At 36.5% G+C, this 72089-nt stretch overlaps 4 protein-coding genes and 1 pseudogene across 4 annotated transcripts; 2 read left to right on the forward strand and 3 right to left on the reverse strand.

The window, feature by feature from the left end:
* Positions 1-5739: 5739 nt before the first annotated feature.
* Positions 5740-7720, forward strand: LOC110772281 (uncharacterized). The gene is made up of 2 exons (XM_021976709.2): positions 5740-7147; positions 7522-7720. The coding sequence occupies exon 1, from the start codon at positions 5930-5932 to the stop codon at positions 7100-7102; it is 1173 nt and encodes a 390-aa protein (XP_021832401.1). The 5' UTR covers positions 5740-5929; the 3' UTR covers positions 7103-7147; positions 7522-7720.
* A 27707-nt stretch (positions 7721-35427) lies between these two features.
* Positions 35428-37088, forward strand: LOC110770445 (2-oxoglutarate-dependent dioxygenase 19-like). Its single transcript, XM_088246106.1, has 3 exons — positions 35428-35769; positions 35921-36484; positions 36599-37088. Exons 1-3 carry the CDS (start codon positions 35497-35499, stop codon positions 36851-36853), a joined length of 1092 nt encoding a protein of 363 aa, XP_088102232.1. The 5' UTR covers positions 35428-35496; the 3' UTR covers positions 36854-37088.
* Positions 37089-41305: 4217 nt separating this feature from the next.
* LOC110770442 (uncharacterized) lies at positions 41306-43999 on the reverse strand. The gene is made up of 3 exons (XM_088245787.1): positions 43618-43999; positions 43198-43515; positions 41306-41628 (listed from the first exon to the last, which is right to left on the reverse strand). Exons 1-3 carry the CDS (start codon positions 43997-43999, stop codon positions 41306-41308), a joined length of 1023 nt encoding a protein of 340 aa, XP_088101913.1.
* A 7716-nt stretch (positions 44000-51715) lies between these two features.
* Positions 51716-53150, reverse strand: LOC148292351 (2-oxoglutarate-dependent dioxygenase 19 pseudogene; annotated as a pseudogene).
* Positions 53151-54294: 1144 nt separating this feature from the next.
* On the reverse strand, positions 54295-55808 carry LOC110770444 (2-oxoglutarate-dependent dioxygenase 19-like). Its single transcript, XM_088246050.1, has 3 exons — positions 55482-55808; positions 54754-55317; positions 54295-54617 (listed from the first exon to the last, which is right to left on the reverse strand). The coding sequence occupies exons 1-3, from the start codon at positions 55752-55754 to the stop codon at positions 54372-54374; spliced, it is 1083 nt and encodes a 360-aa protein (XP_088102176.1). The 5' UTR covers positions 55755-55808; the 3' UTR covers positions 54295-54371.
* Positions 55809-72089: the final 16281 nt, after the last annotated feature.

Raw genomic sequence — 72089 nt, forward strand, 5'->3', positions numbered from 1 at the left:
AGTAATTGCAGCCAAGCCCCCTTGCATGCGTGGCAGCTGTTCCTACAACCTCCGATGCCATATTTTTAGTCCATCCGACTCAATTTCTGGATCCGAGTTTGACAGTATATGTTTTGAGTCAATTTGAGGTTGTGTGTCGAGGTGGTTGTTGTTTGAAGTGTCGGTTGATGTGGGGCTCATAGGACCCAAATTGTGACTTTTGGACAACGGGTGTCGTTTGCTTTCGGTGTCGACAGGAGGACACAGTTTTAGATTATATTGGACGAGATTTGACCGCTTTGGACCCCAGGTTGGTCCTAGGGGTATTTCCGTTATTTTCATGCAGAATCTTTGAAATGTGTAAGGTTGAGGTGCTAAGTTGAGGTTTACTAGTGTTAGGTGAAATAGAGCGAAGACTGCTCAATAATAATTTGGATTTGAATTTGTTCAGGAAGTGGATCAAAAGTGTAGATTCGACGAATCCGGGAACTTCCGAAGGGTAATTTGGTACTTTAGCTAAGTGGACATGAGGCAAGATTTCCTAATTTCCCAATGATTGGGCTATGTCACTTTTAATCTTGGTGCTTATATATATTACTATAAATATGAATATTATTGTTTCTTTGCTCGGTGAATATCATTTGATCTTCGATGAAATACTATTTGATGTTATATGAATATTATTATTGATGTTTCTCTGTGGATATTATTTGATGTTGGGTAAATATTCTTATTCATGTGATTAAACTTGAAATATTATTGTTATTATCTGTATTATTATTCCGCAAAGATAAATGATGTTTGAGCTGCATTACATATGCATCATAAATACGATTTGTGTTTCGGTCGAGGTCTATCTAAGGGGTGGGAGAAGGCCTTACATATATTTGGAAAAAAAATGTGGAATATATTGAGGTGACGGGAGCAGGGCATGAATATATTGAGGTGATGGGAGCAATGCCTCTAATGAAAAGTGAACATTGAGAAATTCGTAAACAAAAGAAAAATTGGATAAGGGAAGGATGGGCACTAGTTTATATTTTAGGGTATTCAGAGCCACAGTGGTAAAATACATGGTATGGGACATGCATGCTTGGTGCCCTAAAGTATGAATTAGTGGGATTAGAAGGGAGTGAATTTATGGCATCGCATCACCGCATATGCAAATTTATTTATTTGGTCCGGTTGAATAATTTATGTATCTTGTGTTGTTTGATGCATGACACTTTGATTAATTGTGATAGTTGACCTTGAGGGGTTTGACGGTACTCTACTGGTCATTAGAATGCTCATACCCTAATAGATTGTGCAAGATTCAAGGCAAAGTTTGAAGAAGCGGGTTTCAACCAAGTTACTAGGCTTTTGTTGTTGATTTGTGTAATTTATATTTGTAAGTAGTCAACCGTTTAATAAAAATGTTAGTGTGTATTTAACTACGAGCTACTGCAACTCTAATTCTGTGTTATTAAGTAAAATTTGTACTATTTGTGACTCTATTTCTTATCATATCATGATTATAGGATTTTATTCTTATGACTATGATATAACTCACACCATAATTCATGAATATTCATTATTCTCTAATCGAGTCGTGACATTACAAATGCATCGCAAGAACAATTCCCAACTATGGGAGTATCTAAGGTTGTCCATGGCTTTTTCAGTGACTTTTAAGCACCAATAGCAAACCATGGACAAAACTTGATACCAAAGTGTAAGAAAATCAACCGTGTTTTAAATAGTCTCCAGTTATACTCTGATCTTCTGGATTAATTGGTTCTCTCTTCGGAATGAAAGACAAGAAAATATGCCATTTTTTTTAAATCTAAAAAGAAGAAGAGAAAATATGTTCTACTACTTGATAAATATTTTGCTCCATATAGTTTAGGTTAAAAAGTGGAGAGGACAAGGTTCAACAATCACACCAATAAATAATCAATGTATGGGTCTTTGTAAGGGCAAGGACAGGGTCGCTGTAATTAATGTGAGCCGTCTCTTTTAGTCTTTTCTGATTCTCTCTAGGTTCTTCTTGGTGTATTGGATGCGGCAATTTTTTGCTCTTTTGTTCTCCATGGGGTGGTTGCGTCAGCTTCCTTTCCTAAGGAGACAATCACTAGTGAGGGATCTTATTGTTAGTGGAAATTGGTGTTGGGGACAATCACCAAGCATGAATCAGAAGCATGTGGAAATTGGTGTTGGGGATGTTATTGTTAGTGGTATGGCTTTTTTTAGTAAGCGTAGTTTTTATATCGAGGATTTTGTTGACAAGGCAGAGGAGACCAGCCTCGAGGGGTCTCCAAGGTCTCCCTGATAATTCTCATGTGGAAGGTTCGTGGGCTTGGCAACTGATAAACGTTCCTACTATGAAGATCTTTCTTCGGAAATTTTTCAGGCTAAGAGACCAATCTTGGTCTCCCTTGCTTGTCAGCTAGGGTTCTGGATCAAGAAAATTGGAGGTGGCAGTTGGTGTTTGGTTGGATCTGTTATGATGCTCATAGTACGTTTTTTACTATGTATGAAGAACTATGATGCTTTTTTTAGATTATAGGAGACTTTCTTTGACAGTACATGCTTAGTGATGGGATGTGTTTCAATGGTTTCGTAGTTGTGTGATTAGCTAGATCTATTTTGATACCCATAGTACGTTTTTAACTTTGTATGAAGAACTATGATGCTTTCTCTAAATCATAGGCGGTCTTTTTTGACAGTATTTACGTAGTGATGGGATGTTGTTTTAAGGGTTTTGTGGTTGGGTTTTAGGTTTCTCTGTTTCGTATAAGTTGTTTGACTCTTCTATTTAGTCAATAGTATGGGTAGTACTCTTTCCTACCCCGGAGTTTTGTTTTTCTCTAGAAAGGTTTTAACGAGGCCGCTGTTAACATGCTAGTTCTTTCCATGTAATGTTCCTTTGGGTTTACTAAAATACCATCTTTCCTATAAGTAAAAAAATAACAATCACACCAATAAACTCAGTCAAATGAGTTTTCTTTGAATGTATTTTTTATCAACAAAAAGTATATTGGGAATTTGTTGGAAGTTTTTGGAGGAAAAAAAGGAAAAATAACTTTCACAATTATTTAAATTTTTGTCCGATAATTGGTGCCGCATTCATAATTATTTTCGTTTTTACCAGTAAACTTGCAACAAATTTATAGTGTACTTTGTTGATTGAAAATTTAGTCAATTACAGTTTAACCATCCTTGCAAAGTGCAAGCAACCCTTTCTCAAGACGAAAATTTTATCCTTGTCATTGTTCTTTGAATCACAACAGAACTTGCCTCTTTCCGTTTTTTGTCTTTTTTTTTTTGTTCGATAAATTTATCATACTCCCTATCAATATTTTCACATGGCCCAATGGATATTAAAGTACTCTTCTGAATTAGTATCCTAATAGGTGATAAATGGCTTGGCCTGCATGCAGGTTAAAATGGATGTTGGGATCCAGAATTGGGGAAAACTGAAGAGGATTGAAGGTACGCAAAATCTCCTTCATTTGATCAAAGTCATATATAAATTATAATTTAGAATACAGGATCCTGATTAAAAAAAACTGGGAAATTCTTTATGTACATAGAAAAGGCAGAAATTGTAATGGTATGTGTTCGTTGTGGGAACCGAATTAAATCAAAACCCTATGTCAGATAATTCCTTCCATTTGGGGATTATTTGACCTAATTGGGAGTTACTCAATTTAATTGGGGGATATCCAATTAAATTGAGAATGATCGAATTAAGTTGAAAACTGATTTGATTCCTACCACATTTCCTTAAATGAGGAGTTACCTAATCATATTGGGAATTGATTGGATACCTACCAATCAAATCCCTAATAAATCAAGTCCCTAAATACACCAACCTCACCAATCTCACCAACCTCGTCGAGGCCCCCTATAAATACTTGGCTACGCACAAGGATTGAGGTACGTCAGAATTACTACTAAAACTCTGTATTGATCTTCCCCTCACAAATCCTAGCCACCTCCTCTCTCTCTCTCTCTTTTACATAAGGCTCCGGCCGCCCGGTTTATACCTTACAAATATATCTCTGTACATTATTTAGCTATTGATTTTTCCCTAAATCAATTGAACTAACTTAGGCATCGGAGGGCCTTTGGCCAACACCCCCCGGGTGTGGTCCTCTTATCCAATTTATTTTGCAGGGAGAAAGAGGCGGCGAAGAAGAAAAGGGAATCTTTCCAATCGAATATTCTCGTGGGACTAAATTTGCTCCCACAGTCGTCTTAGAGAAAGCTTAGAGTGGCCTTATATAGTGTAAAACAACTAAATGCTACTCTAAAGGGTCTGGAAAAACTCTCCTAAAGCAAAACAAAATCCTAAACAATTAAGGAAACAAACTAGGAAAGAATCCTTCTTTGACTTGAAAACACGTCAGCCAACGTTCACGCACATTTTGGAGTCATTCCACTTCCTAGAAAATTCTGGAAAAATATGAGAAACATAGTTTGATCTCTAAGCTTTCCAAGCATATGTTACATGACACTAGGAAAAATCGGAGAAGTGTTCAACTCTTCAATCTTCCACAGCAGTGCAGTTTTGAAGGGATTTCACTTAGGCTGTCTTGACTTGCAAGTCTGGAGCAATTGGCTTAATAGAAAATTATGAAACTTTGACCCAATAATCTTCAATGCCTTATCTTTCTTCTTCAATTGGCCTTGCGCTAAAAGTCATTCGAAAGGTTGATTTTCAGTTGAAATCCTTCCAAGAGCGCAAAATAGCTGAAAATAAGGAAAGGAAGGTAATAATGCTCTTTTTATTTAACTTCCCCCACAAAAACCAAATATAAAAGGTATAAAAATATTGGAAATAATGCACTTATCAACGGAAAACCGTGAAGACGAGTGTAGGGTATGGACCAATTTAAGGTAGTGGTGGGAAGGAGATATATTGATGAGTACGACAACAGTGAGAGTGGTTTCAACCCAAAGAGTGAGAGGAGCATGGCTTTGATGGAGGAGAATGCGAGTGATAATACGTAGCAATGTGACGATATGCGTTTGGCTTCAACCATGCCGTTTTGTTGAGGAGTACGAGGGCAAAACATGAGTTATTCTATCATAGTTTGACATGAAAATTTTCGCAGAGTTCCATCCAATATTATATAAGATTGCTTCCGCCCTTCCATAAATTAGATTAACTTAGAATAGTTTATCGCTTGTATTTAAAAAAAATACTGTCATCTATTGGATATGTAATTACTAATCAAATGTAACCTTAATGATTAATATTATATTGGGCTAGGCTCAAGTCGCTGAATCTCAAATCGCCGCCATGAAGTTCGAAGGTGGCGACAAGTCAACAGCAAAGGTAGAAAGGGTCAAGGCATTCGCTAATCCACAATAGTTCTCCATTATTAATTCCATTTCTTATATGCATCATAGTTATTAAGTTAAAACTACACAAAAACATTTATGAAAAAGACTATGAGTGACCAAGAAAACAAACATAGTCTTATTTATTATCCTATACATAATACAGTGAAAAATATACGATCAAACCAATCTATAAATTTAAGATTGTTGGTAAAAAAAACAGTCTCACAGAAAGAAATTCTCAAGACGCATTTTCAATTTTCTGCTATACAGTTTCTAACCAAAGGTAGGCTTATAATCTTATTTATTTACTGCTTTTTGAAAACTGGTTTCCTTTTTTTGAAATTAAATACAGTTTTTTATTTATTAATAATTTAAAGGGAGTTTGTGAAATATATCACCAAAAGAGGGTTTAACGTCTTCAGTCTTCTCATCTGTTGTTCATATTCAAAGATGACCTTTGAAAGTTTTAAAAGAACAAGCTGTCTGAATTCAACTTAGTGCAGCTTCCACGTCTCTTCTCTTCACCAACCTGAAACCTCTCTCTCTCTCTCTCTCTCTCTCTGGTTTTGGATGGTGGTTTTTGTTATCTCTGCAAAACCACCTCTCTTCCTCAGCTATGGAATTCCTCCATAGAAAGCTCTCAATAGAATCAAGGGTCTGCCAATCATTCTGTGAGCAGTTAACAGAATCAAAGAAACCTTCAACGATCTGCCAATCAGTCTGTGATTCAGAAATAAATGATTCTGGAGATTGTTTCCAATCATGTTTGACTTTATGTCCTAACTTCTGCTTCCATTCTTTCATAAATGATGAAACAAAAAAATCCAATAATTTCTACACCTTCTTGGCTGTTGGATCATCTTTGATTGTAGCCACTTTTCTTCTTGTTGGTTTGTATGTTTTCTATGTAAAGTACTATTCAATCAGGAGAAGATCACAACCACAACAGCAACCTTTATCAGAGGAGACCCATGATGACTATATAGATGAAGATCATGGGCCTGTGCTTGACCACCCCATCTGGTACATCAACACCATCGGTCTCCAGCCATCGATTATCAGTTCGATCACGGTATGTCAGTACAAGAGAGGTAATGGTCTTGTTGAAGGTACAGAGTGTTCTGTGTGCTTGAATGAGTTTCAAGAAGATGAGACTTTGAGACTTTTGCCCAAATGCAATCATGCTTTTCATGTTCCTTGTATTGATACATGGCTTAGATCCCATACCAACTGCCCCATGTGTCGGGCACCGATCGTCAAAACCTTGGCAACCCCTGCACCAGAACCAAATCTTGCTGTCAATTCAATTCCAGAAGAAGAAACCCAGGTGGAGATTTCAGAAAATATCGGTGAATCTAGTGAAGAAATGGGAGAGGAAATTTGTGAGATTAGAATTGAAACAGAGGAAAACAGAGAGGTGATTGGAAAGGAGAGAGATGAAATCCCAATTGAAGAGGTGAACGGAGTAGTGGAGCCAAGAAGATCGGTTTCCATGGATTGTTTATCAGCTTCAAAGATCAGTCTGGAGCTTTCTAATCTCCCTGCAGTGGAATCTGATAGGAATTCAAATACCAAATTAGTTGCGGTAAATAAATTAAACAGGGAAATTGTTCCCAGGAAGACTGGTGGAAATCAGAAGTTGCAAAGACAGAAGGGCAGTTCTTCAAAAGGGAGGTCTCTGCAAAATGTTCCCCTTACCATGAAGAGGTCATCTTCCTGCAATGGGAAAGTCTTGTTCTGCAGGGATGTTCAAAACAGTGACTCAGTTTCCCAATTGAGGAGCTTTTGATCTCAATTTTCCCTTTGTCATGTTTTGACCCCTTTTCCTTGTCAGGTAAGGCATCTAAAAATCTGGGATGTCTCTGAAGTTCTGAACTCTCAGCAATCTGAGTCTTTTTTTTTTATCTTACTTTATCAAATTACATACTTCAATAAATTCCTGTTTGTACTAAAGTTTATGTCAGAACTAGAAAATTGAGGCTGGCCCAAAAGGGGATTTACAGCTTTTAAATGTAGTATCTGAAAATAATCAATCAATTGTAGATGAAACTTTTTTTTTTCTTTTGAACTAAAGATGACAAGATTTCGTGGTTTCTGAGATAATTATCAACATTGGATATTGGAGTCAAAAAGCTATATTGCAGCAAAGTAGAATGATCATTAATGTGCTGATTATCGTTTGTTTATATCTTTCCGTTGAATGCTTAGGTATTGCTGCAAGCTGCTGCTTCCTTCAATTTTGCAGCTCAAACTAAAGTTTACACTTGTAGATTGGTCAAAAAGCTAAACTGCTGCTTCCTTCAATTATCGTTTGTTAGAATTCATCCCGTAGCATGTTCGATAGCTTCTGAGTTCAGGTTGATGGGAAGAAGGAAAATGGTTTAAAACCCGACTATCTTTTCCTCTAGTTTAATGCATTCCTAATCACTCTACAGAATGAGACTACAGGGTCTAAAAGCAGAAGCTCTGATAATTCCCTTTTAAATTACATAACCAGCTAATAGCATGTTTTTCGTGAAAATATTTTCAAAAGATCTCTTTGCATATTTACGTTTTAATAAGAACAAATGTGCATATAACTGATCGCCAAAAGTAATGATTTCTAGAACATTTCGTTCACCATAAAATAGATAGCAGTTGTGTATTCATCTTCTTCTTCTTCTTTATTTTCCCTAGGCTGAAACTCGATAGTCATGTTGTTGATTATTCCCTGGATAATAGACATTTTCAGACAGCTTCTGCTTTGTTTGTTAGGAAAAATATGGTACCCAGCAGAAGAGATCGAACACCTTACTTGCAATTAGTGCTTGCACCAACCACAAACACTACAGCACGAATCTATGCTTTCATGTTTGTTCTCAGGTCCGTGCGATCATAGTGAGGACTATGTGGGAACCGAATTAATTCGTAACCCTAGGTCAAATAATTCCTTCCATTTGGGGATTATTTGACCTAATTGGGAATTATTCAATTTAATTGGGGATTACCCAATTAAATAGAATGTTACTTAATTAGGTTGAGGATTGATTTGATTCCTACGAATATTCTCAATTAATGGAGGAGTTACCTAATTAAATTAGGTATTGATTTGATTGCTACCCTGATTAGGGATTTGATTTAAATCAAATCCCTAATTAGTCAAATCTCGCCAAATTGGGGAGGAATAATTCCCTTCCATCTACGGAATTATTCCTCTGAAACCCTAGCCCCCGAGACCTCTATAAAAGGATGGCCACACACAAGGGTTGAGGTACGTCTAAACTCCTACTGAAACTCTGCAGAAATTATCTCTCAGAAACCCTAGCCACCTCCTTTCTCTCCCTCTTTTACATAAGGCTCCGGCTGCCCGGTTTACCCCATAAACACATATAACTCCGTATCCTATTTTAGCTATCGTTTCTCTTCAAATCGATTGAACTGACTTAGGCATCGGAGGGCCTTTGGCCAACACCCCCCGGGTGTGGTCCTCTTATTGTTATTCGTTTTGCAGGGAGAAAGAGAGGTGGAGAAGACGAAGGAATCTTTAGGCGAATATTCCCGTGGGAGGAAATTGGCTCCCACAGACTATATAGGTGATCACCCTTGAGAGAGCCTTCTTGAGAGAGAAACAATTTATTTTCTGAGATGAGTATTGGAGATGGTCTCCAACCCAAATTTTCCTCAACCAAAATACAACCGTTCATGTATACAAATTTTCCCAACTTTTGTATGTTTGAAGAGACTCTTTTCGTCACAAACAACAGTCCACACAATTTCTCGCTCTTCAAATGCCTTGTCCTTCAATTACGTGTTGTATACTCTAGCCTGTCTCCCAAGTAATAGCCTATTCAAAACATCCATTCGGGCTGAATCCAACTCCTACACCTCTTGCATCAGATTAGCCTGTGTATATTCATCAATCACGAAAATCATGTTGTTGTGCAAGCCTCAAAGATAGAACATTAATTGCCATAGGCAGCTTGAAAGCAAACTTAAAGCTTCAAGCATAGTCTTCTTGACTTCAGTGATGTTTGTGGAGATAAGTGGAGAGAAGTGGAGTTGTTGGGGATTTTCCTTGGCCTGCAAGCTCTTTCCGAACTGGAGATTTTCCTTACTCTTATTCTAGAGGATGATATTCTTGATGGGTTTCCCCTGTTAGTGGAGGAGAGAAAAAGAAGGAAAATAAATAGTAAAATAAAATGAAAGAAAGGATGGGAGAATTTGAAGAAAACGAATGGAAGATAAAAGGAGAATAACTCTCCTTCATGCATGGCCACCAATTAGTTAGGAATGTGGGCTATAAAGCAATTGCCTTCTTTAAGTTCAATGTATCCCTTAGAAAACCAAAACTTAGAGAGTTTTGAGAGATAAGAAAACTTTACTTGTGAGAGAGATAAAATCCTCTTCAAAGAAAAATTAAGAGAGTTTAGCCACCGGTGTTAGTGAGATTATTATTGTATTAATTATTTTCATAGTGGAAAATATTGAGTGTTATTTTTTGCCCATTTTATTTACACAAGGCTGGGAAAAGTCAGATCCTAGGACTGCCAAATTTATTTATTGGCTCTTTTATTTTTCGCCATCTTTCCCAACAAGTGGTATCAGAACTTCGGCTCAAAAATTATATTCTTGTGTAATTTAAGATGGAGTAGTCGTCATCATCATCATCAACAATAATGTTAAAATTGATTGCATCCAATTACTCCATTTGGAAGTCAAGAATGGAGGACATCCTTTACTGCAAGGATTTGTATAATCACACAAGAAGGAAGGCTAGTAGAGGACATCTTAAATTACACAAGAATATAATTTTTGAGCCGAAGCTCTGATACCACTTGTTGGGAAAGATGGCGAAAAATAAAAGAGTCAATAAATAAATTTGGCAGTCCCAGGATCTGACTTTTCCCAGACTTGTGTAAATAAAATGGACAATATACAATAATAATCTCACCAATTACTGGTGGCTAAACTCTCTCTTGGTTTTTCTCTCAAGAGGATTTTATCTTTCACACAAGTGAGGATTTCTTATCTCTCAAAACTCTCTAAGTTTTAGTTTTCTAAGGGATACATTGAACTAAAAGAAGGCAACTGCTTTTATAGCCAACATTCCTAACTAATTGGTGGCCATGCATGAAGGAGAGTTTTTCTCCTTTTCTCTTCCATTTGTTTTCTTCAAATTCTCCTGTCCTTTCTTTCATTTTATTTTACTATTTATTTTCCTTCTTTTTCTCTCCTCCACTAACGAGGGAAACCCATCAATCTCCCCCTCCCGACATAGGTGGAGGGCTCCAGCAGTCTGGACATGTCTCACATCCTTGAGAACCAAGTGACAACTTGTGTTGGTTTCAAGGGAAATATCTCATCTTCCTACGATCTTGGACAATTTGTCATTTCTCATCCGCACATTACCAAAATCTCCATTGGTGTAAGATGTAAAGAAGTCCATTTGTGAGGTGACATGAAATTATGCACCAGAATCCACTATCCAGCATGTATCTTGAGAGGAAAATTTAACAAAGCCATCACCACATAGAATAATTACCTCATTTCCACTAGAGGTAGTTGCAGTCGTGCACTTGGCATCACACTTTTCATCATCTCTATCTTGCTCTCGTTTAAACAGCCTGCACTCTCTCTTCATGTGGCCTATCCCACCACAATGGTAACATTCTAGGTCCCTTCTTGTCTTGGACCTCCCTCTCAAGCCATCTCTTGACCTGCTCTTTAACTTGTCTCGCATGTGGAATTTTCTATTGCTAGTTCTTCCAAGATACTCTGAGACAAGGGCTTCTGACTCGGCTACTACACCTTATTCTTTCCTCCTTGCTTCTTCATTGAACATGCTATCTTTAACTATGTCCAATGTAAGAACGCCTTGAGGAGTTGAATTGCTTAAGGACACTACTAGTGTATCCCAGCTACCAGACAAAGAGCTGAGTAACACTAGTGCTTGTAACTCATTATCAAGCACCATCTGCATATTCGTCATTTGGTTAATCAAACCTTGGAAGTCACTAAGATGCTCGGCAACACTTCGACCATCTTTGTACTTGAGGTTTACCAACTGTCGGATAACTGAGGTTGTATTTTGAGCAGTCTTCCGCTCGTACATTTACGACAATTTTGTCCATAATTTGTATGCATCCGTCTCTTGTGCCACATAGTGGAACACACCTTGATCCACCCATTGTCGAATTTGTCTGACAGCTTTTCTATTCAGAATGCTCCATGCATTGTCTGACTTCCCTTCTGATTTTTGTCCCAACAATTGAAGGATGTATAAGTCCAATAGAATGGAATTTAAGATGTCCTCCAATTACTCCCTTGTCTGCCATCTTTCCATGCATTTGGCAGCTATTAGAGGCTTTATAAGTCGAGGAGCCGCCATTTTTTCCATTTTTTCGCACTCCAAAACTCTGGATTTCTGCATCAGCCTTGATTCAGTCCAAATGTGGTCAGAATTCATGTTTTTTATTTCTAAAAAAATATTCAAGATTTCCTCTTAAGCCTAGGTTCATATGGGACTGATGTAGGGTGAGACAAAAGTAGGTAATTCAGGAAGTTCTTGAGCTGCAGTGACTGAGATATGACAATAATAAAATTTCCAACGTGGAGAATTTATGGAATTCATTATTCACAATTGTTTGATTAGAAGTCAGATTCCTTACCGTGCAAGCAAAAATCACATATTTATAATTTATTCAATATTATTAGGTTTTTTAGCGCTAATAGTGGCACGCTTGCAACTTAGAACAATATGCAGTTCTGATATCAAAGCTAAGCAAATTCAAAGTAACAATTGATTTATCAAACTCTATCGAGACAAAGGGGGTGCTGTATGGGTTTCATTTCGTCGAGCCCAAAACACAATCTTTGGGCTTGACTACATAGACTGCATAGGCCTTGGCACAAGTGAGTAACATAGGATCTTGACTTTGTCCCTTTGCTATTAATCTTAGCACAAGTGAGTTTTTCTTACTTTGTTCATGAAATTTGAATTCCGAATTTCCTGTAATAAAGTAAATGTCACTTAACCACCAAAAAAAAAAAAACTGATATCATTTGGTAATACTACTAATTAACTTAGGCATGTAAACAAACGTCGGTTAGGTTAATGGGCTTTTTCAAATCTCTCCCTTTTTAGATTAGATTTGGGCTTTTACATGTAAGTATATAAATGTGGCCCAAAATATAAAAAAACCCTACAATACCCAAATCTTAGGAAAATCCCATTTGACTTTTCAAATAACCTAAATATTTTCAAATAACCTAAATATATTATACAAACCTTGAAAAACTATAAAAATTACAACAATACCATCAGCGTTTGTTTTTTCCTTCTAAGTATCATAATTCAAGGATAATAATGATATTTTACACATCATTAAAATTAAAAAATATTACAACTTACCCTTTTTGGGTTTTTTTTTCAATTTATAGATTTAAGTGTTTATATATAAATTCAATGCAAGAAATGAGTTTTATTATAAATTTAATAATTTGGATTATCACTTATATAAACAAAACAAAAAAAAAACTTGACATTTACAAACGAGAGCAAATTAGTCACATAAATGCTTTTGAATTTCTTGTAAGTCAACGTACAATCACCCAGGCCCCTTCCACTCTTTCCCTATTATTGGAAGGAAAAATCTTGGCTCCTTAAAAGCTTCTCCTCACAACAAATAGAGTTTGGGCACTTGTCAAATTCCTTGAACTTTATTTCTTTCGAATTCCTATAACTTTTTGTTTTTAGTTTGACCCAATCGTATATCTTTGGATACTATGCCACTTCGTAAGCGGTTACGTCATTTACTTATTTGGAATGAGGATACTCGTGAATTGGAAAAATCAAGAATATGTATGGGATCATGGGAAGGAAGTCAGAAGTCCCATATATTTTTTGATTTTGTAAGTGTTAGTAAATGGATAGGAAGTCAGAAATCAGAATTCGAAATATTTGTAATACATATTTTAGATAAAGTAAACATGTCATTATTCTCCCACGAATCACGTCTATAGTAGGGATTTCGTACTCCATACGCATTCCATCAGTTGATTCACAAATCAAAGTTCTTCTATGCAAAAGTAAACTCGTCTGTCAAATCCAAACTCTATTCCAGTGTGAAACCATTAATCTTGTGAAAACAATGGTTTGACAACAAACTAAGAAGCCGAAAAGAAACATTTGGAAAAGAAAATGAAAATTGTCCAACATTAATTTCATATTTGAGAAATATTCGATTAATTTTTTTTGGGTGAAAACTAAGGTATCCCCCGCGCGATTGCGGGGACTAACCCTCGAGGTACTGTCGGGCGCAAAGCGAGGACCTCTCCCAACAAAGTCTGCTCTATTCGCAAGCGCCTGGGATCGAACCCAGAACCTCTTGTTTAAAGGATCCAAGCCCCTTCCACTTGGACCAACTCCTGTTGGTGATTAATTTTTCATTGGTCATACATAAAATTAAGAATCCGGGATTGATTTGGGGTAGTGAGGTTAAAGTATGGACGAGATTGGCTTATGACAGGAACTTGTGTTTTGTAAAAAGAGTTGTATTTTATTTTCCAATACCTTCCAGAAATAATCTCTACAGTCTTGTAGAGTCCTTCTTTAGGAGAAATTATAGAATAATATTGGAGTACGGCCACTTCTGTTGATATCTTCTTCTAAATGACCCCAAAAATGATAAATTTAAAAAGAAGAAACATAAGCCTTTTGTCCCAATGGTAGTTGAAGATATCTGTCCCATTGATATCTTCTTCATGATAGTAGAAGATATTTGGCTTCTAATAGAGTTCTGAATGCAAATTATAGAAAATTACAAGATCTGAGTCGTAGTAGTAGTGGAACCCATTCAATATAGATTATCTTTATTTTTTATGTATGACCGCCACATAATAGGCCACACATGCAACCAAATTCATAGTGGAGTCAATCATTCAAGGCCAATTCGTTAACACCACGAATTGAGTAAGGAGTAAGAGTAAATATTCAAGCACATCATGTGAACACCACATATTGAGTTAAAGGTTAAGATCTCTTGTGATAGGACCCTACACTTTTAGTTCACAAGAGGACATAAAGAAAAAGAAGAAGAAAAATGAAGACTAATGGCGACTTTCGAGTACCCAAAATAAATTGTGGTTTACCTAACCCTGAAAATGTGTATTTTGGAAGTACCACAAAACCGTCATTTGTGACCGCAACAAAATTAGTCAAAAAATGGTTCTGCATTTCTTATATTATTTCAACGCTATTCCCCCCATTAAAGGCCAGTCCTGTCCCCAGCTGATCTATCATGCACATAAAATGCATTGCAGAAGCAACAAGGAATTCATTTTCTCAACGGAACATCGTATGGCAAAATGAAAGTCACTTTTGCAATTAATGTGATTATGTCAACTTCCTAGTCACAATCCGAATAATGTGAGACCATTGAAAACTTGTCGAATCTCAAAGTAAGCGAGCTCTCTTCCACTGTGAAAGCATTCATGTTTGTTTGTCATAAATATGGCGGCCAACACAGTTATCTGTTCGTTTCTCAAACGTTGTTCGATCTTATCTCTAGTGGCAAATCTATCATGGATGGTGGTGTGGAGTACTTCTGTGGTGCATCGGGCGTATCGGTACAGCCAGTCACTGTGCTTGTTTTTAAAAACAAGGGAAACCTGAGCAGCAGGTCAACAAGTGAAAGATTTCACGCGCATCAACGTCATCTTCTTCCCTAAGCTCATCTGGCTGAAGTTCAAACTAATTTTTTCTTGGTCTTCAAAGTCATCTTCTTCAACTTCTCTTCGTGGACTTCAAAGCCATCCTCTTCGTGATCTTCCTCCTCTCTGCAACATCTGGTTGAACTTCAAATTGATTTCTTTGTGGTCTTCAATATCTTCTTCAACTCCTCTTCTTGAACTCCTATTCGTGGTCTTCAAAGTCATCCTCTTTTCGTGGTCTTCCTCCTCTCTGCAACATCTCTCTCTTCTTTGTCATCATTGTCAAAACCCCCTTATTTTAGGGCTTGGATTTTGGTGATAATTTTAGGGGTTAGCATTTCAGGTTGATAATAGGAATTGGAATTGAGTTTTTCCAGTCATTGGTGGGTTGTTGGCACTCCTCTCATCTGCAATCGATCCCTTGTGAAAGCATTTGGTATTAGCTCATTTTGAAAGTAAGTTAACACTTTGTTTTATGTTATTGTTAATTGAAATTTTGTGGTGATAACTTGGGGCAAGAGGGGAAGTAGGTTGTTGACATTCATGAGATGAAGTGGGTTTCTGATTGTGAAAGTGTGGTGACGTGAAGTGGGTATCCTACATTGTTGGTTGTAATGTTCATGCAAATTTAAATATTGTCATGCAATTGCATATGTCTATATGCAATTACTAATCGCTTGTATGCAACTCCAAGTCACTGAATGCAATTACAGTATATAGTTTTGTTTTTAAATTATGCAAGTGAGGGGTTTTCGTGGTAGGTAGGTAGATTTGACAGTGTTTTTGAATATTTTGTTATGAAGCGTAAAGTGTTCCGAAAGTGTAATGTTAGGATTAGTTAAGATTTGGATTTGGATTTGAAATGCATGAGTGGGTTGTGTGCATTATTTCTGCAATATTATAATGGAGGGCTGATGCACTTGCAAGTAGTATCTTGCAATTGCATATCAGTATATGCAATTACTGAGCTATTGTGTGCAAATCCAGGTCACCAATGTGATGTTGTGGTGTTTAGGAGGTTTAGGGTGTATTAGGCTTTGGATTAGTAGTCAGATTCTCGTCGCTAGACACAATTACATGATAGTGTTTGCTTTTCAGTAACTTGGATTTGTTATCATGTTTATATGATGTGAGTGAGGTGATTTTTGGTGCTGTAAATTGCTAATCACTAGTGATTTTGAATTGTTGTTTCAGTTTTTTCACTTAACAATTCCAGAAATTAATTATTCAAATTTTGTATTTCTTTTCCCACTGTGCGTTTCTGCTGGGTTGTTATAGTGCCTCTTGATCTGATTGTAAATATATATAAATACCCATGAGGCCTCTGATTGTGTATGATTTAATTGTGGTGGGAACTTCACACAGGACTTGCAAGTTGATGTTTCAATAATTTGTTGGTTATCTGAAGCATGTATTGCAAGCATTAGTGCCTGGTATGAAGCACTCATTTTAGTCTCTTAAGATATGCCATGTAGAAACCCGGAGATCATATATGTACCCTTTATGTTGGTATGTGTTTGCTTGAATTCCAAATACTTGAAGGGTGCTGATATGTTTAAACTCAACTTTAAGAACTTGAAAGGGAAGATGGGGATCTGTTGTGTGAACAAAAATTTACTAGGTAGTCAAAATATAGAGCTTCTGTTGGTCAGAATTTTGGTGTATTTGATTAAGCCTCTTTTTTTCATTGCATAAATGAAAACCCAAGGCCTTTTAACAAAGTTATTTTCTTTCTATTTTGTTTGTATTTAAGGTCAAGATCGTGGAGAACAAAAGAAAGGTTTTCTTACATTGTGTTGCTTGTGATCTTTTAAGTGCTAGATAACTTAGTTCATTTTGAGTATTTTTAGTTTTAAATGTAAATTTTATTGTGATTTAAATATCATGTTACAATGATTTAAAAAAGAAGCACGAGAAAAATACAAGGGGTTGTTACAAAAGCACGTTTCAGATATGTTACAGAAGTTTTTTTGGTCATTGGTTGAAGTTAAATGCCAGAAAATAGCAACATAGCTAAGTAGGTTCTTATTTTGGTCAAAATCAAACTTTCTGCCTAATGTCTTTTTTGTTGTTTTTCAGGTCAATCTGAAGCCACCGACATGTTTAGAATGATTATTATTATGATTTGGACCAGGTTTGGGGATCTCAAGTGGCGTACATTATATTTTAGGACGACTTGAAGCTAAAAAAGGACCTAAAACCCAAAAAACCCGGCTGCTGATTTGCCCAGAAATTTGAAGATGTTTCGTCACCAAAAGGTTTTAGTGACGGATGTTCATCAGATTTTTCGTGGCTAAACATTTTCTGCGACGGTGTTCTTCAGATTTTTCATCACTAAAAGTCAAATTTCCAGATCAACTTTAGACTTATATAGGGTTGATGAACTAAATCAAATAGTTATATGAGTGAAAGAAAATAGCTTATATATAAATTCGCAATAAAAAGATTGAGTCTCATTTTCTATGTATAAGAGTTAATGATCTTAGAAGGGATATAATGAAATTCTTCAAGAACCCATACATACCTTATTAATATATGGACAGCTATCTCTTGAATTGGAAGTTCCTACGAAATAATAGAAATATAAATGCAAGATATAGAAGAGAAATTAATACTTTCTTTTTTGCCATTTTTTCCTCTATGATGGACTGAATGTCTATCATAAGGAATCGGAGGAATATGTGACGGTTTTTTTTCAAGAAATCCCCAACGAAAAATACACACTACGCCATCTTTTATATCGAATCGATTCTAACCACTACCTATATTCCACGAAATTGTACACCACAAATAAGAGCTAATAAAAAGACCTGCGATCCCATAGAAAGACATTGATCCCTTGTGGAAAAAAAATTATTTGCTGAGAAGGAAATAAAGATACAAAATTCCTACCAAAATAACTGGACGTCCCAACCAATAAAAAACCCTAATGAACCTAAAAATAGAATAAAGGCCCAGTAGAAATTACTTATTTTTTGAGACCCCACTATAAGTTCTGATTGCCAACTCATACTATAACTAGACCTGGTTGCATTTTATTGGAATTGGGAGAATAACAAAAATATATTTTATTTTCCTTTATTTTTTTTGTTTTCGAAGCAACTCTCATCAACCAGCACTATTATGATGTGAATGTTTAGGGGTAATTCATCGAATTTCTTAGATCCAAACTAAAATAGTAACATCCCTTTCACATGATTTCCGAATACATATAGATAATATTGACTTTACATTTCAGAAATTCTCCCCGATCCCGATCTATTTGAAAATAGTTATAATTCATTTATCCGTAATATCATGTTTATACATACATCAGAGCTTATGCCTGAAGGAAGCCACATGTTATACCATATTATACTAAATAGATATCCGTGTTATGATCCAAGTAATGCAACCCCTGCTTAGTTGAACCAACATCAACGAGCTAAGCGTATTTTATAAACATCTCAAAGCTGAACGAACGCACCTCTTACGTTCGCTTGAACAAATAACCCGTTTATTTGAAAAAGTAAGTTGGTTGGGTCTATTTTTCCAGGAATGAGAAAGTTTACTCAATGAACGCACTGTAGGAATTTCAAAACATTTTTCCTAAGTTCATTTGAATATTAAACATGCATTTAATCAAATTAATCGCAGCGGAAGTCTATGGTGGTTGTTTAAATTCAAAAACAAAACTTCTTCCAAGTATCTTAAGCCATGAACATTGATATGTTTTTCATAAATGAAAATTCAAGAGAAAGGATAAGATCTAATTACCCTTGAAGCAATTATATGAACCAATTTGTGTTTGGTCTTCTCTTGATGATTTCCTCTTTGTTGATCTCCTCCTTGATCTTTGATCTTTGCTCCTTGATCTTTCTCCTCCATGTGAGCCACAAAAGTATATGGCCTCTAAGTCTCCACACCAATGGAACCTTGAGATGAGAAGAAGTATCTTGAGAATACTTGGATGCTAGTGCAAGATTCTCAAGATTGGTTTCAATCTAAACCACTTTGAAAGATGAAAGTATTTCACTCTTGAAAAACTCTCTTTTATCTCTCTTTGATCTTCCAAACCTATTTGGTTGATGTTGGATTGTGTTTGTGTGTTAATGAGCTTATGGAAACAATTCCCATACACATTCACTTAAGCATTTTCGGCCAAACCCCATTGGGCTTCCAAAATTGGGCCTTATGACACTTAAACCATAATATTTAGTTGTCTTAAGCCCTTGAGCTTGATACCCAACCATTTGGGCTTCCCTTCAACTATTACCGAGGCCCAAATACTTTTTTACACGTAGTAAATCATCAACATCAAATCAATCAAATTGATTTCTTCATTCTCATTTGTATTACTCAAAGTTAACCATTTAAGGTGTGCGATCCATTAGGTTCTAATTAGCAAGGCAGTGGGAAAATATTAGAACTCTTTCTAACCAACTGGAATTAAAACCCTCTTTTTAATTCTTCCTTTATTTGGATCGATCACAATCAATCCTAGGACTTCCACAAGCCAAGAGTGACATCTAGCAATATATCAAGGCTACCCAAGCTAACCAGAATAGATGAAGAACCTATTCAGTTGGAATTGCAATGCAATACGGTCCTTCTCTTATACAATGTTTCAAATCATATTATTAGGGTACGGATTGTTTATGTCAAACCCCTAATATGATTTATAACCTCATGTGATTCAAAAGAACATGATTAAGAACAACTTTCCAAATCAAGCTCAAAATACTTTGGCCAAAGATTTACTGAATCACATCTTGAAACATTCTCCTTCTTTATCGAAAGTAGAGATTCCTTATTGTACATTCACATGCCCCTATGATGAATTAAGAGATCCCAACAACACTTAAGACAAATCTTTTACGGCTTGCCTTTAAGAGCTATCAAAGATCAATAACGCATCATAGGACAACCATGATGCCTCAGGTCTAAGGACGAATTTGCATTATTGCAACTATGAGTTCTCATTTGACATGTAGATAAATACTCCATACGAGAACTACGGTTGATCGCGTTCAGTGTACTCATTCACTAATGAGCACCCACATACTTGTATTAGTGTCAACTACACAAATGGTTTGAGACTAACCATCCTCCCAATTGAGCATACATAATATGCGTTAATCTTGACGGTTTATCAATGCTCATTTGATAACCTATGATTTTTTTGGGGAACATGTAACTTTACTCAATGAACGTAACTCCTGCGTTCGCGTGAACAAATAACCCGTTTGTTTGAAAAAGTATGTTGGTTGGGTCCATTTTTCCAGGAACGAGTAACTTTACTCAACGAATGCCCTTCTTGTGTTCGCTTAAACAAATATGCCGTTTGATTGAAAAAGTAAGTTTGTTGGGTCCATTTTTCTATGGAACGGACAACTTTACACAACAAACGCAACCTCTTCGTTAGTGTGAAAAAATAGCCCGTTTGTTTGAAAAAGTAAGTTAGTTTGGTCTATTTTTGGGGTAAACATGCAACTTTACTGAACGAACGCACCTCTTACGTTCGCTTGAACAAATAACCCGTTTATTTGAAAAAGTAAGTTGGTTGGGTCTATTTTTCCAGGAATGAGAAAGTTTACTCAATGAACGCACCCCTTGCATTCGCTTGAATAAATAGCCCGTTTGTTTGAAAAAGTAAGTTTATTAGGTCCATTTATCCGGGGAACGGGCAAATTTACACAACGAATGCAACTCATGCGTTAGTGTGAAAAAATAGCCTGTTTGTTTGAAAAAGTAAGTTAGTTTGGTCCATTTTTCGAGTAAACAGGCAACTTTACTAAATGAACGCACCCCTTGCGTTCGCTTGAACAAGCAGTCCGTTTGTTTGAAAACGTAAATTGGTTGGGTTGATTTTTTTGGGGAACATGTAACTTTACTCAATGAACGTAACTCCTGCGTTCGCGTGAACAAATAACCCATTTGTGTTGAAAAAGTATGTTGGTTGGGTCCATTTTTCCAGGAACGAGTAACTTTACTCAACGAATGCCCTTATTGTGTTCGCTTAAACAAATATGCCGTTTGATTGAAAAAGTAAGTTTGTTGGGTCCATTTTTCTATGGAACGGACAACTTTACACAACAAACGCAACCTCTGCGTTAGTGTGAAAAAATAGCCCGTTTGTTTGAAAAAGTAAGTTAGTTTGGTCTATTTTTGGGGTAAACATGCAATTTTACTGAACAAACGCACCTCTTACGTTCGCTTGAATAAATAGCCCGTTTGTTTGAAAAAGTAAGTTTATTAGGTCCATTTATCCGGGGAACGGGCAAATTTACACAACGAATGCAACTCATGCGTTAGTGTGAAAAAATAGCCCGTTTGTTTGAAAAAGTAAATTAGTTTGGTCCATTTTTCGAGTAAACAGGCAACTTTACTGAACGAACGCATCCCTTACGATTGCTTGAATAAATAGCCCATTTGTTTGAAAAAGTAAGTTGGTTGGGTCCATTTTTCCAAGAACGAGCAACTTTACTCAATAAACACACCCCTTGCGTTCGTTTGAACAAATAGCCCATTTGTTTGAAAAAGTAAGTTAATTGGGAATATTTTTCCAGGGAACGGCTAACAGGACCCGCCCCAAATTCCTTGGAACCTAGGACGAATCCGGTGAAAATTTCCGACACACTTACTAAGAACAGAGACTTTCTACCGAAATTTTGACAGAGTCTCTCCTAAAAATTGGACTTTTCCCCAAATTCTTTTCCGAACTTAAAATGACCTTTTGCCATTTAGTATTAATTAATATTTTAATTTTTCAAAAAAAACCTTAATTAATTCAAATCATTTTTTTTATTGTTTATTTCAATTTATTTCCTCATTTAACTTTATTCTCTCTTACTTTAATTATTTTATAACTTTTTCGAGGACCCGCCCCGAATTCCTTGCGTTCGCTTAAACAAATAGACCATCTGTTTGAAAAAGTAAGTTGATTGATAATATTTTTCCGAGGAATGGAAACTTTACTAAATGAATGCACCCGTTGCGTTCACTTGAACAAACAGCCCGTTTGTTTGAAAAAGTAAGTTTGTTGGGTTGATTTTTATACGGAACATGAAACTTTACTGAACGAACGCACCCCTTACGTTCGCTTAAACAAACAGCCCATTTGTTTGAAAATGTAAGTTGGTTGGGTCTCCTTTTCCGGAGAATGCGCAATTTTACTGAACGAACGCACCTATTGCGTTCACTTGAACCAATAGCTTGTTTGTGTGAAAAAGTAAGTTGGTTAGGGTTCATTTTTTGGATTTGTATTTAATTTATTATCAATTTTATAAGTTAAATCCTAGAAAAGTAGTATTAAATCGTGTGGGGCGACACATGGCGGAAGCTGAATAGGGGCGTAAAGAATGTCACAAGGAATTCCTACCAAATTTCGGTGAAGTTTTTGGATTTTTATTTAATTTATTCTGAATTTTGTAAGTTAAATCCTAGAAAATTATTATTAAATGATTTGGAGTGACACATCGCGGAAGCTGAATGGGCGCAGTCAGTGTGTATGACGACTGTCCTCCAGTGATTGCACCACTGTCCATTTTGATCCTTCTTTTGTTGTTGTTTTTTAATTTGTAAATAATTAATTAAAAATCAGAAAAATACATTGAAAATTGTTACAAACTCCTTATGGAATTATCTTCAATTACAAAGGCAATTGGGGGCAATACAAAGGCAATTAAGGGCAATACAAACGCAATACAATGTCAATACGAAGGCAATTGGAGGCTATATAATGACAATACTAGGGCAATATGAGGCTATACAGTGACAATACAAAAACTCCAACAGTCCATCTTAGAGAGAGAGAGAGAGAGAGAGAGAGAGAGAGAGAGAGAGAGAGAGAAGAGGAGGGGGGAATACAGGGACAAAATACACAACGTATACAATGTTCTCTCTTCAATGTATAATATAAGTAAAAGTAATTTTCCATTGTTCTTTGAAAAAAAAAACCTATGTTTCTATTGCACACACTTGCGAATATAAACAGATTCAAGACTGAAATTTCTCAAGTAAATTGAACTCAATTTCATTGAATGAGGACTAAATTACACCGTTGGATTTTATCCGACGGCTCTTAGATACCCCGCAAACACACCCCTTATAACTTCCCACTCACTATAGACGGACTCATACTTTTAACCCTAAACCCTAAACCCTGAACCCAATTCAATTTTAACCCTAAAGCCCAAACCCAATTCAATTTTGTAACCTCATTGTCTTTTGGGCCATCCCATCGAATAAAATCTGGATGTGTGTTATGCAAATGCTACTGTTTGTAATATGTGCGCATTATTGCCCCTTCCCGTTTGTGATACTATGTATTTCGAATAATTGCGCCCTACGATTGAAAGTACAAAATATGTCTACTTATGCTAGTACAATAAAATATGATCCATTATTTTTATTTCGTTTTGCGCACAGTCACTCTTGCATTGCATCATCAAAATGCAATTGCATGTGTGTTATGCAAACGCTACCCGCCTGTGAGCAAACTCCACATAGCTTAAAAACGCAAAGGTAATGAATGTATGGTGCAAAGACAAAGAAAAGCAAGTAACTACTTCATTATGACCTTATGACTATTATTAAATATTAGGCAAGTAACTACTTCATTATGACCTTATGACTATTATTAAATATTAGGGTTAACCACATTATGGTTTACGAAATTAGGGATATTTTTGAATGTGATTCGTACTACATGACAATTTTTATTACTAGGTATTTTCGAATAATTGGTCCTTTTGTAATATAATATATTCGGATTAATGCCTTGTACCGTTTATCATGCTTTGTATTTCGGATAATTGCTCCCTTCGATTTATAGTAAAAAATATGTCTAATTATGCCTGTACAATAAAATATGATCCATTTTTCTTATTTTCGTTTGCGCACAGTCACTCTTGCATTGCATCACCATCATGCAATTACATGTTTGCAATGCAAACGCTGCTCGACTATTGGCAAACTCTTCGGAGTGTAAACACGAAGCTAATGAATGTATAGCACAAAGACGAAGAAAAGCAAGTAACCAAAATACATGCAATTACATTAACTCATTACCCAAAATACATTCAACTCCTAAACCAGAAAAAGAGGGTTGTTTGAACTCTTACTTGATGTTTCCAAATTTTCAACAGAACAAACTAAATTAAATACCTCCAATTTCGTGACCATTACATAATGGAGGTTGGACCCATCGTCAAATTGGTATCTGCACATCAGTTTTGGGAAAGCTGAGAGGAGAGTTGAGGAAGTCACTTAGGCAGAGTCGCCAAGGTCGGCTTGGGTTTTCTCGTGGGCGATCTCAATTCCATCACCATTAGCTTCTTGCCTAAACCCTAAACCAAGCACAGACAAGCGTTGGACATGCTTAGGATGGATTTGGGCAAGTGAGATATAACAGTTCCTGGAGAAGTAGAGAGAAGACGTCGTCGGCAAGCACAGAGATTGGGCAAGCAGAGAGAAGATTTCCTGGAGGTGCAAACGATTGGATTTGGGCAATTAGAGAGGAGTTCGTGGAGGCTGTTAGGATTTTCAATTTGGGCAACAAGATAGGAGAGTGCGCGTGGTCTTCTTCCTCTAAACCTGCTTTTTTGACAGTCACATGCGATGCACATGTTGAATAATAAAGGGCTCAACAGGTTACTAAGTCATTGAATCTCAGCCATCCATTTTTAACATGCAAAATCAGCCCTTGGATCACCGGGTGTACCGGTACAGCCGGCGCACCACAGAATTTTCGTGGTGGTGTGTGTGGATTCAACATGGAAAGCACCTGTGCTGTGAATATGCGTTGCTTCTATTGAGGTCACTAAGCCTTTGGGCCTCCTTGGGATGCTCCTTGCTGCTTTGAGCCATTTGATTTTTAATGATTTGAGGTATATCTTGAGGCGTACCATTTTTGAAGTTTTTAATCATGATGATACACATCTTCCGAAGTAGGGTTATTATCATGATAAGGTATATATATTTAAGTCTTTAAAATTATTATGGCAAAGTTTTAATGAGGTCACTAATTTTACATCCTGTTTGTTGCAAGTTGTAATTTGTTGGATGGAATGAAAGTATTATCATGATACTTACCGACTGGATGAGAACCTCAACAACATAGCAAGCAAACTGAGTGGTTACCCATCATAAGGACTCTGATGGTGATCTTCAATCACATGTCAGCGTCAAGATGGTTGAGCTTGACGGTTGGGTGGGAAACCACAAAATAATGAAAGGCAAACAATTTGATATAATGAGGACAAAAAGATAGAAACAATTCAACAAAATTAAAAATTATATATATATTTTTTGTGATAATCAAAGTTTAAAAGTAGATAGTGATCGAATGTAATAATAAAAATAAAATGCCAATTGGCATCCTCATTTCAGTGGCGAAGTCAGGATTTCATGTGTGTGGGGGCCTCTTACAAATTATAAAGAATCAAAAATTCGAACCACAACACATACCAAAGAGCTACCAACTGCTAATCCTAAAAAGAATGAGGCAATTCCTCCTACCACACCAAAGAGCTACCAACTGGGTCTTAATCGTTGTAATAATCTAACGACATATCAGTGGCGGTTCTAGGATTCGAAAGTCGACTGGGTAAAACTTATATAATAAACTTGACGAAACGAGTGAATTTCATTAATAAACATAAAAAAATTACATATTGAGGGGAGATGTAACAAGCCTTACCCTCAAATGCATTTATATCTACAAATACAAAAACTAAAATAAAAAACAAAAGAAAAATTAAAAGAAATAAAAAGAAATAAAATTTTATTTCACATTAAAAAGAAAGATAAAATAGGGGACTACATTAATTTTAAAAAACTAGGTTTATATCGAGAGAAATGGGAAGGAAGAAAATTGGTGGAGCTAGGTTTTTTTTTAACGAGTTGTGACCCCATTTTGCCCCTTGTTCCCTTTTATAAACGTCTATTATGACATCCGTTTTTGGCTTTCCACCTCGAGCTCCATAGCCCTATCAATCATGTTCCGTAATTTCTGAAATAGCTATCTTTGTGCGAGACAAAAAAATTTAATAATCATAAGTAATGTAGGTAATATTTTTCTAATAAAAAGAGAGAAGGAAAAGGAAGAAATAAGAAAGGGAGAGAAGAAGAGAGAGAGTAGAGAAGATAGAAGAAAAAGAACGGAAAAAAAAAAGAGGAGAGATGAGAGAAGGAAAAGGAAGAAATAAGAAAGGGAGAGAAGAAGAGAGAGAGTAGAGAAGATAGAAGAAAAAGAACGGAAAAAAAAAAGAGGAGAGATGAGAGAAGGAAAAGAAAGAAAAAAAAAAGGGAGAGAAGAGAGAAGGAAAAGAAAAAAAAAGGGGGGGGAGGGAGAGAAGAGAGATAGAGAGGAGAGAAGAAAAAGAATAAAAAAAGGAGAGAGGAGAGAGGAGAGTTTAGGTAATATTTTTTTTAACAAAAATTTGAACTAGGCAAAAGAGGAGAGAGGAGAGAGAAGAGTGTGGGTAATATTTTTTTAACACAAATTTCGGCTGGACATGAGCCCAGCCTGCCATAGGCTAGAACTGCCACTGCGACATATAACATGACACTTCAACTATCATTAATTTAGGTTTTAACACTCCGAAAGTCCAATTTTACCCTTCCAATAAAATTAAGATAAAAACCAAGAAACATAACCCAAACATTCCTGGTATGGCGTAGTTGCACCGCCGCTCCACCGATCAGCCAACTTTGCCATTGATGGGGTCATGGCTTCCCCAATCTTTAGACTTTGAAGGAAAAATCTAGTGTGTTGCACAAACTGAAATGTTTTTTTGGTCCGATACACAAATCGATTTTAACTGTTCAAATGAATTTTAGCCACTTAAAGGTTGAGAGCTCTACACTCGGGAGAACTTCAAAAAGAGAGAGAAGTTGTGGGTATTGCGAAGACTGACCTATTACCATTGGATTGTTATTTGCTTATGGTGGGGATTTGTTTGATCTCATTAATCCATGAGGTAGCTCTCGATTTAGGTTTTCTATGGGAATCCAGTGTATACTTTAGCTTCAACCTTTTGATTTGGGGTTTTGATTTCTTCCTGAATTGGCTAATGAATTGGATCCTTGTAAACTTTTTCTAGTCAAAATTCTTTCTAGATTTTGACTCCTTTCTGAATTGGGTGTCGATTTGGTTATATTATGTGTTTTTGGGTATGTCAATTGGGTTGTTTCACAGTGAGAATTTTCTGGGTCTGGTTTCTACAGGTTATGGAGATGTGTTGATAGGGAAGAAAAGGCCACCAGTGACCAATGCGGTGGCCAGAGGAGGCTGGGGTAGGGGGTCGTCATTGGGGAAGTTTGTGCTGGGTTTGGTTTTTTTTTTTTTTTTTTTTTTTAAAGTTTCCAGTTTTTCATTTTTTAATTTTATTGGAAGGGTAAAATTGGAGTTTTAGAATGTTAAAAATAAACCTAAATTGATAGTAGTTGACGTGTCATGTTGTAGATCGTTAGATTATTACAACGACTAAGATTAAGCGAAATGCGCAAAAATGCGTAAACTCTAAATGTAAAGGCTCATGCTCCCGCACTTGTCAAGGGGCTAATCCTATTAAAAAGGAGGAGATTCCTTCTACAACATTATAGAAACTCCCAACTTCAAAACAGAATTAGGATAAGAGAAGATTGTGTATCATTGCCGACCCAATTATTCAATGCCATATTTTTTTAAAATGAGAGGTATCAACTCACATTACAATTCTTCAAGGAGAGCATTATGGAAGAGGATTATTTTCAAACTGATGCACTAATTAGTCCATACCATAAATCATTAATGTTTAGACTTTTTTTGTTTTTTTTAATGAGTTGGGTTGTCAATGGTTTTATTTAGAGAGCATTTTTGCTCATCACTTTTATCCAATGTGTATTCTTATCACCTTTTCTCAACACTTGACACGTGTCCATATGCATAACCGTGATTACATAATACAAAGTAAAAAGTTCACCATAGTTATGCCTATGGACATGCGTCAAGTATTAAGAATGATGAGGATACACCTTTGGTTAAAGTGGTGAGCAAAAATATTTCTGTTTTATTTATGAACTTGTTAATAGGCATTTTAGTGTGTTATTGGGTTATACTTTTTTTTCGAGAGAGTTAATGGGTTGTACTTAACGTGTGAAAGTTTTAATTCAAAATTCTTTATTTTAAAGCAAATATCGTTCTTGTTTTTTTTTTTTTTTTGTCAATTTTCTTGGATACCTAAAACATTTATGAAAGAGAGTTTGCTAATAATATCAATAATGCAGTGATAATTGAAGAATTTAAGACTGCTAAGCTTCTTGTAGGGTAAAATTTTAGATTTAAATAGTGTTGTTTTGTATTGCATTGCATTTACTTGTGGTTTTGTGTTTGTTAAACTTGTATTTACGTATAGAGATGCATTTTAGGATAACACTCATTACATCCCTGATTATGTGTCTTTTTATGTTTATTAATGAAATTCACTTGTTTGACCCAAAAAAAAAAATTTCACTTGTATTGTCAAGTTTAATATGTAAGTTTCACCCAATTGGCTTTAAATCTTGAATCAACCATGACCTCAGGTACACTCACTGTGATTCTTTTCCTTCTCCCCCTCTCTCCTTGTTTTCAATTTTGCATTTTTCTTGAATTCGTTTTGTGGTTTCAAATTTTTAAGATTTAAAAATAATTTTGAAGTTTAATACCAAACAAGTTTTCAGATATTTTCATTTATAAAAAAAATTCAGATATTAAAATTAGTATTAATCTTCTTTTTTCATGGCTAAGTCGACAATAGACAGATTCTTAATCCCTCCCATCTTCTTCTGTCCGCCATCCTCTACTGGCGTCAAGTTTCTTCATGTGAGGAAAGGTCTGACGACCAACAATCTATATATAAAATTAGAACAAATTAAATCTTTCTTGGGATGCACCGTGCACGTGTGGGCCTACTGCTTACATTAAACAAAGTTAATGTAAGAACATGCACGTGTGGGATGCACATCAAGTTTCCTGCATCTGACGAAAGGTCTGGCGTCAAGTTGCTGAAATGAAGAAAATAACGTGGAAAGTTACATTTCATTTCCCTTCTGATGCTTCTGAGACACCTTCTATCTATGTTCTAGACTGCAATGACTCAAGGCCACCTGCTCTAAGACGAACAATTATTACAGTGTCTACAGAACAATTCAAATCCAAGAAAAAAAAAATCCAAATATAATACAAAATTTAATAATATTTAGACCAAATAAACTATATTCTGGAACTTCTTCTCTTAAACCTAGTGTTCAATTAGTCAAATTTACACGCTCTAATGGTCAAGTTGTTTAGTCAAATTTACAGGCTCTAATGGTTTTGTTTTGAGTTTTTTGTTTGTAGCCTTTATGGAGCGTGTGGTATTCTTCTTCCTTCGTCTTAGGTTTTTCCTTTTGGGGTTTCTTAGGCAAGGTTTTGATAAGGCCACGTTTACTCACTCAAGTTTGTAACCTTTGACAATTGAATGAAACCTTACTATTTTCCCAAAAAAAAAAAAAGTCAAATTTACATCACTCATTTATTTCCCTTGAATTTCCCATCTCCACATGGCAACTGTCACCACCCCACAAGCAAAAGATCCCAAGCAGACCCACACCTGAATTTTCAGTATCAATAATATGAAACGACCTTTAACTGAGATTTGAATCAACCTAGCAATTCTAGGCTCTCAAATATCTGCACCTCTCAACTGAGAGAGAGAGAGAATGAAGCACAACATCTGGGTTGGGTTTTGTGGCTAGGGTGCTGGGCGGTTGGGGGTGGGTTTGATGGGTAGGTGTTTTGAAATTTGTAAAAGAGAAGAACTACTTGCAGAGAATGTGGGGAGGGGATCGGGTAAAAGAGAGACAAAGAGTCTTTTTTTTATTTATAGTATTTTATATTGTTTATTACTTAATTAATAATATATTATTATTTACATGGTGACTGGAAAGATAATAGTGGGTGGAAAGTTAGGATTGTATTTTTTCATATTTATATAGTCGATAGGAAGATAAAGTGGATGGGACGGAGAATTAGGAGAAGGGTGAAAATATCACCACTCTAATAATATTATTCAAAACACGTGAATTGCCATTTCCTTCTCCATTCCTTATCTCCAACTCCAACCTCTTTGAATCCACTTACCACCTGCATATTTTGTTTTCACTTTTGCTATTTTCTATGTAAGATCCCACATCGACCAATGGAGAGGGGGTGATGTGCCTTATATGTGCACACCCGCATCCATCTAGCACGAGGCCTTTTGGGAGCTCACTGGCTTCAGAGTCATAGGAACTCCGAAGTTAAGCGAGTTGGGGGCTAGAGCAATCCCAGGATGGGTGACCCACTGGGAAATTGGTCGTGAGCTCCCAAAAACAAAACCGTGAGGGCCAGAGAGGGGGGGCTCAAAGCGGACAATATCGTGCTACGGCGGAGCCGATCCGGGATGTGACAATTTGGTATCAGAGCCACTCTGCCGTGTGGTGCGAGTGTGCCGACGAGGACGTCGGGCCCCTAAGGGGGGTGGATTGTAAGATCCCACATCGACCAACGGAGAGGGGGGTGATGTGCCCGCATCCATCTAGCAGGAGGCCTTTTGGGAGCTCACTGGCTTCGGAGTCATAGGAACTCCGAAGTTAAGCGAGTTGGGGGCCAGAGCAATCCCAGGATGGGTGACCCATTGGGAAGTTGGTCGTGAGCACCCAAAAACAAAACCGTGAGGGCCAGAGAGGGGAGGCCCAAAGCGGACAATATCGTGCTACGGCGGAGCCGATCCAGGATGTGACATTCTACACAAAAAGGACACCGTAGGACAACTCGAGGTGACTGCTCTTAAGAAAAGGGCACCCCACCACATCCAAAGGACAAAATAATAGATCGTATCTTTTAATGGTTTGTTTTTGGGTATTAATACAAGTTCTCAAGTTTTTAAATAATATTTTTATATATTAATTTTAATTGGTTAACACATGTTTTAAATATTTTTTTCATGCGAAGTGACTCAAAATGCAAACTTTGCCGAATAGAGTGACTAAATTGGCTAAACTCAAGCCAACGGTCCATAGTTTAGTGGTAAGAGTATTTGTCTGCATATAAGTGGTCTCAAGTTGGAACCCCATTGACACCTCCTCCCTCCCCCTTCTAAACATTGACAAAAAAACAAAGAGGCTAAAATCGAAACACAATAACAAAAATATGTTCCAAATTAAAATGCAATGACTAAAAAGATATTTAACAATTTATCTTTCGGTAGAAGGGTTTTTTATATTTATTTATTTGGTTGCCATGTATATATTCAGTGTCATTTTGTAGTAAATATCTTTTAGTGGTGTTTCTCTTTGGTAACTGTCGATACTGACGGACTTATTAAGGTTCAAGGAGGTGCAGCTACACATCCTCTCACCAGAAAAGCCTCTTCATGTGCTGCATATTGCCCCTCTGTTGCGGTTTCGTGGTCCGCTCCATGTGTTCAACAAATTGCCTTAACCAAGGTTTGAAGGCGCTGGGCTGTTTCTGCGTGCAACGTGTTTTTTTTTTATATAATTTTTTATAAATGTTTTAAAATCCTAGCCAAAACGACGTCGTTTTAAACTAGGGTTTACAAAAAATAATAAATAAAAAAAAATCTATTTTAACAAGCTCTGATGTATATGGGTTGTTTAAAAAATGATAAAGGGCTATAAAACAAAAAGACTTTTAACAAGCTTTCTTTTTCTTCTTTTTAAATTAATTGTTTGGCTTAAATTAATTGCGGGTGAAGATAGTTTCCAATCTGGGAATTCTTTTTCAAGACGGCAATTCAGCTGCTTTTCTTAAACGCAGACACACTTTTTCTTTTCTTTCCTGAACAAATTATTTTGTATAGCTTAATTAGCACATCCTTTCTTTTAATAATAGAAAGAAAGAAAATATAACTTCATACAGAGGAGGAAGAAGAAGCACACGTGCTTTCCCTCTTGCTTTAAAATAAAAAATAAAAAAAATAAAGCATTTATTCTTTCAAAATTGCACCTCCGCTAAAAAATTCCTGAGTCCACCAGTTACTGTCGGGTTTTTTTTTAATATATATTTTTGTTCAAGGGCGGGTTTTTATCTTAAAAGGTCTCGTTACAATTCAGGGAGATTTACCACTTAGTACACCCCCATATGAACAACCCCCTTTTTGGTGTGTGATAATGGTATTCAAACCGCAATTCCTAACACAATTTCCCCCTTTTGATTATATAAGAGATGAGTGCAAAATATCTTTTTTGGGAGTGCTAATAATTGTTTTTAACGCATAAAAACTATATATTTTTTTAATGATAATTGTAAGTGTCATTTTTTTTGTTATTAGCATTTGGAAAAGGGTTCTTTTTAGCCGTTAAGTTTTCTTTCTTTTCGTAGGTTGGTTTTCTCGTCTTATAAGTCCAATAAATGGGGCTGTTTGATTGACTTATATTCATGTTCCTGTCAACTCACAAAGGCACGAGGACAGTTGAAATTGCTTGAGAATTAGAAGTTCAAAAGAAGGATCACCATTTTGTGGTTAGAATTGGTTTCACATTATGTCATGGTTTGGGATAACATTCTAGAAGCTACTCATTTTGAAACAAGGAAAATGTTTTACATTTAATTTGCACGCAAGTGTATACGTGCATTGTGAACTAATCTGTGGAGGAACCTTCATAAGAAAAATTCTTCTCCTAAATATTGTTTACTTTGAGGAATGAAAGTGGAATAATCCAACACACATTCCCATTCAAAAGTTCCTAAATATTGTTTACTTTGCGGATTGCATCATTTTTGTTCATGTTTGAAAATGGTCATCAGATATACAACAATGTAATAATTTATTGTTTTGAAAGTTAAATCATGTAAGAGTTTTTTAACAAAAAGGCGATAAAATTTTATTAAATAATAATAAAGAGTACAAAAGACACAGACTATAAAGAAAGCCATCCCAATAACAATATGATAATTTGTCAATTTCAGATAGGTATTTTCTAAAATTTTGCTCTCTCGAGACAATTTAACCTATAAGAAACATTATAGAGTATCTAAATTTCAAGGACCGAACATTCTTTCCCACAAGAGTTCGATTTTTATTTATTAATTTTTTGAAAAAAGTTCAAGGTAAAAAACAGATAGGGGGATTATAAGGATTAACGTTTTCACAAAACCGATTCCTAAAGCATCTGTTACCTACCCGTGGGGACCCAATCACACAAACTCCTAAAAAAAATTAATACGTACAGATCATATATTCCATTATGTTTTTTTTTAAAAAAAGCTTTTTTTGGCATTTCTTCGGATCCTTAATTATATTTTTTCTTGGCCGGCTTGTTTTGATTAATTGGGGTTTTGAAAATAACAGAACGACTACGTACAAAAGTCAAAATCTAATGTGAATGCCATTCTGTACATTTTGTAATTTTCTGATCAAGTACAAGCATACCTTCATAAATAAAAATATTTTCTCAATTCGATGTATTTTATTTAATAGCTTTTTAAAGTTTAACTTCTGTAAAACTTGTGGTGCTTCCACTTTCTAGTTTTTTTTTTTTAAGTGTAACGTGCAAGGGGTTTGTAGCTTAAGTAATTAAGAGCATTTATCTATATATTCAAGGTCCTAAGTTTGATTCCCCTCTCTCCCAATATCACTTATATATATATATAAAAGTAGTGCAACGTTGCTTATAGCGTTTCATGATGTTTTAACTTTTTGGTTGTTGTTATTTTAGTAAACGATAAAAAATGAAATTTGTGAGGAATGAGCAAAGAAGATGGGGCTGAAGAAAAATGTACAAAAAAACACATGAAGCTAAGACTAAAAATCATAGTCTAATTCATTGTACTTTGGTGTATTTCTTTGTGTTTTGTTCCTATTGGTGTTCTTTTGTTTCCGCCCACTGTATGCTGAACAAATCTCGTATTGTACAAAGGATTATGTTTACATAGAAGGTCTTCTTTGACAAAACCTGAGAGGCGTTGGTGTGGCAAAGCCAGGATTTCATGTGTGTGGGGGCCTTTTACAAATTATAAAGAATCAAAAATTTGAACTCACAATACATACGAAAAATAGTGTATATATATCACATATGTCAAGAATTATTTTGCTTATTGGTTGCAATCATAATTGTCCTCAACAAAGGGATAGACATATACATTCTAAGCAAGAAAAATTGCAAGAGATAGACAAAGAGTAGTGATTTAGCAAATATCTTTAAAGCTTTTTCCCCCATTAAACCCAATAGAAAGAAAGAAAAAAAAAATCAAAATTTCACAAATTAAAAAAAACCTTAAGTCCCTTCATGCATTCATATCATACATGAAAAAATATTTTATGCAAAAATATTGACTAAGGATGAAAAATGGTTTTTCGGAATAATAATTTTCTCAAGATAATTTTTGGCGGCTTTTATTCCTTGCACATCAATTAAGAAAACTTGATTTTATGGGATTTTAGTATGAAGTATATATTGACTTAATGAGCCATCATTTTTAGCCTAAATCGTATTTTAGATTAAAACCGATTTTTCATATTTTGATTTGGTGGGAATTTGATTTTCTAGTATTTTTATTTGAATCCAAATAAGGGTACTTCCTTATTTACATTGTAAACTTAAATGTTGAAAATGGAAATAAGGTAATCTATATACCTGGAGTGCACCACCACCAGCTGAGCAAGGGGGTAATTTGAAGTACCTTCTTGTGCCTTAATAGGTCCGCCACAACATATGTGGGTACATATCAAAACGTAAAGTATTGAAATAATATACATATAGAAATACATAAAAGTATATTACCCGGGACCACACTAATCCCAGTGTGGCTCCGCCCCTTGGTGCGCTCCTTTGTTGGGTTTTGTTTTACTTCAGTTTGCTTCTTTGTGTTTTGACAATTATTATTAAATGACTTGAGAGCAGTTTTGATGTGCCACATGAACATCCACATGAAGAATGTAAACCTACCACCCAAAATGAATTAGCAACGGGTGTAGAAACCCAAAATTCTTTTACACTCTTAAAGGTAGAAAAAAAAATCTACTTTGACCATTCTATCAAAAAATGCCGATACTTTACTCATTTCTAAAAACCACACCGCAGTACATAAGAAATTACAAAAAAAATAATAAAAAAAAGCAGAAAAACGCGTTGCAGAAGGATCTGCTGCCGGTAAAAGCACTCAGCAGTAGATTTATTAATTCATCTGAACATACAGGTTTAACTACAAAATATATATATATACATATATATTTTATTCTGCATTGACAAGATTTTGGAACTTGGTCAGCGTTTGGCCAACTTATTCCTATAAAATTTCTAGACCTTGTGGTGTAGGGCAACATTAAAATAACATCCCCTATGTAGAAATCCTCCACGTGTAAAATCAGTACATCCTGCTCTATAAATACCCATTCCTTTTCTCCCAATACCTCCACAACTGCTCAACACCTTCTCTCTCTCACTCAAAGATATACAGAAATATCACTGTCAAAGGCTCTCTCTCTCTCTCTCTCTCTCTCCTCAATGGCACCTACATTTACTTCAATGGAGGCATCTAATGGCCATGAAGTACCCAAAGTAGCAAGCATCAAAACACTAGCTGACTCAGCTTCCCTCACTTTTGTACCTTCTGAGTACACCTATACCAAAAATCCTAATGAACAAGGCGATGCAAACGACCCAGAGCATTCAATCCCCATCATTGATTTTGCCCTTCTCACGTCGGGATCTCCTGATCATCGAGCAAAAGTGATCCAAGAGCTGCGCAGAGCTTGCGAGGAATGGGGCTTCTTCCAGGTATGTACCTTATTTTGTCTGTACATGCGTATATTTATAGTAATGGGACTTATGTTGTTAGACAAATACTTATGTTTACATATATATGCGTATCTACAACTCTCATGATGAAAGCTAATTAAGCATAAATTATATATATGGGAATTATTAGGTGACCAACCACGGTGTACCAGAGAGCCTGATGCAATCAATGATCGACGCGTGTCATAGATTCTTTGATCTGCCGGAGGAGGAGAAGAAGGAGTTCCAAACAAGGAACCTGTTGGATCCAATCAAGTGCGGCACCAGCTTCAACGCCGACATTGAAAAAGTTCATCTCTGGAGGGATTTCCTCAAGGTCATAGCCCACCCTGAGTTCAACTCACTCTACAAACCTGCTGGATACAGCGAGGTTTCACTGGAGTTCAGCAAACGAACCCGAGAAGTAGCCACAGAAATATTGAAGGGAATATCAGAGAGCTTAGGGTTGGAGGCTGACTACATAGCAAAGGCCATGAACTGGGACCGTGGCTTACAAATTCTGGCCGCAAATTACTACCCGGCGTGCCCACAGCCCGATAAAGCAATCGGTCTACCTCCTCATACTGATCATGGACTGGTGACCCTCCTCATTCAGAATGAGATGGGTGGCCTTGAAGTCAAGCACAAAGACCAATGGGTGTTGGTGAATGCTACTCCGGGAGCTTTTATTGTTAACATTGGTGACCAAATGCAGGTACCAAAATAACACCCAACTTTTTTAAATCTAAAACCCATCTTATCTAAGAATTACAAACTAATAATTCTCTACTTATTTTCATAAATTAAGTACCGACTATTTTTGTGGCAGATTTTGACAAACGAGAAGTACAAGAGCATATGGCATAGGGCTGTTGTGAACAACAAAGCTACAAGGATATCAATAGCTGTGCCCCATGGACCCTCACTGGACACACCAGCTTTACCAATCCCAGAGTTGTTAGAGAGAGAAGGCCAACCCCCAAAATACGTTGGGATGACATATGAGAAATTCATGGAGCTTCAAGCAAGCCCTGCTGCCCTCACGAAACCTTGCTTACATCACCTGCGGGTCAAGCATAACTGAAGCTACAGCCTACACATATATGCATATTCATTAGAGACCTCTTATTGCCATGAATAAGAGCTTTGTTGCTCCTATACATTGTCCTGTTCCGATTCTGAATTCATGATATTTCACAGTGAGACATTCTTGTCAAGTATTGGATATATATAATGTAACCCTAGCACATGTTACTCGAGATTCGAATTTTTACTTGTATCTTCTGTACTTTCATACTATTATATATGCGATTCAAAGGCCCTATGCCATTTAGTGTCCCGATTTAATTTATTTTCAACTATAAACCACAATCTCTGGCATAAGAAAATTGACGGGCTAGTGAAAGGATTACTTGAGAAACTGAGTACTGAAGAAGCAATGGCAGAGCTAGAGCCTATTTATTGAAGGGGCGGCAATAGCTGACATTTTTTATTTATAAATTGCACACAAATTGTCAAGTTTTATATAAAGCGTAAAGGAGTTTCTGAAAATTGGTGGCCACAACCACTTCTAGCCTTGAAACGGGGAAATCACTATTTCGCTATCCTTGGTCAATAACGTTTTGACATAGTGACACGCGTAATAACACTTCCACATGGCATAGCATTACAGGCAGAGAATAGCAAAACAATGTTATCCACGTTGTAACTAAGTGTTTCTTGAATTATGTGGCTCCGCCCCTATAAAAAAGGCTTCTTGCTTGAGTTGTAATCTTAAAGCATCTCCAAGGTTAATGTCAAATATAAAACATTAAATCGAAATTTGATGGCTGCAATTTGACATTTATTGCACAATTTCATTCCACCCGATATATCTTTTGTCTTTGGTAAAATAAGCAATCAATAAAGTAATGATAAATGAAAAAAAAAGAAAGGCATAAAATAAAATAATGATAAATGGTAGAAGTGGTGACTCCCATTTGTGCACCTTTGACAAATGTAATAATTTTAAATAAAAGTCGTGATGGTACAAAGCCCAAAGTAATGCTTTGTGGGCCATTTGGTTTAAAAAGTTGCAAATTATATGCAAATAACCCTTGAAGCTTGTAGTGGCAATTTTTGTTGACGTGAGTCTTCCTTATTAATCAAGAAGATTATTTCCTTGATTAATTAAGAGATTTATTTTCTTATTTTATATAGTTGATAAATCATTGTATAATTAGGAGATACTATCCTAATTGGTAATTACTGTATTTATTTCCTTGTAAAGCTCTCATGTAAACTCCTATATATACCTCGTTATGGAGAAGAATATAACTTAACATAAAGTATTCAAACCAAATTCATATTTTTGCATGGTATCAGAGCAATCAATCCTAGGTTATCTCTAAACACTAAGTCAAATTCCTCAAATCCAAATCCCTCAAATCTAAATTCCTCAAATCCTCTTATCAAAATCTCTAAATAAATACTCTCAAACCTTATACACATACCTCTCAAATCAAATTCCTACATCAAATTCATACATCAAATTTCACATATTAAATTCCTCACATTTTCATATCACATCTTACTTCCATTGCGATGTCAGGATTATTTATGATTCTCTCACTCCTTGCAAACTCGTAGAAGCATGTGGTCAATCCTGCTCACCTGGCTACCCAGCCTCGAACTACCCAGACAAAATGACCCCCACAATGTGATTACAAAAATATACCACCCAAACTGTCCAAAAAGACTCCCCCTATCTAGGACATATCTTATAACATAACTCTAGCTAAAAAAACTAGAGAACCATTAGACTCATCAGAATTATCAGAAGCATCGTGATTTGACGCTTGTTACTTTCAATGTCTCCATGGTTTGTGTAGCAACAAGTGGAGCCATCGCTTAAAACTTAACTCAGAAGATGATGATGAGTATACGCACTATTACAAGATGTAAATTAGGAAGGCCACGAGAGTGTGTTGAGTGGTTGTATATTAAAGAAGTGGTTCCTATTTATAGCTACTTCGAGGAGGGATGTATCTCAACTTTAACATGATGTCAAATATATTTTAAAAGTGTTGGCCATAATTAAAAGCCTTCTAGAACACCCACTTATCCATAATACACACACAACACATGCATATGTGGATTATATCAATAAGTAAACTCTTAATTAAATGTTGTTTTTATTAAATTTTGACCTTTTTGGAAGTTTATTTCGCATTTGGTGGTGTCTGCGAAGGTGAAGATACTCCACATCTTGTTTTGGGGTATTCTACATCATGTTTGGGGTGTTCAACTAGTTTAATCTTTTGTTCATGTTGAAATTGGCATTTAGGTGATGAGGGGTAAATTAAATGACACTTAAACAAAACCACAACAAACTTCACACACTTTAGACCTTGACCAATACTCTTATGACTAGTCAACTGTCAGACATGAATAATCATAACCAAGAACATACACAAAGCATATCAATATGTACTTGCAAGCCTAGAGAATTACTAGTGAAAACCTAGGTACTCAGAAGGACCCATCAATCTAGGCATCCTCTGTACTAGCAACAACTATGGTGAAAGTGTGTGAAGGCATCATAATCAAGTAAGCATCAGACAACAGAAAAAGATGACTAGTCAACCACCAGAACACGAACCCAGAAATACATGTGATGACTAGTCAACTGTCAAGAACACAAACCTAGAAAATTAAGATATGCAAACCAGAAATTTGTTCACCTAGAAACCCATCACTGAGAAAAACTGGGGTCATCAACCGACTAGGCAATCCACTAAGTAGAAAATAATTCTTACAAAGGAACTCAAGCAAGCTCAAGAAAAACCTAGATCTATTTAGGAAGATGAGCTATACCTCATTTGTGCAATCTTCTTCTCCAACTTAGCAAAGCTTGAAGCTCAGTTCTTCATGGCAATGACAGCTCCTTCTCCAGCTCTTTCATCCCATGCCACTAACTTGCAAGCTCTTACTCAGACAGAAACCAAAATTTGGATTCAAAGGAAAATGATCAATTTCTTCAACAAACCATACTCTTGAAGAAATCAGTCTTGAATCTGACCTAGATATAAATGAGAGAGTGTTTTAATTAGCTAGATGCATATTTTCATTTTTCAAATGTAGTTTTAAAAAAGAAACAATTTGGAAAACTCAAGGATGAAAAATATGAAGGTTACTCTAGAGGAAGAAGCGAAAGTTTGCAAAGAAACTTTCCAAAACTTGCCTCCCAAAGTCACAGCTACCAAAAGAGGAATACAGAGGGTTTTACACAAAATTCCTTAGGTCAGAATCGACACATGGCAGCAGAGAGGGAATGGAGAATAGGACAAAAAAGTTGGTTATCTAGCTGGAAATCCTATAGAGCAAGGATGACTAGTCATACGAGAAACAGATGACTAGTCATATCATTTTATGAAATCAATTTAATGAAATCAATTTAATGGAATGCGATAAAATGCACAATTTACCTTTGTCAATTTGCTTGAACCTCCATAGGATAGTTGTTAGTTAAGAACACCTAGAGAAGCTATTCTTAATCTACACTTGAGCTTGATAAAAACAATAAAAATCGTATTACAAAATTGTCAAGGGAAGCCAAAAGAAATACTCAAAATTCATACATTAACACATGTTTCGGATGATTTAGGAGATTTCGAGTCTTTACATTTAGGAGGTGTTATGGAAAATGGGACTTGGGAAGATTTCCCATGTTTTGTAAGACTAGGTATGGGAAATGGTTGCCTAGCACAAGGGAAAATAGTGGGGAAAATGAAACCCTCCTCCCCTTTTGGGTTTCATTTTCCCCTCCCATGGGAAACCATAGGAATATGAGACAACATTAAATGCACCTTTTTCATAACCATTTTGCCCCTATTAACAATTTAGAATTACAATTTAACATTAAATGCATTCTTTTTTTTATTTGATTTAATATGGTACCATCTAGACCACCCATTTGGTTCGCTGATTGAACTTCTTGGGATAGTCGAATGTAATTTCAAACTCATTCTCAGACTCCTAAACCTTTGAACCAAAAACTAAAAAAAACTAAAAAGCTAGTAACTTTAAAAAAATCTAAAATCCAATTTAAAATTAAAATATGAGGTTAATTCACAAGTTAACTGCCCCTACCCACCCCTATCCCCACCACCCCTACCCCCAGGTACCATCAATCTCTCACAAACTAATTAATGATGCTCCTTCAATTGCCTCATGAGGATGGCATGCTTAGGAATTGTGATATTAGGATCAGGGACGGACCCAGGATTTCAAAATGGCGTGGGCTAAATTTACCTTACATACAAACCTATTGAAAACTCAACGGTACGAGTAAATTTCATTGATAACAAAAAAATACATGGGGGGGACATAATGAGCCTTACCCCTCAAATAACACTTATATAAGTTGCACCCTTCGAGTCTTCACAGCATTAAAATCACCAATTATTGATTCATTATCTATATTATCAGCTAATTCTCTTTCAATATGAAGTAGCATACAATTAGCAAGAAACTCATCACCTATCTTATTTTGAAGTCAATTTTTAATAAGTCTCATACATGAAAATGCTCGTTCTGTTGTTGCTGTAGACACAGGAAGAGTTAGCACCAAACGAATCAATCTGTCAATCAAGTAGTATGTTTCTGCTAATTTTGTCTCAATTAAGCGCTCAAGTAATATAGGGATGGAATCAATATTCTTGAAGGCTTGAATGTGATCCATATCAATCTTATAAAATCCCAATTGCTGATTTAAAGCATGCAACTCAGTTGTAGTGAAATCTAAAGGGTAAAATTTCTCAGCAAGAGTGCATATATCATCAATGTTAAATCGCTTGAAAGCATCACGAGGATCTAATGCTGAGCTAAGAGAAAGGAGTTCCACAGTCCCATCCAGGAATCTGTTTGTGCCTGATAAGTCACGGTCGTACACTGATCAAAGGGGTCTTCCCCCTCGGCCTCAGCACCTGTTCGCAATCCAAAACGCATCACTTTTGCCTTCCTCAAAACAAAGGAAAAATTGCGAAGGCATAGTCATCTCGGCCTTGCAAACACGATATCGACAGGCCGAAGCCGAGGGACGAAGGGGACACGGCCGAGGATATTAAGAGTCAAATCGTCACATGGCAGCAGGGTCCCACGCTTCATTTAATGAAGTAACGCCTCTGACTAGCAAACCCACTAGCCGCAAAAGGGCATTTAATGCACGAGGGAAGAAGGGAAGTGACTAAAGTCAGGATTTGGTGACAGAAATCAGAGTGGTTAGGCGCCAACATGCTCACAAACATTCTTACAAATTGAGGTTAGATCACCAACCACCAAACAAGGGCATTAAATGCGTCCCTACAGCCAGAAGCGTAGAACCCACGATCAGGGCGGCAGCCGAGATTTACCAGGATTCATGGGGTCACACCACCATGCTTCACGATCCCAAATGTCGATTGGACTACCCACTTGCTTTGATCAGGCTCCACCATGCGGATTTTCAACCTCGATTACTCCTCCAAGAACTCTTCCTATAAATACCAAGTTCAAGCTACATTCAAAGGGTTCAAACACCAAACCAAAGCCTCCCACGGAGCAAATTATATTTTCATGTAATGTACTTTCAATATCTTTATTTGCTTTCCTAGGAGTAGTGTTAGTTTGTAAGGAAAATCCGTTCATCAATATATCATACGACCCTTGATTTTCAAGACGCCGGAGCACCATCTCTGTTACTCATTCATTCACCCCATATATCATACAACCGTCGCTCACTGAGCAACGCCCAAAATCCACCATCCACACCACCACTAAACGGCCTTGTAGCTCAGGCCGTGAACCTGACGGCTGAGATCAGTTCCTCTCTCGGTCACAATCGTTTGATTAAAAGTCGAACCCAAACAGGCGCACCACTTAACCATTTTCATCTACATCACCATCTCGACGCACGGTAGACCGTGCTGGCACCCCCGCGCACAACCTCACCGCATCCAAAAGAAGGAAGCCACGTATTAACGCATATCCCCTCGCCCTGGAACCCCAGGCCGTGAGATTTGCGCAGCCAACAGAATCTAGTATTTAACTCCCCCAACTGATAATCTATTACCTCATTGAATATATCAATATGATAATAATGCTCAATTGTGATACAATCTCTTTGTTGACAAGAACGGCGAGTGCCTATTGTATGACGGGCACCCATATCAGGCATATTAATATCATGTTCTTCACAAAATGATTGCACACTCTGTATAAAATCATTCCAACCATTATTTCTCAACTCATCAAGCTCCATTTTTGTACTTGCAACCAAATTCAAAGCCTTTACAATGTCTTGAGATTTTCTTTGAAGTTCTTGACAAAGAAAATCAGTGAATCTCATAGTTTTGTCCAACAATTTCAAGGCAAAAACAAAGTCAAAAGATAACATAGATATTTTAATACCTTCTGCTTCGCCACGAAATTGTGAGGTAGGTCCATTATGACTGATATCTGTTAGAAGTGTCTTGGTTGCACCAAATAAATCAATCAAACTCCTAATAGAATTAAAATGTGACCCCCAACGAGTACTTCCAGGTCGTTGCAAACAACGAATTTGATTAGCCCCTTTAGCTGTCCCAAGTCTTCTAGCAGCTAGTAATTCTTCAATTTCAGCTTGTCGGGTTAATTTTAACTCAGAATGGCGTTTGGCAGAAGCACCAACAAAATTCACAATGTTATTCAACATTGAAAAAAATCTCCAAACGAGTCCTACCTCTTTAGCTGCACCATTTAAAGCTAATTGAAGACGATGAGCAAAGCAGTGTATATAATATGCATATGGACAATCATTGAGAAATAACGCTTGTAAGCCACTCCATTCACCACGCATATTGCTAGCACCATCATATCCTTGACCACGCATATTGCTCACTAAAAGATTATGCTTGCCAAGAACTTTACAAATATCACTTTTAAGAGTTGAGGAGTTAGTATCATGAACACTCACAATATCAAAAAACCTTTCTTGAATATGCCCATCACAACCAACAAACCTTGTGATAATAGCCATTTGTTCCTTCTTAGAGTCGTCTAGCGCTTCATCAACAAGAATACAAAATTTCCCATCTTCCCCAATTTCATCGCGTATCCTTTTTCTCACTTTGGTAGAATAGATACTTAGGATCTCCTTTTGTACCTTATTTGAAATATATTGGGCATTCAAGGGAGCATTTTGTAACACAACTTTTTCAATGTTTACATTCATTCTTGCAAAAGCCTTCACCAACTCAATGAAATTGCCTCGATTAGAGGAGTCATAAGATTCATCATCACCTCTAAAAGCCATTCCTTGATTTGCTAAATACCTAATCGCCTCCATTGTGGTTGTAAGCCTCAACCGGTTTTTTGCAACTTCTTGTGGGGTTTGCACTACTCTGACAATATGGTGAGACGGGTTTTTTAAATCCATCCACTTTTGCATAGCAAAATGATGTGGTGAATTTATATTGCCTATTTGAATAAGGAAAACACACTCTTTTCCACCAACTCTTCTCCAACTTCTAAATCCCTCTATAGTGAATGCCTTATGTAAGTGATCAATGTCAAAAAGAAAGCATGGAAAGCAAAACACTTTGTCTTTATGAACACTATACTCAAGCCAATGGTATTGCTTATACCAACTACCAACAAATCGACGCTTTTGTTTCCCTTCTAAGTGTGATGGAAATTCCTTTAATTGTGGTTGACATGGTCCTAAGAGAATATATGCTCTTCGAACATTATCACGTTCATTAGGTGGATATGTGTCTATTTGAGGACGTAATCCGGGATCACGCTCGAGAGAATTGGTATTAACTTCTTGATGATACTCGACTCTTACGTTTTCATCTTCAATTCTTTGAGGTTGAGAAGGAGGTTGCTCCTCACAAATTGGAGGAGACAGAGAAGGACCCGAAGGCATGCTAGTTGATGATTCATCATTGTTTCTCTTAAAAAAATCTTGAATAGTCCTTGATCTCTTAACATTACGATGTTGACAGACATTATAAAGTATAACCTATTGGATAATATATAGAAGATGTAAACATATAGACCAACAAAAATTTCAATAAAAACATTACATACTTAAATAGTTAAATATCTAATTAAAATCCCCAATTGACAATTCATACAAGCAAGCAAGAACACCAAGATAAAAAAACTAATTGATAAACCTTAATTGTAAATCCCCAATTGATACTTCATATACCCTAAATAATCCCCAAAATTTCAAAAGAAAAGAAGAAGAAGAAGAATGAAAAATTACCTTAGTGTGCTTTAATTAAGTCTGAGGACATGCATAATTTTCCTTTTTGTCGAGGAGCGGGAATTAGCCGCTAGCAGATGCAATAGAAGGAATTCGTTTTTTTATTTTTTTCCTTTTTTTGGTAAAGGAGAGAGGGAATGTTTGTGAGAGTCTAATGTTTTTTCACGTAGGGTGTGGGGTTTACTTCTTTTTATTTATTTGTTGGCTTGGTCAACCTAGTCCTAGTGGGATTAGTAATATTTTATTTGGGTGGGCAGCCTTATCCTAATGGGAATAGTTAATAATATTTATTTAGATGACTTAGGCTAGAGTATTAATTTAGCTTAAAAAAAAAAACAAGTTACCTTATTGGGTACGTCCCTGATTAGGATTGCTAGTTCTTTAACTAGTTTCATTTTTACAGATAACAGAAATTGCGATATTATTTTTACACAAATATGGCTGCTTTTTTACATTAATTAAGTGGTTATGAGTGTGTGAGCGCTTAGGTATATGTGACCTCTCCTTTGTGAAAGCTTCCCCCTCTCCCAATTGGGGTGTACAGGTTTCTATGAACCCACCCCATCTTTTGAGAAAAGAAAAAACAAAGAAAAAATGGTTTTAATAATAAGCATTTTATTAAATTTAATATATAAAAAAGTAGCCTAATTTTGCTCAAAAGCAAGGTTGAAAATATTGATAGTTTCGGAAATATTGGTAGTCCAAAAACACAGAAACTTCGATGGAAATATCAGGATATTATCGATATCAATAAAAATTGAATAAAAACCACGGAAAGTGTAAGAAAAACTTGAAATTTTTTCTTGAAACCTTGGAGGATGTTTATTTAGTCAATTATCTATTACTTTATCACAAAAAATTGGAAGGAAATGCATTGCATGATGGGTTAATTAACTGATTTAAGTTGATTATATAACGAGCTGACAGACAGTGTAAGTGTAGAAAATATGTAGTAATTTATGAAAGAAGATTAAAGACACCATAATAATTTATTTATAATGATTTACTAAAAAAATTTACACTTTATACATTGAATGGTAAGATACATGAGTGACTTAGTACCACATAGAGTTCCTATAATTAAGGTTCAAATTTGAGTTATTTACACTAACACCTCCTGAGCGTTTCGGCTTTTTCACAAAACTCTTTGAGGTTTTAGAAATTATAAGAACACCCCCTGAGGTTTTAAATTGTTTTCACAAAACTCCTTTTGCATTGATTTTCATCCAAAGATTGATGATTTTATACCCAAAAAAATTCTCCAAATGACAAAGTTGGCCTTTCAGATTAGATTGCATATACTTCATTGAGGTTAATTTTTTCATTTGCATAAGTTTTTTTCAATGAAATCATCAATTTTTGGACAAACAATCAACAAAAAGGGGTTTTGTGAAGACAAACTGTAACCTCAGGGAGTGCTCGTGTAATTTTTCAGACCTAAGGGTTTTTTTTGTGTGAAAATACAAGAAACCTTAGGGAGTTGTTAGTGTAATTAATTATTGTCCTGCAGCTTTTATGTGTTATGTGAATTGTCACTTCCTTTTCCAATGACGCACATCGATTCCTATAATTTGGTTGTATCTTCAAGAATTGCGTCACAAGAATAATTATCATTCTTGCATTAGGCACATTTTGTCTGACTCAGCGTGACAATTGGTCGACTAAAACCTTATCCTAAAACATGTAACTCTGGAATCCACCAGGAAATATGAGAGAACCTCGACAGGTCATGGGCCCAATTCTGAGCTCGGAGCCCAAATCTGTAGCTTATCCGATTTGTCATTGCGGGCGCGTCGCTCCAGCTCCTCTTCAATTGCTTCCGCCATCTGTTTTACATCATTGTCACTTAGACTTATTTGATAAACATTTCATTTAAAAAAAAATTATATATGAAAGATAGAAGGGAAAATTTTAAATGAAAGAATGAGAAATAAGGGATGAAAGAGGGATGGATAAGAGGGTAATAAAATGGAATGGAATGGTACATAAACTGAAAACAAAAACGTAAAAGCAATTTCAAATAATTTTTTATTTTCAAGTTCTTTTTCATACATTCTCCTTTTCTTCTCCATCTTCTCTCAATTCTATGAGCTTCTTAATTAATCCCCAAAACAAGTTCCCTATTTAGAGTATAACATTACTTAATATTAGGCGTGGGCACGGTCCGGATTGGTTTTGGTTTTATTCTCAAACCACAGCTGAATCAATAAGAAAATAACAGTCCGGTTTGGTTCGAATTAGCCTAAAACTATAATGAAAACCGAACCAATCCAAACCACTTGTAATCGGTTTGGTTCGGATTGGTTCGGCCGGTTTGTGCCTAAAACAAAACCATGCATTTTCAACCTGCTCTTCCATTATAATGCTAACATTGTGCCATTATATCATTCCATTCCATCAAAGGCTAACACAACAATATTCCATTAATCAAAAGTTGTCCAATTTCTAGCATGCATCTAAGTTCACAATTTCCATCAAAACAAACATTCTAAAGTTCATAAGAAATGAATACAAGATGATAAAACTAAGAAATGAAAGGATGCCCAAAATACAAGTTCATAATTTCCATTTAATCAAAACCTGTCCAGTTTCCAGTATGCTTCTAAGTTCACAATATCCATCAAAACAAACATTCAAAAAGTTCATAAGAAATGAATACATGATAAAACTAAGAAATGAAAAGCTGCCCAAAATTAGTTCATAATGAAAGGCTTCCCAATTTCCAGTTTCCAGCATCAATTTCCAGTTTCCAGCAGCATCAATTTCCAGTTTCCAGCACCAACTCATATAGACAACAAATAGAAAAGAAACTGAGTTCATGGATCTGTGCAAGCAAGAAACAGGGGAAGAGGAAACTACAGCTGCAAGCGAAATGAAAAAGAGGAGAATAAACTCAGATGCCAATGAAAGCAAGAGAAGTAAATCTATTTGGCTTGTGAAACAAAAGGAAATTCATCCTAAATCTTTTGATTTCTTAAGATGGGAAAATTTCAGCCTAATAAAATAATGAATTTGTCCTTAGATCAACAAAAATGACACTGAAAGATAATAATTTCACCTAATAACGACAAGAGATGGCCAAAAAATTTAATTCTCATTTTCATCTAACAGAAACCCATGTTCCCAGATCATGAAATCATCCAATAGAAGTTGAAAGTTGAATCTACACCTTAAAACCAGTAAACCAAACATACAACCCAAGCAACACAGAAAACCTCATCCAAAACGATACTTCAAAAACAACAAATTTGTCGAAATTAATGAAAGCTTAGCTCCGACATACCTGAACCATAGGCAAGTCTCGTCTCGTCTCAGCTCAGCAAACAGAAGTCACACATAATGTAACAACCACTCTAGGCTCTGTTAAAGTTAGCACATCATTAGCACCTATCAACTATCTTAAAATGACAATATATTCAAAAGATTAAGAAAAACAGAAAAGAAATGATATCCAATTAGTTCATGGAATGAAGATGTCATGAACCTCTCAAATCAGAAACATTTTCTTTGTTCATGGAATGAAAATGAAGTGCATTCGACCATCATTTTTCAAGATCCAAAAATTTCATTCAAAGCAACACCCTATTATCATATATAGAGATAAACCCACTACTGAAAATTCATTCCAAGAATTTGAAATCACAATATCCATCAAAAGAAAAATGTGTAGAGAAGCAGAAGTAAAAATTAGAACATACGATGGCTGTGCGGCGACGACGATGGCTGTGCGGCGACGACGAAGGCTGTGCGGCGACGACGAAGGCTGTGCGATGACGACTCTGGCTGTGCGGCGACGATGATGGAGGTGCGGTGACAAAGATGGAGGTGCGGCGACGACGATGGATCTGCAATGTGAGAATGGGTTTGATTGAAGCAGTGGAGGTGGTGGTTCAAATGGTGGCTTCTCTAGGGTTGAGTGAGGCTGCGTGTTCAAGGAAGAGGAGAATCCAAGATGAGGTTTGAGTCTGAAAATAGTTGGTTTGGAGTCCAATTCAGTGTGGCTGATGTACACTAACACTTCTAATTAGCCACTCAACCATTGACACATGTAAATTAATATATATATATAATTAATTATTATTTAAACGGTTCGGTTCGGATTAGCATAGTTTTTCAAAGCTGAAAACTGCAGTTGAACCAAACTACTCCGGTTTGGTTCGGATTTTAAAACTGTTGACTTTTTTAAAGTCAAAACCAAACCAAACCGGAAAATACGGTTTGGTTCGGCCGATTTGGTCGGATCGGCCAGATTGATGCCCACCCCTACTTAATATACATGTGTTATTATTATATGGGTGTATTAATAACATCATGTGGCTGTACTTTGACAAACTAGAATTAAAAAACTAACACAACTAGATTTATCCTTCAAACTAATTATTTGTTTGTTGAAACTTTGGCAGAGAATTTATCTTACAAACTAATTATATGTATAAAAGAGGTAGATAGTCATGGTATTAAATAATTGTACAGTCTTATATATAAATTATAATAGATAATTTTGTATTACATGAATTGGTCTTGGCTGAGAATTTCACAATGAATATACGCATAATTAAATAGGAAAAACTACAGTAAACCCCCCAACCTATAGGGTCACTTACGAGTTCATACCCGATTTTGGGGACATTTACGAGTACATACTCAACATCGCGGAAAACCTACAATTTGCCCTCTCCGTTAGCGAAACTGTTAGTGAATTTGTTAAATGCCAACGTGTCAAAAGTGGGACCCTTTTTTTGATGACGTGGACTTCCACGTGGACATAAAATTAATAAAAAATTATGTACATGTTAAAAATAATTTTTAAATCATATTAAAATCATTAAAAATGAATAAAAAAAAGAAAAAAAAATTCTCATCTCTCTTCTCCAACCCAGCCAACCCTCTCTCCCTCCCCATCGTTACCCCAAATCTCCCTCCCCCACCCCGCTCCTCTGTTGAAGTTTTTGGATCTGCCCGATGGGTCCCACTCTAACAATATCGATACTGTCTCCACTTTACCACCTGCCCAATCCGTCAAGTGTGGGGTTTTACCACAAAAGGCCTCGATATTAGTTAGAGTGGGACCCATCGGGCAGATCCAAAAACTTCAACATGGTATCAGAGCCAAGGCCCGTACAAGCTAACAAAGCTAGAAGGAGAAACAAGTCGGACTCTTAAAATTTAAAATAAAATTAAAAAAGAAAAAGAAAAAGGAAGGCCAACGAAGCTTGAAAAAGAGCCGACCTCTAAGTTCCATTGAAAACAAGTGGGCCCAACGAGAGCCGACCTCTGAGTTTCAATTGCCGATGTGTGGATCTTCACGTGTGATTACACGTGAGGGGGAGTGTTGGAATCCCACATTGGTGGGGTGAAAGAAAACAAATGGGTTTAAATAGAATTACCACACTCTAACTAATATCGAGGCCTTTTGTGGTAAAACCCCACACTTGACGGATTGGGCAGGTGGTAAAGTGGGGACAGTATCGATATTGTTAGAGTGGGACCCATCGGGCAGATCCAAAAACTTCAACATCCTCCAGTCCAAACCAACCCTTATACCACACCACTCTCCTGTAGCCGCTCAAAGAACCACCCAGCCATCTCCCAAACCCACCAACCCAGCCACCGCCTAAACCCATGTCTGCCACCTTCTCCTCCCTCCCTTCACCATGAATACCCAAAAAACAAAAAACAAAAAACCCAGAAAAAAAGCTGCACGAGGAGTGCAGCCGTTGAGGAGCCAACTCTAGAAATCCCATATCCCATATTGCAGAAAAAACGAAAATTCAACTTTTAGTCCAACGTTTTTTTGTCAAGTTCATAACCTTTAGTCCAAAAATTTGTTTTAAAAATCACTTAATTACAAGATTATTAAGCCCACTCAGTCCTGGGCTTCACCAATGAATGGCTTTGGCAAAATCCTTGTCCAAATTTGAAACCTTGCCTCCTTTGCGGGTGTATTGGCTATGACATGAAATCTCCTCCTCTCTTTGCTATATCGAAGCAACCTAGAAGCCTCCAGCTAGGCCTAACGCAAGAGGCCGGCCCTAGATTGTTAGAGCCCTGAGCCTCTTCGCAGAAGAGAAATGGGTGGTGGTGGGTTCTCAACCTCCAGCACACCCGCCCATGTTCCTGCAACTTTAGCTTCGCCATGAGTCCAGGAAGCTCAAGCTTCATCACCGGATCCAGATCTGGAACGCCGTCGACGTCAAAAATCTGGCAGTCAAGGGGCTGAAGAGAGACGACCTGGATCTCGGCCGATTCGGCCTGGACGGGCTCGAGAAGGCCTGTAACGATGGGGAGGGAGAGAGGGTTGGCTAGGTTGGAGAAGAGAGATGAGAATTTATTTGTTTTTTCTTTTTTTATTCATTTTTTAATGATTTTAATATGATTTAAAAATTATTTTTAACATGTATATAATTTTTTTATTAGTTTTTTGTCTACGTGGAAGTCCAAGTCATCAAAAAAGGGGTCCCACTTTTGACACGTCAGCATTTAACAGATTCATTAACAATTTGGCTAACGGAGGGGGCAAATTGTAGGTTTTCTGCGACGTTGAGTATGTACTCGTAAATGTCCCCAAAATCGGGTATGAACTCGTAAGTGACCCTATAGGTTGGGGGCTTTACTGTAGTTTTTCCAATTAAATAATTTCTAAGCTTATGTGAAAACACAGATAACACTTGAAGATCACCTATAGAGGATCCATATATACCGAAATACTGTCATTATTTTATAAGACCAGAAATAAAAGAAGCTACAACTCTTCATTGGGTCGTCGAGATAGCCTAGATGCGGAGGTAATCTAAGCAAGGCTTCGTGAGGGCAGCGGGGCTTGCTTGAAGCTCCATGAATTTCTCATATGTCATCCCAACGTATTTTGGGGCTTGGCCTTCTCTGTCTAACAACTCTGGGATTGGTAAAGCAGGTGTGTCCAGTGAGGGTCCATGGGGCACAGCTATTGATATCCTTGTAGCTTTGTTGTTCACAACAGCCCTATGCCATATGCTCTTGTACTTGTCGTTTGTCAAAATCTTCCACAAAAAAATTAACCATACACATAAATAATCGGTACTTAATTTATGAAAATAAGTAGAGAATTATTAGATTGTAATTCTTAGATAAGATGGGTTTTAGATTTAACAAAGTTGGGTGTTATTTTGGTACCTGCATTTGGTCACCAATGTTAACAATAAAAGCTCCCGGAGCAGCATTCACCAACACCCATTGGTCTTTGTGCTTGACTTCAAGGCCACCCATCTCATTCTGAATGAGGAGGGTCACCAGTCCATAATCAGTATGAGGAGGTAGACCGATTGCTTTATCTGGATGTGGGCACGCCGGGTAGTAATTCGCGGCCAGAATTTGTAAGCCACGGTCCCAGTTCATGGCCTTTGTTATGTAGTCAGCCTCCAACCCTAAGCTCTCTGATATTCCCTTCAATATTTCTGTGGCTACTTTTCGGGTTCGTTTGCTGAACTCCAGTGAAACCTCGCTGTATCCAGCAGGTTTGTAGAGTGAGTTGAACTCAGGGTGGGCTATGACCTTGAGGAAATCCCTCCAGAGATGAACTTTTTCAATGTCGGCGTTGAAGCTGGTGCCGCACTTGATTGGATCCAACAGGTTCCTTGTTTGGAACTCCTTCTTCTCCTCCTCCGGCAGATCAAAGAATCTATGACACGCGTCAATCATTGATTGCATCAGGCTCTCTGGTACACCGTGGTTGGTCACCTAATAATTCCCATATATAAATTTATGCTTAATTAGCTTTCATCATGAGAGTTGTAGATACGCATATGTGATGTATATGTAGTTCTCTTGTCCAACATAAGTATTTGTATAAGTCTGACAACAAAACATTACTATAAATATACGCATGTACTGACAAAGTAAGGTACCTGGAAGAAGCCCCATTCCTCGCAAGCTCTGCGCAGCTCTTGGATCACTTTTGCTTGTTGATCAGGAGATCCCGACGTGAGATTGAGTGCTCTGGGTCATTTGCATCGCCTTGTTCGTTAGGATTTTTGATATACGTGTACTCAGAAGGTACAAAAGTGAGGGAAGCTGAGTCAGCTAGTGTTTTGATGCTTGCCACTTTTGGTACTTCATGGCCATTAGATGCGAAAGTATTTTTAGGTAGAATGGTCAAAGTAAATTTTAACGCGTATAGCAAAGGAAACGTTTTTGTTTATATTTCAAATTGGACATTTTTGTCGTACGATTGTTGAGTAGTTGCGTGTTGGATTTAATCGCATATCTACCTTCAAGTTATGTAAGTTTAAGCGCAAGACCTTAAAATATTTGCCTTTTCACGTTTCTAATTAATTTGATATTGAATGCTCACATTCTAATATATTAAAAATTGAATCCGTAATTAATATAATTGAACCAAGAAAAAGGAAGTGACGAGATTGATGTTGAAGAGATGAGAGAAAATTTGAGGGAACATATATAAAATAAATAATTTAGACTGTAATTCTTTTTTTGAGAAGAAGATCAATTCCATTAATATCTTATTAACATTATAGAAGAACCTGCATGACAACAATGGCCTCATTAAAATCTTATCCAGAAACCCCAAGCAAGAAAAAAGTACCACACATGCAATAGACTAACAAAAGAGTCCAAACAAAACCAGAATCACATAACAGAACCCTCTAAAACAAATCCAAATAAATATTTTTATAAGAATTATAATTGAATTAACACATTAGTTGACCCGTATTCGGAGAGTGTCTTGACCGTGTATGGGGAGTGTTTGACCGTGGACAAGGCGATAGCCATTGGACACGGGTGTCCGAGAAGTGTCTGACACTCCCACTCTTGGGCTTAGTGGAGTGTCCATGCAACATAGTTGATTCCTATAATTTGGTCATATCTTCAGGAATTGTGTTACAAGAATAATTCATGCATTAGGCTCATTTTATCACAAAGACTAGTTTGATAAACATTTCGTATTTCGTTTTTATATGGAAGATACAAGGGAAAAATTTAAAAGGAAGAATGAGAAAGAAGGGATGAGAGAGGGATGGATAAGATGGTAAGAAACTGTAATGGAATGCTACACAAACTGAAAACAAATACTTACAAGCAATTGCAAATATTTAGGGTAGATAGTCATGCTATTAAATAATTTTCTTATATATATAAATTATAATAGATAATTTTGTATTACATGAATTGCTGTTTGCTGAGAATTTCACAATGAATTCACGCATAATTAAATAACTTCTAAGCCTATCTGAAAACACAGAGCATGAATATATACTTAACGCATAATCAATATATATTTTTGAAGACCAGAAATAAAAGAAGCTACAACTCTTCATTGGGTCGTCGAGATAGCCTAGATTCGGAGGTGATCTAAGCAAGGCTTGGTGAGGGCAGCAGGGCTTGCTTGAAGCTCCATGAATTTCTCATATGTCATCCCAACGTATTTTGGGGCTTGGCCTTCTCTCTCTAACAACTCTGGGATTGGTAAAGCAGGTGTGTCCAGTGAGGGTCCATGGGGCACAGCTATTGATATCCTTGTAGCTTTGTTGTTCACAACAGCCCTATGCCATATGCTCTTGTACTTGTCGTTTGTCAAAATCTGCCACAAAGAATTAACCATACTCATAAAAAATCGGTACCATTAATTTATGAAAATAAGTAGAGAATTATTAGATTTTGTAATTCTTAGATAAGATGGGTTTTGGATTTAAAAAAGTTGGGTGTTATTTTGGTACCTGAATTTGGTCACCAATGTTAACAATAAAAGCTCCCGGAGCAGCATTCACCAACACCCATTGGTCTTTGTGCTTGACTTCAAGGCCACCCATCTCATTCTGAATGAGGAGGGTCACCAGTCCATGATCGGTATGAGGAGGAATGCCGATCGCTTTATCTGGCTGTGGGCACGCCGGGTAGTAATTTGCGGCCAGAATTTGTAAGCCACGGTCCCAGTTCATGGCCTTTGCTATGTAGTCAGCCTCCAACCCTAAGCTCTCTGATATTCCCTTCAATATTTCTGTGGCTACTTCTCGGGTTCTTTTGCTGTACTCCAGTGAAACCTCGCTGTATCCAGCAGGTTTGTAGAGTGAGTTGAATTCAGGGTGGGCTATGACCTTGAGGAAATCCCTCCATAGACGAACTTTTTCAATGGCGACGTTGGCACTGGTACCGCACCTAATTGGGTCCAACAGGTTCTTTGTTTGAAACTCCTTCTTCTCCTCCTCCGGTAGGTCAAAAAATCTATGACACGCATCGATCATTGATTTCATCAACCTCTCTGGTACACCGTGGTTGGTCACCTATTAAACCCAACATGAATACATTTTATGTTTGATTAGCTTCATTTTCATCACACACGTTAATGCATATAAAACAAACAAACTCAACTTGATATTCATAGTCTGGCAACATAAGCATCACGAAAGAGCATTTCTCTGTGATTGACACAAAAGGAAGTACATACCTGGAAGAATCCCCATTCCTCGCAAGCTCTTCCTAGCTCCTCGATCACTTTTGCCCGTTGATCAGGAGAACCAGAGGTGAGAAGAGAAAAATCAATGGTGGGGATTGAGTGTTCGGGGTCATTTGCATCTCCTTGTTCATTAGGATTTTTGGTATAAGTGTACTCGGAAGGTACAGAACTGAGAGCAGCTGAGGCAGCTAGTCTTTTGATGCTTGCAACTTCGATTTCATGACCATCGGATGCCTCAGTTAATAAAGTTACTGCAGGTGCCATTGGAAGAGAGATTGAAAATGAAGTGTTTTGAGAACGAGAGATGTTTAAATGAAGTGTTTGAAGTAGGGATGGAAGGCTTATGCAAATAATGGTTCATATTTATAGGCAAGAAATCTAGGTTTTTCCACGTGAAACGAATAATCTATAAATAAATTGGTTTTTAATTTAGAGAGCGAGTGATCTGATAAGGTCTCCAAGCTTGACCAAGCCTACCAAACTCTTGTCAAATAACACAAGAAAACGTGGATTCTATTTTTAAGCTCTATTTATATTTAGGTGTAACAAGTTAACGACTATTTTTTATTTTCATATTTTAGATTGTTTGAACAACTATTTTTCACTAGAAGTCCAAGTCAAAAGCACAAACCTGACTTAGATCAACCTCAACTATTTACCCCATTGACAGAACTGACAAATTAAACTAGTTTTTCTTTTTAGGTTGTTGATAAATAAACTAGTTTCAGACCTACTTGGCTGACTTGTGTTGGGTTGAGTATAAGATGTCGAGGAATGTCCCAAGATTATATTATTGCTATACAATAGAAACAAAATACAAAAGATTCTAGAGTCTTCTTGGTCGATACTATTTGCATAACCCATTCAATATCCGTTGGACCAAGCCTCCTCTTTACAATTAGGCTAGGGCTTCATAGAAATTTCTATCATTTTCTTTTGCAAGTGTGGAAAATGACCAAATTTGATTCAAGACTCATATTTTCGGCAGCCAATGAATGGGTGACACGTGGAAAAAAGAATATTCCTTAGATCAACTAATTAGGGAATATCTCCCCAAATCATGGATGAGATTTCCACCAAATCTCCTTGATTATTCATATCAGCTATTTTTGGGTAAGAATAATCCTAATTAAATAGGGATTATTCTTCAAACCCTAGCAAGCAAGGAGTCTATAAATACATGGCTACACAACACACAAGAGGTAATTCTGAAACCCTATCGAACCCTAGAGAACTCTCTCTCTCTCTCTCTCTCTCTCTCTCTCTCCACAAGGCTCCGGCCACTTGGCTCTCCCCATGAGAGAAGACTCCATCTTTTCCATTATCTCTGCATCTTTTTCAAGATAATTTAACTGACTTAGGCATCAGATGGCCTTTGGCCAATACCACCCGGGTGTGGTCTGTTGACTCCAATCTATTTTACAGGGAGCAAGGAAGAAGAATAAGAAGAAGAAGAAGGGAGCTCGAAGGGTGGAAGAATCAATCCGCGAATATTCCGCCTTGCAAATATTTGCACAAACAATGTCCATATATCCCAAAATAATAGGCTTTCAAATTGAGTCTGTATGACCTCCTCTACTGGCCGAAGACTGCTATAAAAGCCCACGCTTTTGCAAATTTCGTTGTTAAATTCACTCTATCCTCAACCGAAGAAGGTAAGTTGCATAAACAACGAAAGTTCGAGAGCAGATGAGACCTCCTCCACTGAACCTAACCTATCCAATGACATATGGCAATTGCGCGTAGACAGAGCGTAAAATCACAAGGGAGCTGGAGCAGGCGTCGTCATAATCACCCCGGATGGAACCTTATAACTAAGCCATCACATTGGGCTTTCCAACCTCAAACAACGAAGCAGAGTATGATGCATTGATTGCTGGACTGCGCTTAGCGAAAGAATTTTCGAACAAGAGGTTGGCCATCTATTCAGATTCCCACCTAATCACCAATAAAGCTTTAGGGGAGTACATGGCAAAACACCCAAGAATGATCCAGTACCTCGATAAAGTTTAAAAGCATTTGAAGCCATTCCCTACATTCACCATCCAGCAAGTTATTCGGGCAGAGAACACACATGCAGATGGGTTGGCAAGCCTATAATTAGAGCTAGAAAGCCTAGAATCAGCACTGGACACCTAGTTTAGGCATTCAATTCCGGTCAAACAGCTTGATCAGCCAAGCATTGAAGAAGCAGAGAAGCCGGACATGATGCAGATCGATGACGACCCCAACTGGCAAGACCCCATCATCGACTACTTGGTGAACGAAAATTTTCCATGAGAGAAGTCGGAGGCCAGAAAAATCAAGCAGAAAGCTCCAAGATACTACATGAAGGACAACGAGCTTGTTCGTGTATCATATTTCGGTCCTCATCTCGCATGCATAAAGTACCCGCAAGCTCTAGAAGTGCTTTGCAAAATCCACGATGGAGAATGTGGAAATAACGCTGGGAGAAGGTCACTCGGCCAGAAGACTCTCAGCATAGGCTACTTCTAGCCTAACATCATTTGCTGGTTTGGCTGCCTATAGTCCCTGGTTCTTGAAAGGAAAAATATTGGCTCCTTAAAATCTCCTCCTCACAACAAATAGACATTTGGCACTTGTTAAATTCCTTGAACTTTATTTCTTTTGAATTCCTATAACTTTTTGTTTTTAGTTTGATCCAATCGTATATCTTTGGATGCTATGCCACTTTGTAAGCGGTTACGTCATTTATAATCTTGAATTGCGAAAATTGAGAATATGTATGGGATCATGGGAATAGGTATGAGATCAACTACACTCAATCAATCTCATTTTTGGATTTTTCTTAAATTGTGGATTACATATTGTAAATTGAGGCCCACATATTTTTTGATTTCGTAAGTGTTAGTAAATTGATAGGAAGTCAGAATTCGAAATATTTGTAATTCATATGTCAGATAAAGCAAACATGTCATTATTCTCTCACGGATCACGTCTATAGTGGGGATTTCGTACTCCATACGCATTCCATCAGTTGATTCACAAATCAAAGTTCTATGCAAAAGTAAACTCGACTGTCAAATTCGAACTTTATTCCAATGTGAAACTATTAATCTTGTGAAAAACAATGGTTTGACAACAAACTAAGAAGCCGAAAAGAGACATTCGGAAAGAGCTAGTCATAACAGATACAGTACTTTAACCATTTGTAGTCAGCAACTACATTTAGCTCTGACGAATAATTATCTATTTGATGATTAGTCAGCAAATTAATAATATCAAGCTTTCGTGGTAGAACAAGTACTCTGGCGATGTTCAACATTAATTTCATATTGGAGAAATATTCGATTAATTTTTCGTTGGTCATACATAAAATTAAGAATCTGGGATTTGATTTAGGGTAGTGAGGTTAAAGTATGGACGAGATTGGCTTATGACAGGAACTTGTGTTTTGTAAAAAGAGTTGTATTTTATTTTCCAATACCTTCCAGAAATAATCTCTACAGTCTTGTAGAGTCCTTCTTTAGGAGAAATTATAGAATACTATTGAAGTAGGGCCACATCTGTTGATATCTTCTTCTAAATGACCCCAAAAATGATAAATTTAAAATGAAGAAACAAAAGCCTTTTGTCCCAATGGTAGTAGAAGATATATGTCCCATTGAGATATCTTCTTCATGATAGTAGAAGATATTTGGCTTCTAATAGAGTTCAAAATGCAAATTATAGAAAATTACAAGAACGCGATGTGAAACTAGTGGTGAAGTAAGCTTAGGGGTTTTACTTTGATATCCTTGGTTCTTCAAGAGAGAGTCTAAAAAACGAGTCTAAATAGTGTTAAGTTTTCAAATAGACATACTAACAGCCCACTACTATCAACACCGATATTGTCTTTGTTTGGACCTCAAATTCCACACGCTAACCCAAGTAAAATTGGCTCTTATCAGGAGAAGGAGTTTTGGGCTTTGTTTCAAAAAAGACAGAGATCAGCCTATATGGTTTTAGAAGTCCAAACCCTTGAAGACCAATTAGCAAAAAATGGACCCAGTTTCAAAGATCTGCAAAAGCCCAAAGAAATTTATCACCACTGTTGATCTCATATCAAATCAAAGCAGATATTCTGAAAAATTTCTTTTTTTAAAAAAGAGGCCCATGTGACGTTGAAAGTCAAAATTTTCAACTAAAGAAGTGATGGGGAGTTAATGAAAGCAGGTTAACCAGAAGAACACTCCCCATAAACCATTCAAAATGACCATAAGGAAAGGACAGTCAAGTTGCCTTTCTGAAAATGGTACTTAGGTGATGAGGGGTAAATTTAACGAAACAAACAAGACATAACAACACAACAATCAAGAGAGCACACAAAGCATGCCACAAAGTACCTGCAGCCCTAGAAGATTACTAGTGACAACCAAGGCACTCAGAAGGACCCGTCAATCTAGGCATCCCCTGTGCTAGCAACAACTATGGTGAAAGTGTGTGAAGTCATCATTATCAAGTAAACAGCAAACAGCAGATATAGATGACTAGTCAACCACCAAGAACACAAACCTAGAAAAATTTACAGATATGCAAAACAGAATTTGTTTACCCAGAAACCCACCATTGGGAAAAACTGGGAGTCATCAACCGACTAGGCAATCCACTAAGTAGAAAAAGATTCTTACAAAGGAATACAAGCAAGCTCAAGCAAAACCTAGATCTATTTAGGAAGATGAGCTATACCTCCTTTGTGCAATCTTCTTCTCCAACTTAGCAAAGCTTGAAGCTCAGTTCTTCATGGCAATGGCAACTCCTTCTCCAGCTCGTTCATCCCATGGCACTAGCTTGCAAGCTCCATTTTAGACCGAAACCAAAATTTGGATTCAAGGGAGAATAACCAATTTCTTCAAGAAACCATACTCTTGAAGAAATCAGTCTTGAATCTGACCTAGGTCTAAATGAGAGAATGATTTAAATAGCTAGATGCAAATTCATATTTCAAAAGTAGTTTTTCAAAAAGAAATCAATTAGAAAAACTCATTCCAAAACTTCCACACAAAAGAGACGGCTGCCAAAAGAGGAATCCACTAGCCTTTACAGAGAAAAGAATCCCTTAGGTCAAACTGACACATGGCAGCAGAGAGAGAAAAGAGAATAGGACAAAACAGATGGTTAACCAGCTGGAAATCCTACAGAGCAAGGATGACTAGTCATCATTTATGAAAACAGTTTAATGCATGATATGCAATGCATGATTTACCTTTGTCAATTTGCTTGAACCTCCATAGGATAGAAGATAGTTAAGAACACCTAGAGATGCTATTCTTAATCTAAAGCTTGATAAATATAATAAAAATCCTATTACAAAATTGTCAAGGGAAGCCAAAAGAATTAATCAAAATTCATACATTAACACTTTCTATACCCATAGAGTGCTCTACATTAAAACAGGATGTGTTTTTCAAGAAATAAAATAGGAGACAAGAGAGTTGTTCGCCAGAAAAGCTAGGAAAAGGCCATCATAGAGGCTGACTGTTGATGGTTTTGCTCTACCAGAATAATAACTTCCCCTTTTTGTGGCATTGGAAAAGGAAAACCTTTTGAAAGATCTGCCGCCTAGTTTTAAAGGATAAAATAAAAACCCTCATTCAAGAGTTCTCTATAAATATGAGAGGAGCTGAATAGATTCAAGGACAACCAAAAAATCAATCAAGACAAAAACTCTCAAATTATAATGACAAATTCGAAAGAACAAAGTCATTGAAATCTCAAAAGCTTTCAGACTTTGAAGCAATCAAGCCATACAGTTTGAAAATTCATCCAACCCTCAAGCCAAACAGCCAGAACCTGGTTCATTTCAATTCAAAGGACCAATTCACAAAGGAAACAAGACTTCCTTTGTCATAAATTTGGCTCAGCATAGGCCAGATTAAATAGAATTCGAGTTTTTCACAATATGAAAACCTCAACAAATTTCCAGGGACGCTTCGAAGGCTCAGAATCGCTAGAATTGCTCTTGGTTGATTCATAATCAAGCAAAGCATACATTGTGGTGTAGCCCTGTTGTGTGGATTCAGCTGCACCAACATGGATTCAGTTGCATCCTCAACTTGTGATACTCGCAAGTGCACGAACCGTTGGTAGTATAGCATATGTAAGTGCGAGGTCGATTCCACAGGGATTGGTGATTGAATGATCCAATTTAGTTTCCCTACACAAAATAGAAACAAAAACAAAGAACATAAAACAAGGAAGAAAGAAATAAGTAACTCAAGCAAATAAGTTCCCAAGTTCAATTTAGATTAATGGATTGATTCTAGCTAAAGTATGATTAAGCCATGGTGTGTGGTCATAACCTTGTGTTCCTAATTCCCTAATTTGATCATTTGTTGTCTAACCTAAAATTAAGCATTAGGAACCCATTAAGCATAGAAGAACATTTTAAACAACCAAGTATGTATCTAATCCCTGTTGTCGAATGTCCATACATACTCTTCCTATTCATAGTTCAATTCGAATTAAAGCATGGTGTATACTCTTAATTCAAACCAAGATAGCTAACATGCAAGCCTAAATGGTGATCAATCATTCAAACTAGCATATTAACTTATAAGCATAATGAATAAGAACAAAAACCATAATTGAAACTTGGAAACTAATTAAACTTGAATACTTAAGAAAGAATGTACATTACAAGAAAAATAAATTACAACTAAGAAAACATTAAAGAAAGCTAGAATTGAGAACTAGAAAGGAAAACTAAGAGAATTTGAGGGAGAGAAGGGAAGGGAGCTCTAGAGAAGTGTTTGAGAGCTCCCCCCCTTGGGGTGTTATTACAAGCTTAGAGAACTTCCCTATTTATAGGCCTAGGGGAAGTGAAAATCAGAATTCAATAAGACTAATGCATACAACACTTGAATTATAAAATCTGAAATGGGTGATGCACTTGTATTAGAAAATCTTGAATTGGTTGATGCACTTCACCACTAAATCCCACCAGCAGCCCTAGCTCATCTTCATGTCACCATGACCAAGCTTCCAACCAGAAATGATAGCTCATACCTAGCTCACCATGACCAAGCATCCAACCAGCACATGCTGAGGTCAGCATGACCAGCAACTTCAAGGGCTTACAACTTGGGCTTCTCTTAATCAAATTAGGACTTTAAGCACACTAAATTGAAGTTCAGAATGTCTTCTTTCCAGCCATATGTTATTTGGGCCAATCCAAGGTCGGAGGAAGAAGTTAAGGCCGAAACAAATTGCTAACTCATTTTCCGCGCTGATAAGATCCATCCTGAGCATGGTTCTGTGTTTGCTAGGTAACGGACTCCAGATTTATCCAACGGGGCTGAATTTTGGATATGTTATAGTACACACCAATTGGAGCAACTTTCATGAAGAATGTGGCCTCATCCGAGCTATGTAGGTTGCTGAAACAAAGCTTGCATTATGACCTACGGAACTGGACTGGCAGGGGGCTGTAGCCATAATGAATTTGTCTTTAAGCTCTTCATCAATTCATCCAAATTAGGCCTTAACATGCTTGAATTGCATGAATTATGTTCTCCAAAGCCATCATTGTTACCTAAAGCTCAATTAACTGAAAGATAAACACAAAAAGGATTAAAAGCACAAGTTTAACTCAAAAACATAACCAAATCATAAGCTAGAAGGGTAAGAAATAATATACAATTATGAACCGATCAAGCCCCAGATCAACAATCACCAATCCAGCCATTTCTAGTCCAATCCAGACTGAAGGAATATCAATTTTGCCCATCTAGCAAGCCTCTTCATGGCAAGAACAGATTAAAGCTCTGCCAATCTCGACATTGGTATCGATTTCCAGCTAAACCCCATCAGTTGAAAATACTAACATGCAATTCCAGTCTAGATATATCCAGTCCATCCCAATTCACCAAACCAGGCAGAAGTCAAAAGTCGAATGCTCTGTTCTTCCAGACTTGGCAGCTTTTCTTTTTGTTTTAATACCGTGCAATAGGTAGTTTTTATTCAAAACAATTTTATTTATTCTTCCAGCTTATATTTTGGCCAGAACTACCAGTTCTTGTTACTGTGATAAATTGTGAAGTCCTCACCAACCTGAGGCAAGAAAAGAACTTACTTGGGAGATATTCCTCACCCAAATTCACAATCGCTTGTTTGAAGTCAGTAACTTGGGGTGCAAGTTATTTCATTTTTTAAAAGTTTGTTAGGGTCTCTCACTGCTAACAGTGGCATGCTCGCACATCAAAAAAAGTTGACTTAAAAACCACAAATGGTTTTCAAATTAATGGGGAATTTTACCCTACCATCACAGGAGCCGAAGCAAAACGGGTGAACAGTCTCAAACTTAACCACTTACAGATTCCAAGATCTGAGCGATAGTAGTAGTGGAACCCATTCAACATATATTATCTTTATTTTTTTATGTACGACCGCCACATAATGAGCCACACATGTAGCCAAATCCATGGTGGAGTCAATTATTCAAGCCCAACTTGTTAACACCAAGTATTGAGTAAAGGGTAAGAGTAAATATTAAAGCACATCATGTGAACATCACATATTAGGTTAAGGGTTAAGATCTCTTGTGATAGGACCCTACAATTTTAGTTCGCACGAGGACAAAAAGAAAAGGAAGAAAAAAAAATGAAGACTAATGGCGACTTTCGACTACCCAAAATAAATTGTGGTTTACCTAACCCTGAAAATGTGTATTTTGGAAGTACCACAAAACCGTCATTTGTGACCGCAACGAAATTAGTCAAAAAATGGTTTTGCATTTCTTATATTATTTCAAGCTTGTTCATGGATCATATTTCGGTTCTCATCTTGCATGCATAAAGTACCCGCAAGCTCCAGAAGTGCTCTGCAAAATCCACGATGGAGAATGTGGAAATAACACTGGGGGAAGGTCACTCACCTAGAAGGCTCTCAGCATAGGCTACTTCTGGCCTAACATCATCTGCTTGTTTGGTTGCCTACAGTCCCTGGTTCTTGAAAGGAAAAATCTTGGCTCCTTAAAATCTCCTCCGCACAAAAAATAGAATTTTGGCACTTGTCAAATTCCTTGAACTTTATTTCTTTTGAATTCCTATAACTTTTTGTTTTTCGTTTGATCCAATCGTATATCTTTGGATGCTATGCCACTTTGTAAGCGGTTACGTCATTTACTTATTTGGAATGAGGATACTCCTGAATTGGGAAAATCAAGAATATGTATAGGATCATGGGAATAGGTATGAGGTCAACTACCCTCAATCAATCTAATTTCTGGTTTTTTCATAAATTGTGGATTACATATTGTAAATTGAGGCCCATATATTTTTTGAAATATTTGTAATTCATATTTCAAATAAAGTAAACATGTCATTATTCTCTCACGGATCACGTCTATAGTCGGGATTTCGTAATCCATACGCATTCCATCAGTTGATTCACAAATCAAAGTACTATGCAAAAGTAAACTCGCTTGTCAAATCCGAACTCTATTCCAGTGTGAAACCATTAATCTTGTGAAAAACAATGGTTTCACAACAAACTAAGATGCCGAAAAGAAACATTTGGAAAGAGCTAGTCATAATAGATACAGTACTTTAACCATGTGTAGTCAACTACATTTAGCTCTGACGAATAATTATCTATTTGATGATTAGTCAGCAAATTAATAATATTAGTGGTTCTAGCTTTCGTGGTAGAACAAGTACTTTGGCGATGTTCAACATTAATTTCATATTGGAGAAATATTCGATAAAAACAATGGTTTCACAACAAACTAAGATGCCGAAAAGAAACATTTGGAAAGAGCTAGTCATAATAGATACAATACTTTAACCATTTGTAGTCAACTACATTTAGCTCTGACGAATAATTATCTATTTGATGATTAGTCAGCAAATTAATAATATCAGTGGTTCTAGCTTTCGTGGTAGAACAAGTACTCTGGCGATGTTCAACATTAATTTCATATTGGAGAAATATTCGATTAATTTTTTGTTGGTCATACATAAAATTAAGAATATGGGATTTGATTTGTGGTAGTGAGGTTAAAGTATGGACGAGATTGGCTTATGACAAGAACTTGTGTTTTGTAAAAAGAGTTGTATTTTATTTTCCAATACCTTCCAGAAATAATCTCTACAGTCTTGTAGAGTCCTTCTTTAGGAGAAATTATAGAATACTATTGGAGTACGGCCACATCTGTTGATATCTTCTTCTAAATGACCCCAAAAATGATAAATTTAAAATGAAGAAACATAAGCCTTTTGTCCCAATGGTAGTAGAAGATCTATGTCCCATTGATATCTTCTTCATGATAGTATAAGATATTTGGCTTCTAATAGAGTTCTAAATGCAAATTACAGAAAATTACAAGAACGCGATGTGAAACTAGTAGTGAAGTAAGCTTAGGGGTTTTACTTTCATATCCTTGGTTCTTCAAGAGAGAGTCTCAAAAACGAGTCTGAATAGTGTTAAGTTTTCAAATAGACAGACTAACAACCCACTACTAGCAACACCGATATTGTCTCAAACTTAACCACTTACAGATTCCAAGATCTGAGTGGTAGTAGTAGTGGAACCCATTCAACATATATTATCTTTATTTTTTATATGTACGACCACCACATAATGGGCCACACATGCAGCCAAATCCACGGTGGAGTCAATCATTCAAGCCCAACTTGTTAACACCGCGTATTGAGTAAGGAGTAAGAGTAAATATTCAAGCACATAATGTGAACACCACATATTGGGTTAAGGGTTAAGATCTCTTGTGATAGGACCCTACACTTTTAGTTCGCATGAGGACAGAAAGAAAAAGAAGAAGAAAAATGAAGAGTAATGGCGACTTTCGAGTACCCAAAATAAATTGTGGTTTACCCAACCCTGAAAATGTGTATTTTGAAAGTACAACAAAACCGTCATTTGTGACCGCAACAAAATTAGTCAAAAAATGGTTCTGCATTTCTATTATGCACATAAAATGCATTGCAAACTTAGTAGTCAAAATCCGAATAATATGAGACCATTGAAAACTTGTCGAATCTCAAAGTAAGTGAACTCTTCCACTGTGAAAGCATTCATGTTTGTTGTCATAAATATGGCGGCCAACACAGTTATCTGTTCGTTTCTCAAACGTTGTTCGATCTTATCTCTAGTTGCAAATCTATCATGGATGGTGGCGTGTGTGGATTCAACATGGAAAGCACCTGTGCTGTGAATATCTTGAGGCGTTTGATTTTTAATGATTTTGAGGTATATCTTGAGGCGTACCATGTTTGAAAAGTTTTTAATCATGATGATACACATCTTTCGAAGTAGGGTTATTATCATGATAAGGCATATATTAAGGTCTTTAAAATTATTATGGCAAAGTTTTAACGAGGCCACTAATTTTACATCCTGTTTGTTTGCAAGTTGTATTTTGTTGGATTGAATGAAAGTTTCTTACTCTTCCAAGAAAAAAAAAAAAGTTATTATCATGATACTCACCGACTGGATGAGAACCTCAACAACATAGCAAGCAATTAATATTCTCACGACTTATCAAACTGAGTGGTTACCCATCATAAGGACTTTGATGGTGGTCTTTTCAATCACAGGTATATATGTCGAAGCTAGTGGAAGAATATTGTCTATTTCATATGACGACAATGACCTTTTTTTGTAAATTAACGACGGATGGAATATTTATTCAATAAATTGTTGTGTTTGATAATTGGAGAAAATTTATTCATATTCGACTCATTAGTTGTTTTGTACTTTTATTTGTTCGTCAATAATATAATATTGCTTATTTTCAAAAATGATGGATGGAAGGTATATATGTGGCATGATCAAATTAACAGTCAAGGAAGGTATATACAATATAGAATTAGTGCTAATCAGTTTTCCGATATTGTTATTTATGAACAACTGAAAATAGGCAAAAACAAAAAATAAATCAATGCAGTGCAAATTTTATGTTATTTATGAACAACTAAAACCGTACATGTTATAATAAATTCTTTAGGAAAAAAAAAATTATTAGTTGTACTATTCTGGCAGATGTGTGTAGCAAATGGGAGCGGATCCGCTCTCCCCAATTTGGTGTCCCCTTCGTGTCCCCTCTTTAAATATTTGACAAGTGTCCTACCACTTAAATCTCAATATAACAGAGTTAACTTAATAAAATAAAAAACTAAAAAACTAAAAATTGAAAAACAAAAAAACAAAAAATGATAGCAGCCACCGTTACGAAGTCCCTTCGCCCAGCCAACACCAACAGCCACCCACCTCAATCACCCCATCCCACTGGCAACAACCTCCTTTTCTTATCCCACCCTAGGCCAGCCACCCAACGAAAGCCGCCTTAGGTTGACGATCTGGTAGTGGGTTAAAATCAATAAAAATCAACCATCCTTCACCGAAATCATACCCAAATGAGCAGTCCCCTTCATTGTAAACATATGCAAAAACAACAAAACTAAACCCGAAAATCATAAGTGAAACACAAACCCATTAACCCAAAATTATCAAAATAGGCAAAATGAAAAAAAAAAAAAATCAAGATTTATAGAAGAAAGAACAATATATAGAGAAGGAGGAAGGAAGGGAGGAAGGGATGGAGAGAAAGAGACAGATATATAAACAGAGGTTGGAGTGGGTGGCTGCCAGGGTTTAGGTGGGTGGAGGAGACTTCACGGTGTTGTTGATTGTTTGTTTTTAATTTTTCAATTTTTAAGTTTTTAAAATTGATTTAAAGTTAACACTGTTAAGTTGGGGTTAGGTTATATGACATGTGTCAAAACAATATGAAGGGTACACGGAGGGGACACCAAATTGGGGACAGCAGATCCTCTCCCGTAGCAAATCAGCGTCAAGGTGGTTGAGCTTGACGGTTGGGTGGGAAACATTTTGATATAACGAGGACAAAAAGGTAGAAACAATTCAACAAAATTTAAAAATATATTATTTGTGATAATCAAAGTTTAAAAGTAGATAGTGATCGAATGTAATAATAAAAATAAAAATAAAAAGCCAATTTGCATTCTCATTAACAAATGGCAAAGTCAGGATTTCATGTGTGTAGGGGCCTCTTACAAATTATAAAGAATCAAAAATTCAAACTCACAATACATACCAAAGAGCTACCAACTGCTAATCCTAAAAAGAATGAGGCGATTCCTCCTACCACCCCAAAAAGCTACCAACTGGGTCTTAATCATTGTAATAATCTAACGACATATAATATGACACTTCAACTATCATTAATTTAACTATCATTAATTTAGGTTTTAGCACTCCAAAAGTCCAATTTTACCCTTCCAATAAAATTAAGATAAAAACCAAGAAATATAACCCAAACATTCCTGGTATGGCATAGTTGCACCGCCGCTCCACCGATATCAGCCAACTTTGCCATTGATGGGGTCATGGCTTCCCCAATCTTTAGACTCTGAAGGAAAAATCTAGTGTCTTGCACAAACTGAAATTTTTTTTTGGTCCGATACACAAACCGATTTTAACTGCATCTCTTTGATCAAATGAATTTTAGCCACTTAAAGGTTGAGAGCTCTACACTCGGGAGAACTTCAAAAAGAGAGAGAAGTTGTGAGTATTGTGAAAACTGACCTATTACCATCGGATTGTTATTTGGTTATGGTGGGGATTTGTTTGATCTCATTAATCCATGAGGTAGCTCTTGATTTAGGTTTTCTATGGGAATCTAGTGTATACTTTAGCTTCAACCTTTTGATTTGGGGTTCTGATTTCTCCCTGAATTGGCTAATGAATTGGATCCTTGTAAACTTTTTCTAGTCAAAATTCTTTCTAGATTTTGACTCCTTTCTAAATTGGGTGTCGATTTGGTTATATTATGTGTTTTTGGGTATGTCAATTGGGTTGTTTTACAGTGAGAATTTTCTGGGTATGGTTTCTACAGGTTATGGAGATGTGTTGATAGGGAAGAAAAGGCCACCAGTGACCAATGCAGTGGCTGGAGGAGGCTAGGGTAGGGGGTCGTCAATGGGGAAGTTTGTGCTGGGTTTGGTTTTTATTTTTCTCATTTTTTTAAGTTTTAAGTTTTTCATTTTTTCATTTTATTGGAAGGGTAAAATTGGAGTTTTAGAATGTTAAAGTAAACCTAAATTGATAGTAGTTGACGTGTCATGTTGTAGATCGTTAGATTATTACAACGACTAAGATTAAGCGAAATGCGCAAAAATTCGTAATTCTAAATGCAGAGGCTCGTGCTCCCGCACTTGTCAAGGGGCTAATCCTATTAAAAATGAGGAGATTCCTTCTACAACATTATAGAAACTCCCAACTTCAAAACCGAATTAGGATAAGAGAAGATTGTGTATCGTTGCCGACCCAATTATTCAATGCCGTATTTTTTGAAAATGAGAGGTATCAACTCACAATACAATTCTTCAAGGAGAGCATCATGGAAGAGGATTATTTTCAAATTGATGAACTAATTGGTCCATACCATAAATCATTAATGTTTAGGGTTTTTTTTGTTTTTTTAATGGGTTGGGTTGTCAATGGTTTTATTTAGAGAGCATTTTTGCTCACCACTTTTATCCAAGGTGTATGCTCACCACCTTTTCTCAACACTTGACACATGTCCATATGCATAACCGTGGTTACATAATACAAAGTAAAAAGTTCACCATAGTTATGCCTATGGACATGCGTCAAGTATTAAGAATGATAAGGATACATCTTAGGTTAAAGTGGTGAGCAAAAATATTTCTGTTTTATTTATGAACTTGTTAATAGGCCTTTTAGTGTGTTATTGGGTTGTACCTTTTTTTTGGAGAGAGTTAATGGGTTGTACTTACAATGTGTGAAAGTTTTACTTCAAAATTATTTATTTTAAAGCAAATATCGTTCTTGTTTTTTTTGTCGATTTTCTTGGATACCTAAAGCATTTATGAAAGAGAGTTTGCTAATAATATCAATAATGCAGTGATAATTGAAGAATTTAAGACTGCTAAGCTTCTTGTAGGTTAAAATTTTAGATTTAAATAGTGTCGTTTTGTATTGCATTGCATTTACTTGTGGTTTTGTGTTTGTTAAACTTTTATTTACGTATAGAGATGCATTTTAGGATAACACTCACTACTACAAAAATTGCAAAAGACGACCAAAAAACAACAACGGTAGATCAAAAAACCGTCGTTTTATTTTAAAAGACGACGGTAATAGAAACCCGTCGTAGATACATAACTTAAACACCTAAAAAACTGGGATCCGAATGGATATTTTTAAACAACGATGCACCAAATTAAAAAAGTGTCGTCTAATTAAAAAGGTTCTATTCCGAGTTAAAATCTGAATCTAAAAACAATGACTGCAGCTATGAAGTCACCGCCATAGAAAGTAAAGGCGGCGATTTATAAATAGCCACTGTGTAATCTCATAAATAAAAACGACCAAATTTTCTTAGTTAGCGATGCATAATTTCAAAGGAATTGACGTTGGTAAATTACAAAAAATACGCCGTATTAAATTAATTTACCACGACGGTAAAAATAAATTTATCGATTTTTTAACGACAGTGTACTACGACGGTATCTATAACTCTAATGTCCGCATAAGTTGTACTAACCACGACGGTTTGTTCAATTAACGATGTGTACAATTTTTTTTACCACTTCGTGGAGTTAAAAATACCGTCATATTAAATAAATTTATACGTCTACAATTACCAACTTTGCCATTGATGAGGTCATGGCTTCCCCAATCTTTAGACTTTTAAGGAAAAATCTAGTGTGTTGCACAAACTGAAATTTTTTTTTTGGTCTGATACACAAACCGATTTTAACTGCATCTCTTTGTTCAAATGAATTTTAGCCACTTAAAGGTTGAGATCTCTGCACTCGAGGGAACTTCAAAAAGAGAGAGAAGTTGTGGGTATTGTGAAAGCTGACCTATTACCATTGGATTGTTATTTGGTTATGGTGGGGATTGGTTTGATCTCATTAATCCATGAGGTAGCTTTTGATTTAGGTTTTCTATGGGAATCTATTGTGTATACTTTAGCTTCAACCTTCCGATTTGGGGTTTTGATTTCTTCCTGAATTGGCTAATGAATTGGATCCTTGTAAACTTTTTCTAGTCAAAATTCTTTCTAGATTTTGACTCCTTTCTGAATTGGGTGTCGATTTGGTTATATTATGTGTTTTTGGGTATGTCAATTGGGTTGTTTTACAGTGAGAATTTTCTGGGTATGATTTCTACATGTTATGGAGGTGTGTTGATAGAGAAGAAAAGGCCACCAGTGACCAATGCGGTGGCCGGAGGAGGCCGGGGTAAGGGGTCGGCGATGGGGAGGTTTGTGCTGGGTTTGGTTTTTATTTTTCTTATTTTTTTAAGTTTCCAGTTTTTCTTTTTTTTAATTTTATTGGAAGGGTAAAATTGGAGTTTTAGAATGTTAAAAGTAAACCAAAATTGATGGTAGTTGACGTGTCATGTTATAGATCGTTAGATTATTACGACGACTAAGATTAAGCGAAATGTGCAAAAATGCGTAAACTTTAAATGCAGAGGCCCGTGCTCTAATCCTATTAAAAATGAGGAGATTCCTTCAACAACATTATAGAAACTCCCAACTTCAAAACCAAATTAGGATAAGAAAAGATTGTGTATCGTTGCCGA

The sequence above is a fragment of the Prunus avium genome, chromosome 8, assembly GCF_965620075.1.
Source record: "Prunus avium chromosome 8, drPruAviu1.hap1.1, whole genome shotgun sequence".
Taxonomy (NCBI): Eukaryota; Viridiplantae; Streptophyta; class Magnoliopsida; order Rosales; family Rosaceae; genus Prunus; species Prunus avium.

Bases quoted from the DNA above. Each gene is read 5' to 3' on its own strand.
- LOC110772281 (XM_021976709.2), top strand. From the start codon at position 5,930: ATGGAATTCCTCCATAGAAAGCTCTCAATAGAATCAAGGGTCTGCCAA.
- LOC110770445 (XM_088246106.1), top strand. From the start codon at position 35,497: ATGGCACCTACATTTACTTCAATGGAGGCATCTAATGGCCATGAAGTA. The intron at 35,770-35,920 runs GTATGTACCTTA...GGGAATTATTAG, and splicing joins AGGAATGGGGCTTCTTCCAG to GTGACCAACCACGGTGTACC. The intron at 36,485-36,598 runs GTACCAAAATAA...TTTTTGTGGCAG, and splicing joins ACATTGGTGACCAAATGCAG to ATTTTGACAAACGAGAAGTA.
- LOC110770442 (XM_088245787.1), bottom strand. From the start codon at position 43,999: ATGAATGTAAACATTGAAAAAGTTGTGTTACAAAATGCTCCCTTGAAT. The intron at 43,516-43,617 runs GTGAATGGAGTG...TAAATGGTGCAG, and splicing joins TGGTGCTAGCAATATGCGTG to CTAAAGAGGTAGGACTCGTT. The intron at 41,629-43,197 runs GTATTAAAATAT...CTCTTAGCTCAG, and splicing joins ATTTCGTGGCGAAGCAGAAG to CATTAGATCCTCGTGATGCT.
- LOC110770444 (XM_088246050.1), bottom strand. From the start codon at position 55,754: ATGGCACCTGCAGTAACTTTATTAACTGAGGCATCCGATGGTCATGAA. The intron at 55,318-55,481 runs GTATGTACTTCC...TGGGTTTAATAG, and splicing joins AGGAATGGGGATTCTTCCAG to GTGACCAACCACGGTGTACC. The intron at 54,618-54,753 runs GTACCAAAATAA...TCTTTGTGGCAG, and splicing joins ACATTGGTGACCAAATTCAG to ATTTTGACAAACGACAAGTA.